Consider the following 72,089-nt stretch of genomic DNA (forward strand, 5'->3'; position numbering starts at 1 on the left):
AAGTGTAAAATTGTATGCTGTTTGATGCTCCAATTGATTTTAACGTAATTTTCAATCAAATTTTTGATTCAATCGTTGTATGTTTACATTCGTATTGATTTACATGTCGTTTAAATTTCATTATTTTTTGGTGTGTGTGCTTCGAAATCGACATAAACATCCTCTGCCACCAAAGTAACATCAAATTTTGAATTTGTCAGCAACTTTTTGCGCGAAAAACCTGTGCACGTGCTGGTTGGTCACGCGTCGCGCAAAAAATCGCTTAGCGCATCGCATCGCGTCGCTTCCACTCTGGCATGTACTGTATTATTTTGCAGGAAACAAATGAACGGAGCTCGGTCGCGCGTCGTCGCGCGATCTGTCAAAAATCGCTTCGCATCGCGTCGCGTCGCGAATCGCGTTCACTCTGGCATCCCCCTAAGCTTACGCGTTTACTCTGACCGCGGCCTACGTATCGGTTTTAAAATACCTGTCGAAATTAACATTTTAGAACAGAAAGTTGAACCAATATTTTCCGATAAATTCCTGTTGACTTGATTTATTACTAATTATCATTAAAAATAAATCGCAAAGAGATTTTAGATGTGAGACACGTATTGTTGAATGCTCTCTCATGAATGTTCTTTTAAAACATAAAATAATTCAGTCAGTTTGCGAATCTGAAGACAGAATTTTATACAAGAATGAAAAAATACTATTGGCGATTCTACGTTGAAACCGCTCACAGATAGCGCAGGAAGCAAAGTGTTGCTGATTTGATTCTGTTCTGTCATAGTGCATATATTTTCTGTAAACATTGGTAAAAAAAACTTTTAAACACCAAATCACCGACCAATTTGTTGATAATTGTTAATGAAAATGATGGAAAACCATCATTTTATAAGATGATGAGTAAACATCTTACGAAAAGGTTGTAAAACAGTGGTTTCTAATATTATTCCCAGAGCTATATGTGTGCTGTTCCAAAATGTAATTTGTTGAGCATCGTAGCCGCCGCAACATCATTTCCAGTTCCTCCTAAGTTAAGCTAAACCTTCATGAGATGGTGTAAATTCATGCAACTCTCCCGATCACGCGAGGAAAGAATATATCTGGTTAATAGGAAAGTGTCAGCTTTGTATCATACACAGCCGATCCTTCTCTCTGATAGTCTTCACTGAATCTCCTACGTAGTCCAAAATATGAAGGGGTTTGACATTGGTACTGATTGGATCTCGATTTCAAGTTGGAACTTTATTTATGGAACGATTTTTGATAACCACAATAATACCCCGAATACATTTCGAAGAAATGTATGAGCCAAATAGTTGCAAATGGCTGTAATTTCAGAATAATTGCAAATAAAACTAAATTTCTTACTCGTTTCATTCATATTTTGGCAGTGGTAAGCTTTTTCCGAGAAGAAAATGAAGTTTTTGTTGTAAGCTACGACTCACTTGCGGGTGAAAACAAAAGCAAACTGTATCACTTTACCAGTTCATGTGCTGAATCATAGGTGTCGCATGACTAATTTTGGTTTTGCCGCAAATCGCCAATATTTGAGCACCAGAAAATACGACGAATTCTAGCGATTTAAAGGTGCTACCATTTGGTACGATTACATGTGTCTTCCATTCGTATCACGAAGTATAAAAAAAGGCTGGGTTTTGTGTATATAAAGCGTCAAGAAATGGTTGGGTTGTTTTGTTCAAAACCCGAACCCGACCCCGACAATTTCTAATATGAACAGGGTTGCCACTATTTTTCAAAGAAAAACTGGCAGTTCAAATAAAAATGTCTGGCAAAATCTGTCACTCAACAACGACCTCAAGTTAATCGAAATTTGACATACATTTTGAATATTATTCGATTTTTGTTTAGGAAAATTTGACCCAGATTTCCAAAATTTGTAAATTTGGTAGAATGAGAGGTTTGTCTTTGCTGGAAGCTTGAAAAAACTCAAGCTGTGCCAGATAAATCTGGCATAATGGCATTCCCTCTAGAGTGTAACGTAGAATTCTGAATAGCTGGAAAAAATCTGGCAAAATTTAAAAAATCTGGTAAAATGTCTTGCTTGAACGAATGTCTGTTCAGTTGGGAAAAATCTGGAAGATTCCAGATAAATCTGGAACATTGGCAACGCTGAATTTGAAAAACCCGAACCCGACCCGAGCCCGAATGTTCAAAATTTAAAAACCCGGACCCGACCCAAGCCCGAGAATTTCAAACTTCAAAACCCGGAACCCGACCCGAACCCGAGAAACTTAATTTTATTGAACCCGAACCCGACCCGAAACCCGTCTGGTTGGGGTCGGGTCCGGGTTTCGGGTCAAAAAACCCGAACCCGACCATCTATAGTAGCCATCTGACAGCTCGATAGGTAGATTTGGCTTCACTCTGTGCGAGCCTTTAACATAAACAACCGGGCCCCTGTCAAGGACGACGTCTCTGTACAGCCAGCATCACTGCCATGAAAATCAAAACATGAATTTTAAATCGATTAATGATTAAAAGCTGTAAGGGCATGTTCAGGAGTGTTTTATTTTATATAGGAGTTTCAAAGTAGAACTGGAACTGAAACTTTCACATCCCCAGCAGAGCGTTTTGTTTTATTATTTCGAACAATTTTGTTTCAAAATTTAAAACTGTTATACGACGCCGTTCTATTTGTTGCTGATTTTAAAACACGTGTTTTAAATACATGCAAAGTTTTCAGCAGAGACACTTAAAACAGATAGACTGAGGAAAAATACATTTGAATGCAGTAACGCTGAAAGCATGGCGAGACATGAATTTTACCCGCTAAAACTGCTGCTGGGGACAGAAAGTTCCATTTTTAAAATTTCCAGTTTTATATTATAGAACTGTCAAAATTATAAATCTAAAACTGAAACTCTCCTGAACATGCTCTAATTAGTTATTGCGCATTTTCCACCAACCTGGACTTCGCACTTTCAAAGTGCAAGTGATCAAACTGCTACTGAAAACTGCGAGCTGTCAAAACACATGTATTTCAAGTGATAGAGATGGTACTTTCATAGACCAGTCGAACTAACCAGTCTATGAGAAGAATTTAATAGAAGAATAGTAAGTGCGCAGTGCTGTTAGAATCCAGTTTTTAGTGCCACAAACAATAAATCATCCCACAAGATGCAAAACGTCGTGTGAAATACTTGAATATCGTGTATAGTGCCGAACCTAATTCTTTGTTTGGGGCTTTGTAGCTATAACACCCCATATATGTAGGTCGCTGTCAAACTCCATATGATGGTATAGGGTTGCCAGAGGGCTGTAAACAACGCCTTTGTATAATACCACAGCATAGGAATCATCTGCTACGCCGCCATGATTTCCATTGGCGATTTGCGGCAAAACCAAAATTAGTCATGCGACACCTATGATTCAGCTCATGAACTGGTAAAGTGATAGTTTGCTTTTTTTCACCCGCAAGTGAGTCGTAGCCTACAACAAAAACTTCATTTTCTTCTCGGAAAAAGCTTACCACTGCCAAAATATGAATGAAACGAGTAAGAAATTTAGTTTTATTTGCAATTATTCTGAAATTACAGCCATTTGCAACTATTTGGCTCATACATTTCTTCGAAATGTATTCGGGGTATTATTGTGGTTATCAAAAATCGTTCCATAAATAAAGTTCCAACTTGAAACCGAGACCCAATCAGTACCAATGTCAAACTCCTTCATATTTTGGACTACGTAGGAGATTCAGTGAAGACTATCAGAGAGAAGGATCGGCTGTGTATGATACAAAGCTGACACTTTCCTATTAACCAGATATATTCATTCCTCGCGTGATCCGGAGAGTTGCATGAATTTACACCATCTCATGAAGGTTTAGCTTAACTTAGGAGGAACTGGAAATGATGTTGCGGCGGCTACGATGCTCAACAAATTACATTTTGGAACAGCACACATATAGCTCTGCGAATAATATTAGAAACCACTATGTTTTACAACCTTTTCGCAAGATGTTTACTCATCATCTTATAAAATGATGGTTTTCCATCATTTTCATAAACAATTATCAACAAATTGATCGGTGATTTGGTGCTTAAAAGTTATTTTTTTGCTAATGTTGACAGAAAATATATGCACTATGACAGAACAGAATCAAATCAGCAACACTTTGCTTCCAGCGCTATCTATGAGCGGTTTCAACGTAGAATCGCCAATGCAAACATCCAAAACGTCGCGTTAAGCGGCCCTTACACGTTCAATATTTTCGTCAATACTAGCAAGTATTGACGAAAGTATTGAACGTGTAATGGAAAAAAAGTTGGATTGACGTAAATATTGACAAAAATCAGATTTTCCCATCAATTCTGACAATACTGCTTCGGGAGGGGGAACTTTCAATTGTGTGCGTGCGAACTGCTAACACACACAGACTGAAGTAAATCTCAAGCAGCAGTTGTTATTCGATCACGCAAGGCGGAAGTCATTTTGAAATATTTAAAAAATGGAGGATTTTGAAAATGAGAAATCAAAAAACGATTTACTTGCAAGTTTTATCGAAACATTCGAAGGTCTCCCGGAGTTGTGGAACTCAGCTCATCCACACTACATGAACAAAACCAAAAAAAAAACAGGCCTTGGAGAAGTTACTTCCGGTATATAAAGAGATTATGCCGGAAGCGAGTATACAAGATGTGAAACGCAAAATCAACAGCCTTCGCACAAATTACCGGAAGGAGCTACGAAAAATTGTATCGTCTAAATCCTCCGGTAAAGCAACAGACGAAATTTACGTCCCTTCCTCTTGGGTGTTTTTCGCGCTGAAATTTCTTCACACTAACGAGCAGCCAGTAAACGCCAATGTAACGTTTGTGAAGTCTAAGGTAGTTATATCTATTTATTTATATATGTATATATGCACAGCGTACATATTAAAATATTGCGAAATTTTGTTTAACTCCGTTGTGGCGTGATAAGATGCTCAAATATATTTGACCGGATTAACTGGGCAATGTATATTCCCAGGCATTAAATACCGTTCTGTTTTGCAGATATCACCAGAAAACCCTAACGTAATAGAAGAACAACCCAAACCGTCACAATCATCGATCGTAGCACCGCCAATACCCGAACCCAGCACATCTCGAAAAGTGAAAATACAAAAAAAATCAAGTACAGCAACGCAAAATGAACTAATGGCCCTGGCTTGCAAATACTTACAAACTGAACCGAGGGAAGATCGCTGGGCGAGTATTGGCAAGGTATGGTCTGATAAATTGGCATCGTTGGAGCCAGAACAGAGACTGTATGCGGAGAAAGGTATTAACGATATACTTTTCGAAGCAAGCTTGGGTAATTTACATAGAAAATCTGTCGCAATTAACGTATCGGAAAATCAGTCACGAAGAAAACGCAAAGCTATTGGAGTTTCGTTACAACCTCAAAGTTCTGAGGCGACCGTAAATTCCTACGAAGAAATCAGCAGCGATGAAGAGTCTGCACATGAAATTGCTACTATGGACGATCATTTGAAGGAGGTTGGCGTTTTGGCCGATGAATATGCCGCAGGCATCGATAAACCCTATTTATACGCAGAGTCCATATTTACTAATACAGAAAGTACGTCACAAACAGATTCGACACCAAAACCTTCCGATGAACCAGAGTCAGACACTATAAATCCCATTAATGATAACATTTTCGATGCACAGAACATATTACTGCAAAACTCAAGTGAAATAACCGGACCATTTATTATTCCATGCATCAACACCATAAGCAACACTTTGCCAGTTTCTCCCGATAGTGAACTAGTGACGTTTTTCACAAACTTTGAATGATTTTAAAGTTAAATTTTTCTGATATTATTAAATTAAAATTTTATTTTTATTTTTTTATATTCCTCAAATGAAGTAAATTTAAATGAAATAAGATTCTGTAGTTTTATATTAATTCGAAACTGCTGAAGCTCCTTTTTGCTTGAAAATAAACTATAAAATTAAATCCTAGTTTGAGAATACTTTTAATTCAATGATTGAAATTGGTTTGACTTCGATCGATTTCTTCACTCACCCAGCTGTAAAACCTGGTTTAAAGGTTAAGCGAGGGTGAAGAAATCGGCCCTAAGACTAAACTGAGTGTAACCTTGATGCAAACTATTCACGATTTAGGTTCGATTTCTTCACCCTCGCTTAACGATTTATGATCGACTTCTTCACCCTGGCTTAAACGTTAACCGAGGGCGAAGAAATCGGCCCTTAGGGCACCCTCGCTTAGCTTTTAAGGGCCGATTTCTTCACCCTCGCTTAACTTTTAAACCAGGTTCACCAGGACGTTTAAACCTGGCTTAAGCTTTAAGCAAGGGTGGAGAAATCGACCCTTAGGGCCGATTTCTTCACCATCTCGGCTTAACGTCCTAAACCTGGTTTATGGAAAGCCCAGTTTAAATTTAAACTTCACTTTTAAACCGGGTTCAAAATATTGAATTTCTTCACGTAGGCTTAGCAATTTGACACGATCGCTTACCGTAAACCTGGTTTAGTGAATTTTCCAATATCGTTCCAGTGATTTCCAATGGAAACGTCACTTTAAACCGCTAAAGTTTGACAAGACATAAATCGCAAATCATTCTGCCAGTTAGTTTGAATTCAATTAAAAACTAAAATGCAACCTGCAACCAAAACGGAAAAGCGCGTTCGCTCAGTGAATTTCTCTGAAGCAGAGGAGGAGCTGCTGATAAAATTAGTTTTGAGCCGTAAAAATATAATTGAGTGTAAATCCAGCAATATGCTAACCAACGATGATAAGCTTCGTGCATGGGAGGACATCGCTTCTCAATTTAATGCAAGCTGTCTCAATACGGTGAGTGGTGTGTACTATGCTGTTGGCAAAATAATTTAAACCAATTTATGTTAGGTTCGAACATCAATAGTTTTAAAAAAAAATACGAGAATTTGAAAAAAAAAAAAAAAAAAAAAAACTATTCGTCAGGCGATTGCTAAGGAGCGGTTGTCTCATAAGGCTACTGGTGGTGGTCGTAGCTCTGAGCTATGGCAACCAAAATCAGAAGCGCTGGCAGAACTACGCGAAGTTATTGCTCTCTCTGTCGATGGGCTTCAGTCGATGTGTGACGGTGACAACGAAGCTGGTGAAAACACCATTGATGTCACGGAAGATGTTCCAGTAGCGAATGAACTGGAGAGCGAAGAGATTGAGGTTGAGTATTTGGAAGAAACGGCAGATGTGTCAAAAAACTGCGCAGAAACGGAAGTAATGAGCATGGCTGTCATCAGCAATGAGGCTGTAGATGATTTTCTTCTCAGAACGTTGTCAACGCCGTCACTCGTCGAGGATCCAATTGAAATTGCCGGTCCTAGTAGAATCACAAAGTCTATACAAAAAGGTGAGAATAATTGGGTGAAGTATAGTTCAACTACGATGAAAAGGCCCATTAGCAATGCTTTAAAAACAAAAGCAAAACGACAAAACCAAACAGCCGATCTCGAATTAAAGCAAAAACTTCTGAAGCGCGACGAAGAAATGACAGAAGAGTTGCACCGTCTTGAGGTTCAAAAGCGGAAAGTTGAACTCGAATCCGTTCAAATCAAGCTTCAAACCAACAAATCAAAGTTGCAGTTACAGCAGCTTTGCTATCAGCACAAGCGGGAGGAGCATGCAAAACGAATGATGATTTTGGGCCCATTCAAAACAACGGAGACACCAGCACAGGCTAGTAGTTCCAGCTCGGAAAGCGAGTGATTTTTTAAAATAAAATATTGACTCTTCTTTTATTGAATCAGTAAATTTAACTTAATTTCAATTGGAATTTAATTCAACAAGTGGGCAATGTTATCTTTCTCATTTATTTGCGATTGGACTTCATGGTTGCCGGGACGTAACGCATGTGTTCATCTGTTCACACTCTGCACATTCCCGAATATCGATTTGATTTCGACATTTCGCCCAACAACTAATGCCCCTTATCCCGTACTGCTTCGTTCATATAAACTATCCATCGGAGTCACTCCCCTTGTGGCAGTCGTAGATGAGGGTTAAGGGTTGCTTTTTCACTAATCCTGATCGTAACATCAACCAAATATGTAGGAAGTGGTATTCCCAAATTTGCTTCTCAAAAATCAACCTCTTCCTCGATGCCAACTTCAACGCAGTTTGAGTGATTGTTGATCGACGGCTTATCTTCACAAAAAACATTCGAGTATTTCAAGGAGATCCTTGGTCCATAAAAGCAAGCTTTGTTCCAGCCAACGAAGACACCGAGCATAACGATTCTTTGCTGGGCAAAAGCACATTCAATGTATAGAAAAGAGATTATAACTACTAGAGGTCGCATGTCGCTGTTAACACTGATGATGTATTATCTCTCTTTCATATGCTACGTTCATTCGTTTGTCACATATTGCCCCGGGTACACATATGTCAAAGTAATGGGATACAATATGCTAGAGCTAGCCCCATGTTTCAATCCGTGAATTCATGGAGACAGTAGTGCTTTGCTCCTTCTAGTCGTTATAATCTCTTTTAGTTATAATCTTTTTTCTGGTGTATGTTAAAGAATTGCAATATTCCTGTACAATTGGTTGTAATTTTGGATACACTGAAACCTCCATTTACGAACCAAACCGGGGGTTCGTAAATTGAATTAGTTCGTAAAAAAAGTGTTCGTTATTTGGGATTTAGTTCGTAAAAAAAGTTTGCTTCACATTCTTATTAATATTCGTTGGTTGAGCAATATTCTCGATAACCCTGACAATATGGGTATTTTTGGAACAGGATTGACAAGTAGATGCTGAAAATGGACAATTGGAACCATTTTGAAATCCAATATGTCGACTTCTGGTTGAGCAATATTCTCGATAACCCTAACAATATTAGAGGTGTGCGCCACGCCGCCGCCGCCGCCTCGCCGCGCCGACCATTGCATGTAAATATAGTACTTTACCTGAAATCGGCGCGGCGCACACCTCTATACAATATGGGTATTTTTGGCTTGGCAAGTAGATATTGAAAATTGACAATTGGAACCTTTTCAAAATCCAACATGGCGACTTCCGATTGAGCAACATTCTCGATAACCCTAACAATATGGGTATTTTTGGAATAAGCTTGCTAATGTGGTTTTCGTTTGAGGCGAAACTGAGTCAGTTCCTAACCCCAACTGCTGTCAAAATGTATGAACTGACAGCGGTTGGGGTTAGAACCTGACTCAGTTTCAGGTTCAAGCGAAATCGCCATAAGTAAATGCTGAAAATGGACAATTAGAAACTTTTCCAAGTTCAATATGACGTTTGCCGGTTGAGCATTATTCTTGATAACGAACAATATGGGTTCTATTTCCGTCATGCACTCGTCAACCCTATCCCGAAATACCCATATTGTTGAGGTTATAGAGAATTGGATTCCAAAATAGTTCAAGACATCGATTTCCGTTATGCATTATCTTGGATTCCAAAATGGCTCCAGACATCGATTTCCGGCATGCACTTGTCAACCCCATTTCGAAAATACCCAACTTATATAAGTAACAATTAACTAAGAATATATAAGTATATAATTTCATGCTGTAATGTACGAACTCAAACTTTCTAAAAAGTGTTCATTATTTCGAATTTAGTTCGTAAAAAAAGTTACATAAATCGAATATTACTTAAAAAAAGAGTTCGTAAATGGAGGTTTTAGTGTATACGACTGAATAATAGCGTGCATGTGACATGGTATACCGATTTGCGATTTGAATTAATGGTTCTTTAGGACCTTTGGCATATTTTTTTAGAACTCCATTAATATCTTCATAAAAGAACAACGAAAAGGCCCAAAGTGGGCCAAAGTTTTTACAACATTGAACGATGTGTAAAAGTAAGTGAACGTTGTAATTCATTTCATCAATCGAGTAAAATATTTCAAAATCTTTCACGTACTTTTTCAACTGTATATCGCATGCGTTTAGAGTATTCTCTGATAAATTAGGCTGAAGCAGTTGAGCTATTGATGTAACAAGTACTCTATGATGTTTATACTGTTCGTTGGGTAAATACGGTTTCAAACAAATAGAACTAAAGTGTAACAACCATTGCAACCATTCGTTGGCTTTCCATGTGTTGCGTTCGCTTATTTTCCTTGTCGTCCTGGAAGCTTCAGTGAAAGGATGGATGCCGCATAATGAACTATCGATACAATGAAGCTTATTTTTAATGTAATATGATGTACTCGGTTTCTCGAACCATATCCTACATAACTGTTTAACAACTCCCAGTAAAACACTGTGTATAAAATCGACTGGACATTGATTTACAATATCGAACGACGGTATGAGTATTACAGATGATACACCTTTAACTCCGTTTATCGGCATGGTTCGGGAAATGCTGACGGACATGGCGCGCAACGTATCTTTATAGTTACGTGTCTGTACTTCTTCAAGGTATCCATACTTCACTTGATGTCGGGTTGTATGACCAGGGTGCAAACAGAAACTACATCCATCGTATCCATTAAATTGCTTGAATTTTTGTAGTTTGCAGCGAGCCATTGTATCAACACAGCATGCTACGGTCCTAATTGTGGGTACTTGAATTGATCCAACTTGAAGCTCATCCGAGTAGAGCTGTTGCAGTGTTATGAGAAATGGTTTCATGAACACATCCAAGTCAGGTTCTCCTTTATGAAGCCACAACCCAACAACAAGTGCATTTTTCCTCAGGAAACGCAAGTTGGGTGGCAAGTCATTCACTGAAGCAATTATGGGCCACAAAGCTCGCTTCATATTAGAGTTGAACATTTTTACACCATCAGTATTAAAGCAAAGTGATATTTCATTTGCCTTCGTTTTAATGTTAACAACAGCTGCATTCAAAATATCAGTTATATCCGATGCGGCGAGTATTTCTTACTTGTAATTCTGAATCTGCTTCCAATTTTTTTGTAGTATATCTTTTAGGTTGGATCGAAAGTCGAACATTATGAAAAAGAACAGCTCTATCTCTTTACAGTTGTTACAAACAATTTTGTTTACGCCTAAGTACAATCCACACTTATCGCATACATAGTGTCGGACATAACTACCTCTAGAAAAGACTTCCTGAAATTGATGAAATGTGTCTGGCAGGGCGTTTGATCCGATTATTATGTTAAGCATCTGAAGAATGTCAGTAAGTGTAATGTTTGTTAAATTGTGTTTCATGAACATGACTTCAAGGCGGGTAACTTTCAGGTATGGATGAATGGGTACTTCCATGTTATCATTTTCCTGTAACATACAAACATTTATAAAATCTGCAATTGTTTTATATGCAAGTTATAACCATCGAGTGAGTATTGTCGTTTTCGACGAAATTGCATGAGCTATCCTCAAATTCATAAGAATTCTCAAACTCTGCCTCAATGTTTTCCTTATGATTCGTAAGTCGAAGGGGTTTTTTTGGTCTGTTATGATCCCTTTGTTTATATTTTCAGGATGATTACTATCCTGATTTTGTTCGCAGATGCTACTTGCTATAGTGCTCGTATCATTCAATATCGTGTATTCGTTCGGTGTACATTCAGTTTCGCGGTGTTTCTAAAAATATTTTAAACAAACTTTGGTATATGTAAAGGGTAGTGTGTGATATAAATACCATGGAGCTAGTCATTTCATTTCTGGTGAAATAATTCATACTATCTACAAGGTTTGCTTCCACGAATTGTAGAGCCCGATGATCCGGACTTTGGCCGCTGCAGCAGGGTTCAAATATACTCACGCCTGTATTCTCGCGCAGAGTACATTCAGCAGTACGATGTTTTACCTGAAAAAAAGATTGAATCACAAATATATATATATATATATATATATATATATATATATATATATATATATATATATATATATATATATATATATATATATATATATATATATATATATATATATATATATATATATATATATATATATATATGTATATATATGTATATATATATATATATATATATATATATATATATATATATATATATATATATATATATATATATATATATATATATATATATATATATATATATATATATATATATATATATATATATATATATATATTCAAATTGATGTTTGAAATAATGCGGTATACATACCCGTTTGAACCGATGCACATATGGAATGTTTCTGTTTAAACAATATAACTTGCTCATTCGTGAGCTTCGCATCTTAAAACATTTATTTGTTTATCCAATTTTTTTCACGTTAACTTTTTTTGTTTATTACTTTTGACGTTTCTCGGGTGTCGTCAATGTGCGACCAGGGTGGCCAGATAGAATTTCTTAAAATCGGTAGGGTCACTAAAAGTTTATCGGTAGGCCGGGTTGTTGTCCCAAAAGCGTAGTGTTGACATAGAATTGTAAAATACTGAAAACTAAGATCTCAGACCAAATCCAACCCAAAAATGAATGTTGAGTAGGATGTGTCCAAAATCAATAAAATTCGGTAGTTTTCGGTAGGGATAACAAAATATCGGTAGTTTTCCCTTGGTCCTCTGTGAATCGATAGGGAAGACCAAAATCGGTAGGAATGCGAAAAAATAATTGCATTTAAATGGAAATTCGTTATAGTATCAGGCAGTGATCTGACTATGAATAGCTCTTAAGCGCTTCCATGTTTCTTTAATGAATTGTAGCATGGTAATATCAAACCACATAACAACCCAATGATTTTAAGGAGTATTCACAACTTTGAGAAATAATTATTTACTAAATGGTCTCGAGCACAGCCCAATGCGTTCCTTTCCGTGCTGGATTGATCCGGAAGTACCGTTGTAGCCAACAATTCGTCAAATCCCTCAATTTCTTCTGGTGGCATCCCTTCCTTGACATCGATAGCAATGTTATGTAATACTGCGCACGCAACAGTAATAAGCTGAACTGTTGATATTTTCACTCGCATTCCTAATGCAAGAATTGGAAATCGTCGTTTCAACACGCCATATGAACGTTCTACAACATTTCGGGTACGGATTAAACTTTCGTTATATAGAGCTTCAACGGAAGTGTTACATCGAAAAAAAGGTGTCGCCAAGTACTTTGTATTGCGATATCCAGAATCACCAACGAGTATAAAGTTGCTATATTTCCCCTCCTCGAATTGCATCTTTAAAGTAGAATTATTAAAAATTTATTGGTCGTGGGATGCCCCAGGCCACCTTGCGACGATGTTCAATATTTTTAAATTCGCCGAGCTAACTGTCTGTACATTAAGCGAAAACCAAGATTTACGATTCCGGTAGCTCTCAGCTTGGTCACCACCAGGTGATTGTATTTTGATGTGTATACAATCGATCGCACCTATTGTTCTCGGAAATTTAGCAATAGCGTAGAAGTCACGGCTTGCTGCCTGCAGTTCACTCTGCGTTTGTGGCATCTTTATAAAGCGTAAGTACATTTACGCTAAAGCAAGCGATACACGTCGAATAATACGGCATACAGATGAAATACAAACACCGGAGAAGTCCGCAATTGCGATTTGCATTGATCCTAAGGCATAAAACCGAAGTGTGATCAATAATTGCACCAACGGCCGGATGTGTCGAGATCTACATTAAACATTCAAATTATTTTCATTTTATTAATAAACTGGTTCAAATACCTGGTTTCATCAATTTCCAAAGATGAACGAATAATTTGCAAGATCATCATTACAGTGTTCTTTTGCAAACGGAATCTCATGAAAAAGTCCTCGTCGTCCCAGTTGTCAATGTTGATGCGAACTTTCATTTTATATTGGCGACGAGCCAATTGAAAATAGTTTTCCTCACTATCTTCATCGATATCTTCCCAAAATCTCCAATGTGGCTGTTCCCAAATATGTTTACGCCGACTATACATTTTCTTGTTTGAAAATGTTTGGCGAACGAAGAGTGAAATGCTACACAGTATAGTGAAGAAAATGAATATCTTTACTTAACGAGTTTAGCGTCGTTAAACCACCTCATAGCACCGCTTAAATTAAACGTCGCTTATCCTAAACCCGGCTTAATTTGAACCTGGTTTAGACGCTAAGCGAACCTGAAGAAATCGAAAAAAAATTAAACCTGGTTTAAAATTTCGTTAAGCCTGGTTTAAAAGTTAAGCGAGGGTGAAGAAATCGGCCCTTAGTCTGGAAAAAATTACCTAACTGAAGCATTTCCTAACATAAAAGAAAACAAAACCAACTTTTAAAAAATTAATTGAAAACCTTCTACCACTGCAATGCATGTGCCTTAAAGCGTTTTCGTTTTTTCTTGGTGCTACACCGGTGTAGTGCAAAAAAGGAGATAGACTGATTACACCCAATTTAAAATGAGGGTAGCACCAACTTCACCGGCATTATAAAAAAACTAAAACGCCATTGGTGTCATTGCTTAACATTTAATGTAACTCCTTCAGGCAGTTGATTCGTTGAAGTTACTATTTAATCGCATCAGGAAATAATTCATCCAATGCAACGGTTTACCATGTTACTGTGTGAATAGCCAGCATTAATCATTGCATTAAGCAATACGCGGAAAAATCTAGAACATGAAAAATAAATCGTTAGTCCCGGTATAGATTAACTTGATTTTCAACTTACAATCTTGCTAAGTTCTGATCTTATTTTAGCTGATACCAGCTACTCTGGGAGATGTCTTACGTGACCAAACTTCGCCATCCTGGCTGTGGTTGTAGAGACTCGGATCTCACAGACCGAGTAACTCTTGTACGACCGCGCCGTACTACTCCATATATCCGAAGGCAAGATGTAAGATATATAAAGCGGGTAGGCAGCAGCTCGCAAGCAGCGATTAGACCCGTCCATCCCAAAAGCAAGGCTCATTTTTCGGACGTGACAGTCAATACACCAGCATAAAGTCTAATAGCCAGGTCGGATCCGCCACAGGAGGTCACGTAAAATTGAGAAACATCTATCTGAATCCTCCTGTGAAACAAATTACATGAAAAGAAGACCTAGGTATCTTAAATATTTACTTACCAAAGATTCTGAGGAGAATTTTTTTCAAATCCCGCGAACACTAATATTCAGAGTCAATGGATAAATACAGAGATGCGTGGAGAGAATTCAAGTGAATCTGGATTCTAGCCAAACATTTAAAAAAGGGCCCATCTGCAAATCGTAAATATTTAAAAAATTGCAAAAGAAGGTTTGGTCAGATTCATAATCCTATTTGGAAAATTTTTATTTCGTTTGATTGCGCATATTGCTTCTACTTGTATACTGCCCATGATCGCAAAAGAGGCCCATAAAGATAGAAAATCCCATAGAAAATGGGACAAATGTGCGATCATGTGCAGTATAACTCACATAAAAAAATACTGATATTATTATTAATTAAGTGAAATCTAATTTGATGGTCAGGTTAGCCCCATAGAACATCGTTAAATCAGATTGGCCCTGTATGTAAATTATAAAAAAATTGGGCTAAGAGCAGTTGTGATTTCGATTAATTCATCACTGAGAAAAATGTAAACGTTATGCTTATTGATTTTACACATAGATTTTTGCAATTAGTGGTGGCATATAGACACTATTTGGTGGCACACAAACCTAATGTGTGTATTTACAAGAAATATTAGTCTTACATCCACATTTCATAACTATAAGGCACATAAAACCCGATTCTATAATAATAAGCACATATAACATATGTGTGTGCGTACATAGTTTATACAGTTGACAAATCGAAGGTATGTGTGCGCGTGATAACAGCATTTCTTCTTCATATGAATTTTAAGTGGTTTGAAGCAAATAGAATTAACGTTTGGATTTTTTATCAGTGATTGAGTACGTGTTACTCTGCTGTTGTAAGCCTTTTACAATAAGTTATAATACAACAATACGTTATTGTGAACTTCCCACCAACCTGGACTCCGAACTTTCGAAGTGCGAGTGATCTCAAAACTGCGAGCTGTCAAAACACATGTATTTCAAGTGATAGAGATGGTACTTTCATAGACAGACCAGTCGAACTAACTAGTCTATGAGAAGAATTTAAAAGAGGAATGGTAAGTGCGCAGTGCGGTTAGAATCCAGTTTTTAGTACCACAAGCAATATAATCCTTTTAAAATAATTGTATTGCTAGTTTGGCCCTTTTCAATCCGTTAGGCTCTTTTGAAATCAATTAGGCCCTTTTATAATCAGTTAGGCCTTTTTGGAATCAGTTAGGCCCTTCCATAATCAGTTTGGTCATAAAAATCAATTAGGTCCTTTTATAACTTGTAAAATCGTTATCAAAATTCTTCATAATCAAATGTTGTGTTGTGTACGTGTTCGGGTAGATATTTTTTTTATGAAAAACGTGAAAATTCGATTTGTTTACATTTTACAGTTAGGCCCTTTTCAAATGTTTGGATAGGATTGTACTACACTGATAAAAATCGACACGCTTCATTCAAGTGATTCGACACATGATAATCCAACAATAATCGACATCATGATTTCAAATATCATCAATTCCAAATCCGAAAATCGTACACTTCGAGTCCGAATGTTTTATCACATTAACATAGTAAGCCGCAGCGCATAAAAAATTCATGTATTTTTCTCTTGATTTCAATATCATGAAAGTTGAGATTCTAGTGATTTATCTTTCATTTTGCACCACTGTTTTCTAACAGTGTATTTAAATGAATGACACTTGAACGTTACACGTGTAAACACGGTAAACACTTCGATCAAAAGCGTTGCTGGAGGATGATTGCCGACAACTGATAAAACTAAAATGGCAGCAGCAAGAGGTTTCAATTTTGTAGATACAGCGAGGAATACGAGCGATAGGATCGAAAAATCCTGATTATTCGTACCGTCTACCCAAGAAAAAATCTCATGAACTCGGACGCCAAAAGAAAGTGCTGATGGTGTGAAAGCAGATTCAGAATCATTCCATCTGATGATCGATCGGAAAAATCAAGCCATCCAAGGAATTCCTTCTAGGTACATATATCACTACTATACAGTTTTCTTCTGTTATTATTCTAATTTATAATAATTTATATATATATATATATATATATATATATATATATATATATATATATATATATATATATATATATATATATATATATATATATATATATATATATATATATATATATATATATATATATATATATATATATATATATATATATATATATATATATATATATATATATATATATATATATATATATATATATATATATATATATATATATATATATATATATATATATATATATATATATATATATATAATGATTACAGTCGTTTACGATTATCCAGCAGTTGAACCGTGAAAATGAATTCGAAAAAATTGAATCTATTTCGCCATCTCAGGAAGCAAAATTGTTGCCGCAAATAATTCACATCAAAGAGACATTTGTCAGCAAATAGATTATGCAGACCATCGCCGTCCAAATAAAATAAGGATCCAGCCCCTGTATAGTAAATGGATTCTGGTTGAAACAAAAGATGCAGCAGATTAATGAACGAAAACACCAAATTGAACGGCAGCATTGAGAAGATCCTCAAGGGTTGCTCACGTCGGCGGATCAAGCAGTAGTACAAAATCAACAATAAAGACGGTGCCGGGAAAGGCAGAATTCCGCTCTACCCAGGTGAAGCAGTCAAGGTACTGATGGATTTGAAGTGAACGTAGTTAAGTATTCTACAGTTAGGTTTCATTATGTTTACTGAGTATTTTTTTAGACTTTGTCTGTGATTCCGAGCAGCTAGGGGTAGGCGACATCAGATCAGATCAGAATCCATCACAGATTAAGTCATTTGCGACTAAGAACGACTGTCTAAACAACAACCAACAGTAAATCTAACGGTACTCATTGAACCAGTCCCCTCTGTACAGGGTGGTATCCGAGGCTGCCTTAAAAAACAGCAACTTGATAGCCAAGTTCATCATTCAAGTTCGCAACAACCAGAGATTTTCTCTCATCTTTAACAAAATTCATCTGCGACAAGGAGTAGGTGCAAATCCCTCTCGTGAGCCTCGTTATGGTTGATTTAACTACTACCAAGAGCGACATGATATGTTGGTTCCAATCAGTACTAGATTGATGGAGGTCGGCAGTTACTTGGTGCCCAGAAATTTCACGAATGCAGTTTGGTTTACAGTGTCCATGAAATGAACCATAAAAATATTCGATAATCAATGCATATAAACTATTTCAATTTACTACACCTGCACTGATTCAACAGTTGGAGAAATGAGTCTGACATGTTCCCGGTGGAATTCGGGTCTTCGGCGACCCCAATCAATTGCTCTTGACCGAACCATTGAGGAATCTTTTGATTGATGCATGATGGGTCTCTGGCAAAGTAAAATATTTAATATAGATACAAACATGCACGTAAAACTAACAAGTTTTTTTCAGACTGAGCCTGCAGAAAACGAAAATGATTCAATGACCGGTTATTGGTTAATTCCCATACGACCAAAGATATGAAATGTTGGAATTCTTGAACATAAACTTTACACAATCGCTTCTGGAAGTTCGTTTGGGTGTATGGAATGTATGAGTTAAACTAATATGCAACTTCGAGATCGTAAAACCATAAGACGCAATGTTCTTTCGCTTTCCTAATACTTGCGTAGGTTCACATAGTATTAGGCCTGCAGAGTTGCTATGAAAGTACACAAAATTCTTAACTCTAAACTAAATTAAGCCAATAAAAACAACAGATAAATTTGAAGTGAATTTGTTTTGATTTAAATTAGTAAAACGTAATTTGAAGTCAAAATGGACGTCACTTTAATTTAAAGTGCTGTGTATTGGAAATGAGGAATGACGCGTTGGCAACCATGAACGGCCAATTTCTTCACCTAGGTGAAAACCGGTTTTCGGCTGACTAATAACCAGCAATATAAAAACTGGTTTTCGGCGAAAACCGGTTTTCATTCAATGAAGAAATTGGCCGGAAGTGTTTTCCATTCGGATGTGATGTGATTACCACTATGCGCAAATCGAAGTGTGAAACACTTGATAGTAAAGTGTGTAGTTTTTTCATAGAATGAATTTTATTTGACAATTCTCGGTACTTTGTTTATATTGAAGTTATGTGTGTTCAAATGCAACAGAAGAACATCCGTTGCACTCGAACACACGTAGCTGACGAAGTAAACAAACCACGCAAACCACCGACATTAACTTTTCGCATGTAAACAATTAAATATGTCAAACCCGGGAAAATTTAGCATATTTTTGAGCTCTGTAGAAAAGTCTTGAATGCGTAATACGGTGCGCGACTTGGCGGCGGATGACGAATAAGTCAAGATACTCTCCAGGTGTTCGAATTTGATTGAAACAGATGATCGATTGGATCCATTGTTTTCGGATCGAATAAAACTTTTGGTTTAGGGGTGGAGATAGCGTAGTTGGTAAATCGATTGCCTTGTACGCAGCTGAAGAGATTTCTCTAACCCGACAAAGAGGCGAATGACCCTAAGGTTAAAACCTCTATAATCAAAAGAAAAAAAACACTTGGTTTCAGCCTCCGCGCATCTCTATATACAAGCAACATCTCTGCTAAACAACAAATTGCTGGGCACACTCGAGCATATACGGACAGTGATGGTAGAAAATATTAAAGTATTATTGCGCACTTCCCACCAACCTGGACTCCGCACTTTCGAAGTGCGAGTGATCAAACTACTACTGAAAACTGCGAGCTGTCAAATCACATGTATTTCAAGTGATAGAGATGGAATTTTCATGGACAGACCAGTCGAGCTAACCAGTCTATGAGAAGAATTCAATAGAAGAATAGTAAGTGCGCAGTGTGGTTAGAATCCAGTTTTTACTGCCACAAGCAATAATCTGTTTCGAATTAATCTTATTAGATTGCTGAATGCTGTATTTCTGAAGGCAATTTACCATTTACAACAGTAAAAATTGTAAACAGTCTTAAAAGTATATTAAATAAAGAGAAGTCCTTTGTTCAGAAAGTCTGCATTTTTATTGCAAATTATGTCAAACTTTTGTTTTGTTGTAATAATAACCGGCTATTAGGAATCATAAAATCATCTGTCGAATTAATTTCAGGGCGCCTGATCTAGGTAATAAGGTACTCATTGTTAATTTAAATATATTCAACGAAACGCTGTTTATTATATTTTTTTTTTCAAACGAACATTTTTAGGTTTGTTTAACAGCCAAAGAAACATCGATTTATATTTTTCCATTGCTGTTGAAATAATTGCAGAATCTATCACGAATATTCTTTGCAGTCGCAGTTCCATTTCTGCTCATTGTACCTCTAATACTCATGAGATTGGGTTTGCAAGTGGATTCATCATTCGAGGTGCTGCAGAGATACGAGTTTGTATTTTCTTTTGCCAAATAGTTGTGCAGATAACACGCCGCCATGGTCACTTTCGCAGCCTTTTCAGGATTCAAATTAATTGGCTTTTGGAATATTCCGAATCTGGATGTAATTATTCCAAACACGTTTTCGATTGTTACACGAGAAGTTGAGAGTCTCTCATTGTATACTTGACGATAACAATCCAACGATTTTTGAGAGTATGGTTTCATCAAGTTCGAATCCAAAGCAAAAGCTTCGTCACCCACAAACACAAATGGAAATTCCTCATTAGTTAGAGGTAACGGTGCGGGATTCGGTAGGTTCAAACTTTTTTCACGTAGGAGTTCGCCGAATTTCGTATAGAAAAGAACGCCGCCATCAGATATCTTACCATTCATGCCAACGTCGATCATCAAAAATTCTTTTTTAGCGTTTGCTACTGCCATCAGCACAATGCTATAGAATCCCTTATAATTATAGTACTGAGAACCGGAATCATCTGGTTTGCGAATGGCGACATGCTTTCCGTCGATGGCCCCTACACAGTTCCAAAATCTGTGCAATGTTCCAAAATCGTTGGAAATCGTCTCCCATTGCTGAGGTGTTTGGGGAAACTGAGAAGAGAAAACATCATCAACATCAATCACCACAAATGTGTTTTTTGTCAATAGAATACACCTTTTCGTCCTAGAAATGGTTTTAACTTACCTTGATATAATCTTGAAGGACGTATATCAATGCTTCACACGTGTTTATAATTGCTGCACTTATCGACGCTGGAGACATAATTGCAGAGAATTTTAAGTCTTCAAAACTTCTCCCAGTCGCTAAATATCTCAGCGTTAGTGCAAGCTTCTCGTTGGCAGGCAAACTGCGTCGCATGAATGTGTCCTGTTTTGTGATGAATGGGCTGACTAAACTTAGCAGCTTCATGAACGTTTCTTCGTTCATGCGGAAGTAATTTCTATAATCTTCTTTCTCTTTTAAGCTTATTTCCTTTAGTAAAACCACATGCGAAAAATTTTCTCGTTTTTTCAACCATTCCTTCATCCAGTATCTACGAGCTGTACGTCGCTCTGATCCAAGAGCTATAATTATAGCTGCACAAGCTTTTTTACGACAATCCATTTTTGGGACTCGACGCAATCGGTTTGAAAAGAAAACTGATTCTGATTTATGATCATGAAAATGCAACTGTGTATTGACAAAATTATTGAACGTGTAAAGGGCTAAAATATTGACGAGAGGATTGACGTATTGCAGCAATATCGTCAATACTGTGTATTGACAAAAATATTGAACGTGTAAGGGCCGCTTTATGGTCGGTCCACAATAAACAGAATCAATTTCATTCGACACAATTTCGTGATAGTCGAGTTTGTTTAATTTGTTGGTGCTCCATGGTGTAAAGTTTTTGTTATTCACCGACATGTCCAAAATAACACATTATTTTCTTTAATTAGCTATCCAATATTTTCGCTTTTCTAACAAATGTCTCAAAATTGAGTCATGCAGTACGGTATCTTCCTAGAGAAAATCCTAAGAGAAGAGACGACAACAGGCTTCTTGCTCTTCTTAATTTTCTCGACTTGGCCCTGCCGTAAATCTGAAGACAACAAGCGTTAATCGTTGCCAGATTCCCTTTGAATGCTTCTTACAATTGCCGAAAATAATTGTATTGTTTATTATTAATTGTACCTAAAAGATCGCACCTCTACCAAGAATTTACAATGCTAGCTGCATTTAAAAATTAAATTAAATATTTATTCATGTCTCTCTTAACAATACACGTAACTATATCGTCATTCAGGTCTTTTATTCAATTTGCACGAAATGTTGATGTGTATGAAAAATAGCCAGAATAGATTCAGCAGCACTGTTTTCCATCCCGATTGTAAATATAATGAACGCTCATTACGGGCAAAATGACCAATCAGAAGCTGGTTCAATATTGAGATTAGGACTGGATCAAATTAGCTACGCGATTGTCTTCTCTTCTCTTATGGCGATTTCGCTTGAACCTGAAACTGAGTCAGGTTCTAACCCCAACTGCTGTCAGTTCATACATTTTGACAGCAGTTGGGGTTAGGAACTGACTCAGTTTCGCTTCAAACGAAAACCACATTAGAGAAAATCGAGCTTCGAGCAGCGTTGGAAGATTTATCTGGAATTTTCCAGATTTTTCCCAACTGAACAGACATTCGTTCAAGCAAGACATTTTACTATATTTTTTAAATTTTGCCAGATTTTTCCATATATTCAGAATTCTACGTTACACTCTAGAGGAAATGCCATTATGCCAGATTTATCTGGCACAGCTTGAGTTTTTTTAAGCTTCCAGCAAAAAGACAAACCTCTCATTCTACCAAATTTACAAATTTTGGAAATCTGGGTCAAATTTTCCTAAACAAAAATCGAATAATATTCAAAATGTATGTCAAATTTCGATGAACTTGAGGTCGTTGTTGAGTGACAGATTTTGCCAGACATTTTTATTTGAACTGCCAGATTTTCTTTGAAAAATAGTGGCAACCCTGGCTTCGAGCAAAACAAGCAGAACAATTTGAACTGTCAGTGGGGCCCATAATTTGTGTGCCCGCTGAGATGTTGACTTATGTCAGTTCAATACAAATGGGATAGAGGTGCCATATATGTGTACCACAGACTCTATAGTTATAATCTCTTTTGACTAACTACTTTATTATCCTAAAAAATTCAATTACATATATTCCATAAAGTTTTTGCGCACACGTGATGCCCAGAATTGTGTTCTATTAAAAGTATGCACACTGATAAAAGGGGAAATTTAGTTTCTTTTTATCATCAAACAAAACAGCAGTCAGGAACAACAGCAGTGGCGACTAACGACCTTGGCAAAAATGTACCTGTACTTTTTTATCACCGGCTTCTATTTATTTGGTAAAACTTTTGTGCTCCGTACAATTTGTAATTAGCAGTGTGTCTCATATTATGCTCAATTTTCTCTGATAAGTGAGAAACATAAATTTTAATAAATAATTAGTGTTAAAAGACCAAAAATGTATAGATTATGATAATGAGAGTGGCAAATATATTATGGATGTGAATCAATGTGCTTTGAATGTATTATTTTATGTTGAATATTATTTTATAATGAAATGTGATTATAGCGAAAAACATATAAAAATATAGTGTTAAGATCGCTTATTTTGGGTACCGAAGAGAGGAGAAACAAGCAGTGGTTCTTCGTGTAAAATGAAAAAATTCACTTTCAAAGGAGTTTTTGATGGTTTTCGAAGTTCTGCGGTGATTCCACCTTCTTCTCTAGGACCAGTAAGAATTTGCCAAGAACAAGAAATTCAAGAGACTTTACGACCGGAGCATTTTCAACTACGCAAGGTAAGTCATTATTTGTGTTTAAGGTGTGGTCGTTTTAATTTTATCTGAAAATGACAATCAAGAAAACCAAACTATGCATGTAAGTCTCCAGTGATTTTCGGCAAGTTCGAAGGCGAATAATCATTCAGTTGCATTCAGTCTTGTTCTGATTTGCGAAGGATTACATTTTCGAATGAATTTGATTTGTATTCGCAATAACAAAAACAAGCGGAAGTCGGACTCGATCGAATCATATTCGTCGACGAATGAATCCGTCGTTAAATGTACACCTCAGGAATTTGATCACGGGATTTTGTTTCTCAGCTATTTCAAATTGGAGATGGATTTTTGATTTTCCGTGACGGAAAACAGTCTACACGGAAAAATAACATTCCCGTAGTGTATTGTCTGTTTCGAGATAATTAGCATTTCTTCGAGTTGTTGCTATATGGGGAACACTCAAGTGCAATCGAAACAAAAACACACGTCAAAATGTTTTCTCACTCGCACTGATGCAAATTAAATGGGCGCGTAATTAAACGCACGGCCCGGTGGCGGATGGCTGAAAAGTCGCAATGTGGATTTAAGAAAAGATTCGCAATCAAAAAAATCCTGGAAAATGTCACGGGTTTTTAAAATTCTCCACACCAAAAATCCAGGTAGAAACAATTCAACATGAATTGTTTCCGTCGGAAAAAATGATCTTTTTATTACGTTTAAAAATTTGTGCTGCTCTGAAAAAATTGGTATTTTTTAGAGGCAGCAGAAGTTTTATTTTGACAGTTTAGAGAGGTAACGGCGGAAAATTTTCCGTGATGAAAATCCGACACAAAATCTCGGCCCAAGTCCCGCGATCGAATTTCCGAGGTGTACAGTACCTGTACTCTTAATGCAGCCGTGTTTACAAACATTAGGCTGTGCACGCTGACGAAGTCGACTTAAAAATGACTTTTAATGTGAGTCGTGTTTACAAACTTTGCTTTACAGTGTAATGGCAGTGTTGGTAAACACGGCTCACAGTAAAAGTCATTATTTATGTCGACTTCGTCTGCGTACACAGCCTAATTGCTCCACAGAATAATGGCGATGTTGGTAAACACGGCTCACAGTAAACGTCAGTTTTATGTCGACTTCATCTTACAACCACAGATTAAAGATGCTGAATCCCTCTGGATAAAGACCCGCCATCTCTATTGGCGATTCTACGTTGAAACCGCTCACAGATAGCGCTGGAAGCAAAGTGTTGCTGATTTGATTCTGTTCTGTCATAGTGCATATATTTTCTGTAAACATTGGTAAAAAAATAACTTTTAAACACCAAATCACCGATCAATTTGTCTATAATTGTTTATGAAAATGATGGAAAACCATCATTTTATAAGATGATGAGAAAACATCTTGCGAAAAGCGTGTAAAACATAGTGGTTTCTAATATTATTCGCAGAGCTATATGTGTGCTGTTCCGAAATGCAATTAGTTGAGCACAGTACCTGCCGCACATCATTTACCGTTCCTCCTAAGTTAAGATAAACTTTCATGAGATGGTGTAAATTCATGAAACTCTCCAGATCACGCGAGGAAAGAATATATCCGGCTAATAAGAAAGTGTCAGCTTTGTATCATACACAGCCGATCCTTCTCTCTGATAGTCATCACTGAATCTCCTACGTAGTCCAAAATATGAAGGAGTTTGACATTGGTACTGATTGGGTGTCGGTTTCGAGATGGAACTTCATTTATGGACCGATTTTTTTTAACCACAATATTACCCCGATAACAAATCGAAGAAGTGTATGAACCAAATGGTTGCAAATGGCTGTAATTTCAGAATAATCGCAAATAAAACTAAATTTCTTACTCGTTTCATTCATATTTTGGCAGTGGTAAGCTTTTTCCGAGAGAAAAATGAAGTTTTTGTTGTAAGCTACGACTCACTTGCGGGTGAAAACAAAAGCAAACTGTATCACTTTGCCAGTTCATGAGCTGAATCATAGGTGTCGCATGACTAATTTTGGTTTTGCCGCAAATCGCCAATAGGTAGCCGGTGACATGTTCGATTGGTAGATTTGGCTTCATTCTGTGCGAGCCTTTATATAAGTAAACAACGCCTTTGATGTAATGTATCACCAAAGGATTTTGGTTTGTTTGTCTCACAAAATACCTAACCTCAACCGGTTTTTGCAGTGCAAAATGTTTTGTTTTCCTCACGAAATAATTCTGGACCGTTTATTTTTTAACGGGAATAGAAAGGCTTTTAATCTTTTGGCGAGACATTGCATCTGTGCAAAGGCCTAAGTAGAAAGGTACGCAAAGAGTGTGCAGAGAGCGAAGCCATAAAAAGTCTACCTATCGAGCAAAATTAGAATCCAGATTTGCTGTAAAGATATCAGAGATGGATTCCAATTGTACTCGATAGGTAGACTTTTTTTGACCTCATATTATGCTCAATTTTCTCTGATAATTGAGAAACTTAAATTTTAATAAATAATTTGTGTTAATAGACCAAAAATGTATAGATTATGATAATGAGAGTGGCAAAAATATTATGGATGTGAATCAATGCGCTTTCAATGTATTATTTTATGTTGAATATTATTTTATAATGAAATGTGATTATAGCGAAAAACATAAAAATATAGTGTTAAGATCGCTTATTTTGGGTACCGAAGAGAGGAGAAACAAGCAGTGGTTCTTCGTGTAAAATGAAAAAAATCACTTTCAAAGGAGTTTTTGATGGTTTTCGAAGTTCTGCGGTGATTCCACCTTCTTCTCTAGGACCAGTAAGAATTTGCCAAGAACAAGAAATTCAAGAGACTTTACGACCGGAGCATTTTCAACTACGCAAGGTAAGTCATTATTTGTGTTTAAGGTGTGGTCGTTTTAATTTTATCTGAAAACGACAAGACAACTGGGAACACTGATCAGGTGACGCGGCGCGATTTCCCCTTCGTGAAAATTTTCTAAATTATCGGTTTTTCTTGTTAATTTCCGGTAACCGGCGGTCTGTGTCTCGTCGTATCGTTTAAAAGTTTCCCAAACAAGTGGAGTTTGTGTGAATTTTTGTCGCGTCTCGCGAAAAACTGTATCAGCAATTTGCCAACTTGACATAACCTCATTGTCAATGTTCTCGAACTAAAAGCGTAGCCCTAATTCGTCTGCGTGGTGTTTTTATCACTATGGTAAAGGAATCAGGTAAAGGAAGGAAAGTGCGATCTATGCGGATGCGTTGAACCGCCAACAAAATGTAAAGGGAAAAAAGGGAAAAAATCAACAAGTAGGCTGGATTTGCTGTGACAAGTGCTCGTCATGGGATCATCTAAGCTGCGTTCGGATCAACGATTCGCTGATCGACGATGTTCAGAGCTACACGTTTTACTGCGAAAACTGCTCGGTCCGAGGGACGCTAATCGCGAAAGGATCGAATACAACTTCCGGCAGTGACGAGGTATCACTACTGAGGAAAACTGTCCAAGATTTATCTACGCAAATCGTGAATCTTCAGGCTGAGCTTGACACGCTACGGTCCTCAAGCAAGCAGCAGATTGATCGTATCCAGTGCAAGGTAAACAATGACAATCAGCGGGACACCAAATGTGTAGCTCAAACCACTTTGGTCAGCAGCATCGAAGAGAAGCTGGAAATTCTCGAAGCAGGTGCAAAACTAGCCGCTACTTGTTCTCAATCAGTGAACTGCCGTAGGCTCGCTATAAATAAAATTCCGTTTTGCGAAGGTGAAAACGTGCGCAGCATTGTAAAAAATGTGCTCGATTTCCTTGACATCAGAGAAGGTATAGCCAATGTAACGAACTGCTTCCGTCTCAAAGCGAAACCATCGAAATGGTCAGACCGAACAATTTCTCCAACCATTGCTGTTATTTTCGACAATCAGCAAACACTGGATAAAGTTCTGAAGCGATACTTTGACAGGCACAAAGACGCGAAATTATGTCACCTAAAAAATGCTCTCGATCTCGAATACCGATTTACTATCAACTAAATGCTATCCGTGCAGACTTTTAGAATCCGTAATCTTGCCCTTCGCCTTAAGCAAAGAAAAGCTGTCGAGTCAGTCTTTGTCCGTAACGATACCATTGCTGTCCTTCTTCCAGGTGAAAAGCGGTACACTCGTGTTAACGACACTGATCACCTTCTCAAGCTCACTGAAAACATACGCAACAAACACGAAGACTCATCCATCTTTTTTGACGCGATATCGGCTGATCTGTCTACTTCCTCAACTCGTTAATCATCCACACCATACGCTGACGATTAATTACCTAATATGTCCACAAGCAACCTCTCAAATCTTCGTATAGGCCATCTCAACGTTGGAGGGCTTGAGCGCCACATCGACGGCGTGAAACTATTACTCGATAGCAACCAATACCACATCTTCGCGGTAACTGAAACCAAATATAAACCATCTAGTCCAATCGGTCCAATCCGGATCCCAGCTTACAATTTCGTCAGGCATTCACTACCATGTGGAAGAGGTCGTGGCACTAAAACCTGCGGCGGAATCGGGATTTACGTTCGAAAAGGGATAAAAGCAACACCAGTACTTAAATCAATCTTCGACCCGACAACCCCCATCGGACTAAGGATAGAATTTCTCGCTATCCAGATCAGAATTAACGACCTGAACTTAGGTGTAGTGACTTTTTACAACCCATTATGCTCCAATCCCTACTTCAGCCAGGTGTACGAAAAAGTTCTCATCGATCTGCTTGATTATGGATTCGATAGACTGTTCATCGTAGGCGATTTTAACATTAACGTTAAGTCGCCTCACCAGACAACGAACCTTGCAGCGCTTAACCACATCAACTCTACATTTAACCTCACGATTCTCCCAACCGGTCCCACTCGTGTTACCGAAAACACCTCGACTACAATTGACCTGCTAATTACAGACTCGCCTAACTCTGTGATCAAATCGAAGACTTCAACCGGCAACACCATTTCCGATCACGACGTGGTTTATCTTCTGACCAACATCAGGATACAGAGATCTAACCCACAAATAATTAGCGTAAGAAATATACACTCCATCAACCCTCTCCGATTGCAAGCTGATTTTCAATCAAAGGATCTGCGACCGTTCTTTGCTGCAGGGGATTCGACCACAAAAGCTGAACAGCTGACCTCTGTGCTGAGAGAATTACTGCAACATCACGCGCCAGAACGCAATGTAACTGTACGCGACAAACATACACCTTGGATTTCAGAAGAAATCAGAAGAGCTGTGAAACTCAGGAATTTAGCGTATACCTTATACTCCCGAAACCCCAACAGGATGCGTGGGGACAACCAGTGGCAAGAATACACCAGAACGAGAGACAGATCCAACTCCCTAATCTTTACAGCTAAGAAGAGTTACGCCGAGCTACACTTCGACCACAATCTGCCTGCAAAAAAGTTATGGTGCAACTTGAGAAGGGAGGGGATCCATAACAATGCGAGAAATAACACACCTGTTGAAGAAATCAATGCTGAGGAATTGAACAACTTCTTCAGCGTTGGACACAGACAATTACAACCTGCAGGCCATCACAGGACGCCTAATGAACCATCCCACCGCACGGCAGTTGACCACGGAGAACCCGATTTCAACTTCCGCCACACTAATATTGATGAAATTTGCCGAAAGATTCATGAAATAGGTACCAACGCTACAGGTTCTGACGAAATCCCGATCTCATTCATCAAACAGCTATGCCCTTTCATCCTCCCAGCCCTCTCTCACTTATTCAATTCGATCATAGATACCAGATCTTTCCCCTCAAATTGGAAGAAAGCTTTAATTACTCCGATCCCGAAGCTATCAAACCCCACCGAACCTAAGGACTTTCGACCAATAAGCGTCCTGCCAGCATTATCGAAAGTTCTAGAAAAAATTCTACTTGCGCAAATCACAGATCATCTCGATAATCCGAACGCTCCGCTGTTAGCAAAGTATCAATCTGGATACCGAAAAGGATATAGCACGACCACTGCTTTAACGAAAGTCGTTCACGACATTTACGCCGGGTTCGGCAGCAACCAATGCACCGTCATGGTGCTGGTCGACTTCTCGCTGGCCTTCAACTGTGTGGATCATCGCATTTTAGAAACAAAACTCCGCGATGAGTTCCACTTTTCTCAAGCCGCCTGCAACTTAATATCATCCTTTCTCGCACACAGAAAACAGTCAGTGCGCTTAGGTGATAGAATATCAAGCGACCGTCATGTCCTAGATGGTACACCACAAGGCTCTTGTTTAAGCGCACTGCTCTTCAGTTTATACATCAACAGCTTGCCGTTGTTCCTCAGATGCAACTACCACCTCTACGCGGACGACCTACAAGTGTACGTATCTGGTCCAGCAGCCGACATTGACGTCCTTGTCCAGTATATCAACGATGATCTCGAAGCAATAGCTACGTGGGCCAGAATGAACCGCTTATCTCCTAACCCGAAAAAAACACAACACGGAGAACCAAAATTCGGCTCAAATGCGAAAACCTTAGTTGATTTACTGAATTGAATTAGTTATTATTTAGGACAACTAAGCAAATTCTCAATTTGCTGATTTTGATTAGTTGTTCTCGATCTTCCTGAAAAGAGCTAAAATGCTAGTTGGAATTTCTGTTTTCTCTGCTGATTTGGCGAGAAAATGATGCTGTCACTTTTAGCGGAGACACATTCTCCTTCTTCTCAACTAAATTTTGTGCTGAATTTAGTGCTATTTTCTGTTATTTCAACTAACATATACTCTAAATTCAAAGCTTTTTTGCATTAAAATTATCTAGTTATTTAGTTGAATTCCTGAAAAAATATACTAGTTTTAGGGAGGTTGTTTTGTTCAATCTAGTTTTTTCCTCAGTTGATTTCAACAAATGTCAGTTTTGAATTTAAGTTATTCTGTTTTTAAATTTAAAATTTTTCGTAGTTAATTTTAGAATGTCAATTTTTTAAATTTAGGACAGTTTTGGTTAAATTTAGCGTTTTTACATTTCTTATAAAAGAAATGTATAGAATTCGCTCAAACTTTCAAGATTTTTTCCGAGGCCCGGAGGGCCGAGTCTTATATACCAATCGACTCAGCTCGACGATTTGGGACAATATTTGTGTGTGTATGTAACGGACAAATTCTCATTCGTGTTTCTCAGCAATGGCTGAACCGATTTAATCCAAACCAATTTTAAATGAAAGAGCTAAAAAACAGTATGAACGCTATTAATTTGTTTTTGATTCTGATGTTTAGTTTCCAAGATATGAATGTTTGAATGCGTAAAAATGGCGTTTTTTGCAGTTTTTTTTTTGAATTATCTGCCGAAATTGACAATATAGATTACCAATTTATATGTTTTTAGATAGCTTTAACGAATACCTTTCGAACAAGCTATAGATTGTTGAAATCGGTATATTATCAAAAGAGATATTTAATATTAAATTCGGACGAAAGATTTTTATCATTTCACATTGCCAGAAATATGACCAAAAACATGTATTCTATTATTCAAAGCTTTTTTGCATTAAAATTATCTAGTTATTTAGTTGAATTCCTGAAAAAATATACTAGTTTTAGGGAGGTTGTTTTGTTCAATCTAGTTTTTTCCTCAGTTGATTTCAACAAATGTCAGTTTTGAATTTAAGTTATTCTGTTTTTAAATTTAAAATTTTTCGTAGTTAATTTTAGAATGTCAATTTTTTAAATTTAGGACAGCTTTGGTTAAATTTAGCGTTTTTACATTTCTTATAAAAGAAATGTATAGAATTCGCTCAAACTTTCAAGATTTTTTCCGAGGCCCGGAGGGCCGAGTCTTATATACCAATCGACTCAGCTCGACGATTTGGGACAATATCTGTGTGTGTGTATGTAACGGACAAATTCTCATTCGAGTTTCTCAGCAATGGCTGAACCGATTTAATCCAAACCAATTTTAAATGAAAGCGCTAAAAAACAGTATGAACGCTATTAATTTGTTTTTGATTCTGATGTTTAGTTTCCAAGATATGAATGTTTGAATGCGTAAAAATGGCGTTTTTTGCAGTTTTTTTTGAATTATCTGCCGAAATTGACAATATAGATTACCAATTTATATGTTTTTAGATAGCTTTAACGAATACCTTTCGAACAAGCTATAGATTGTTGAAATCGGTATATCATCAAAAGAGATATTTAATATTAAATTCGGACGAAAGATTTTTATCATTTCACATTGCCAGAAATATAACCAAAAACATGTAATCTATTATTAACGCCAAAACGGCTTATTTTAGGTCAATAGTATCTTCGGAGAATTTAATGGAAGCGATATGCCTTTTCTTTTGGTATTGTGCTTTTGCTGATTAATCCCCCTATGAGTGAGATATTTTCACAAATTTTCTTGGAAGTTATTATATCGAAATGATGCCTTCAGCAAATTTGTAGCTCTTACTTTTGCGAATAACTTTACTGAAGATTTCAAATATCTATTTTGAATACTTTAACAGTTATGGCTTGTTGTTTGTGGATTACTCTTTGTCGCCTATTTATTGTTCAATATAGTAATAAAGCCAAACATTATTTCGATAAATCGAATTTTGTATTTCATTTTTCTATCTACAACCGCTTGAAGTAATCACCGAACACTTCCAAGTTGTCTGGAAGGAACTTGATAACTTATCAGTGCAAAAATGTTCATTTGTGCGAACCTTCTGACTGCAATTTTTCTAACTTATAACCATCGGATCGATCTGAAATATATCGGAAAATGAAAAGCGAAATAAATAACTCCAAGCAACGGCGTAGCCAAGAGAAGGTTTTAGGGTTTAACACCATACAACCCCCCCCCCCCCCCCCACACACCCAAATAATATATTGGATTGAAGTTGAAAATTTATTGATGCAGACTGATTTAATTCAATATCACAATAACAATTATCTGATTCGTAGATTGATAACCTGTTGTTGTAAACATCATGAGGATTTTTGATAAATTGTCGGAATGGGGTCCTGATATGTAACTGATCTATTGGTCTTGATTTCACAGTTGTCTAATTGCATCAATATCAAATTCCTGCCTGAAAACATTCCAATAGAAAATTCCAGAGATCTGTAATCAATCATAATCCTCAGATTTCTTTTCAAATTGAGCTCGCTTTTGTAGAGATGTACTGTAATAAGGGTCTTTATTTAATAGGAAGCGAAGTTAAACTCTAAAAATCGTCAATCATACTGCTACTTTAAAATTAAAACTAGTTTAAAATTTCTTAACAAGTTGAAATATTCATTTCCACCATTGTATTGAACATAACCAGCCATGGAATCGTAGTCTGTACAAATGAGAAAAGCACAATTGCATCACTAGGTGGATTAAAACAGGTTTATATTTTGGGAATGCGTCGAGTTTAGACGAAAACGTAATATGATTAATAACGAGTATAACACTTTCCGAATGTAGAGAGAAATTTATGAAAAATTACGATTTCCATTCGACTCTAGCAGGTTCTGATCGATTTTGATGAGCATTTGATTTTTGTTGTATGACCATTTATATGTATAGGTCAAATGTTCAAAAACAGTAATTTAAGGTCAAGATAGCATCATTTTGAAACCGCCGATTTCGGAGGTTTAGTATCTTCGATGAGTCTTACAAACGTTAAACAGCGCATCATTTGATAAAATTATTTTGACGGTATATCGTCCAAGAAGTATTTATGGTGAATTTTCTCAGGTTAATATTCATGACTACAATAAAGTCTCAGCAAATTCGCTAAAGACACGATCTCTGTTACTATTTTCTGAAAAATTAATTCTGCATAATTTTAAAATTTCAAAAATTACGGTTTCGGAATTATGCCGTTTGGACAGTAAGATCGATTTTCACCAAACCCCTACCAAACCGAATTTCTGGCTACGCCGCTGACTTCAAGTAAGTAGAAACAAAGTTGTTCTACAGTCGTTCACAAGAAACTTCTTCGAATCCTTTCTTGAGCATGTTTTCCGTATCATGAAGATGGAAATATGCAAAAATAAAAAGTTCATCATAATCAGAAATAGTTATCAGACTACATCAAGGGACGGGAAGAATATTTTAACAGCTTCAGTTTATTATAAAGAAAGAAAAAAATTGCCCGATTTAGTCAATGTCCCCATTTTGTCAGCCTAAAATACACCATGAGATTGATAAAAATGGGTCTTTACTGCATGTATTATTCACTGTGTTTCACATTAATAGGTACATTTCATTTTTGGGGATTTTTTTATTGCATCGAACTACAACAATGTTTAGGTAGCTTTCAAGGGGTTATTTTATAGACTTCTTCCAAAATTTGGCGAACCTATTCCAATTCGTATACCAATTAATTGGTATACTTAAGGGTTTATATGTTGCAGATAGAGAAAATACTGAAATTTTCAGCCTTTTTCCTACACAATATTACGAAAGCTTATTAAAAAAAATTTCCTAATAAGTTTGTGAAAATTATAAACTATTTGAATTTTTTTTAATAGTTTAATTTTTTATTTAACCGTGATTTTTTAATAAATAGTGACCATCGCTTCACAACGTAGCTTATTTTTCATGGCTTGCGGTGAGCACGATCTCTCGAATTGCTGAACTGAAAATTATGGAATAGAAATTAATTTTTAGTATTCTTTACAGATTTAACTCGCCGCGCAGATAGCTCTGAATTAGACCCGCTGGTGCCCTAAGACGATTTCGCTAGATTTTCAGAGCACTGTGCACCCAGTGCATTAACGCAAGTGACGGAAGGCTATCGAAAAGATTCGTGAAAATGAAAATTCCAGTAATGATGATGATTTTCCCAAACGGTTCGTTTTCGAGAGGTTTTTATTTGTTCTTTGGCATTAGGATTAGCGATAATAATTTAAATCAAGGATACTACTGTGAAGTCACCTTTAGAAAAAGTCGATGTCGAAGTAAAATTTGGAACTATGCACGCATGCACTTCAGAGATAGCGTGATATCAGGAGCTGCGATTTAATTTCAACGCTTTTTTGTGAAAAGGGCGATACTTACAAATATAAACATAAGGCTTTTTTCATACATGCGAATGAGGGCTTTGAAACGCAACAAATTAACCTAAAAATTTTGATTCTACGATATTGCTTTCTTAAACTACAGCAAAAAATACAACGGGCGAAACTGTATTTTTGTTTGTTTATTTAAAGTTTCGCCCTCCACGCTCCATGCAAACAAACAGAGCGATACTTTTTTTGCTAGCAGTTTAGAGGCGAAACTGTTTTTCTTTCGTATTTTTTAGGATTATCAGCTGTAAATAGTAACAATGATCGCTATTGAAAAAACCCGGACGAAATCGGTGGTGTAAAACGGTAGTTATTGTAAAAAAACGTAAGGGCGATACTTCAGTGCTGATAAGTGGGACCGAAAACGTAAACAATCGTCAAAGGGGCGATACTATCATTTTGTCAATTTCAATAGCAAAAACAAATTTTAATTTAATAATTTCAAATACTTTATGAAGTTTTGGGTTTCGTTCACTGAATGCAATCTAGGATGTAAAAAAACACAATAGTTCTTAAATAGAAAATAAAACCAAGTTTGGAAATATTCACTGTTGATTTTCTTTGAATGGTATCACTGCTAGTATCGCCCTTTTCAAGAAAAAGCGTTGTTTTCTTAGTTTTCAGTCGCGTTGGAAATTTGAGTAAAGTATAAACTTCAAATCGATTAAAAAAATTTCGGTTTTTTTGGCTCAGTACAATATAGGTAACCCCTTTAGGAAAATTCAGTTTTCCCGCCACAATTTAGATATTTTATTAACAGAGCATTAACAATAATTCGATGGTATGTCTATTTTATGGGCCATTTTTTCGCTTTCCTATTGATTTGGTTTGAGATTTCTAGCACTGATGTTGTCCTATGCTGATTTGATCGATTCTCTGAGTCCTGCCACTATCCCATGTAGTATGTGTTATCAAAAACAACGCGAAGCATCAAGTTCTGAATGTTCTCAAACGATATAATATCCGAAGAGAGTGATAAGAGTTATAAGAAATGTCTCATCACACTGTTAGGTGGATTAAAACCGTTTTTTCTACTGATTTAAAAAAAATAAAATTCCTGCTTTTTAGACTTATATTTCGCCATTAATTTGATTCAGTTGAAGTCCTTTAGAATACAATCAATATGGGTATTTTTGAAATGGTTTTGACGAGGGTATCGGAGGACAATGTTTAGCACCATTTTTAAATCCAAAATGGCGACTTCCGCTTTAACGAAATTTTCTTTAAGGGAGGGGGGGGTAAAGGTTTCAGCGTAAAAACACCTTTTTGCGTATTTTTTTTAAAACTTTGTGTGTAGCGAATTGATCAAAACTTTTGTACATTATAGTGTATTTTTTCAATAACATGCTGTAATTTTTCTAGACAAAACTATCGGCAAGCAACTCGGTGACGAAGCTTTTTGTCTCTGGAAAAAACATGATTTGCGGTGTTACCTGCCATTCAAAAACTACTCAACCGATTTATTTCAAACTTTGCATACACATTCTATGTAAAAAATATCTAACTCCTATGTTGAGTTTTTGAGATAATTTTTCGATTAAAGGGGTGTTTATTAATAAAAAGGCGGAATTTTTCGCGAAACGAAAAAAAATATTAAATGAGTAAAAAAGCCCTAATTGAAAATTTATCTTAAAAACTCTACGTAGGGGTTAGGTATTTTTTGAATAGAGTGTTTATGCAAAGTTTGAAAGAACTCGTTTTTTTTTTATCTTAAATACGTTTATTTAGGCCCAAATGCTTTAGCTTAACGAGGCCGATAGTTCATTTTTTTTAATTACATGTCACATGTTAGTGGGGGAAGGGAAAGCCGTATTTAGGGGCGGCTTGCTCCCCTCTTATGTAAGTAAAGGAAAAAGGTAGGAAGTGGGATACATATTGTGTAATTGACATCGTCGTTTGCTGATTGATCATTGTGGCGGATATGCACACTTTGTTGTAGTGTTGTAGTTTCCAGCCTGTAATCGCAGGGGCGAGGGGAGGGTCGATATTTCGGATAATTATTGGCACTCTGATGCTGTCATGATGTTCTTTATATCATCTGCATGTGAGGTATGTCATGATGTTCTGGGTAGACGGTTATCAAGAAGGGTATGCACTGCAATGCAATGCCATATTGTAGATGCAGGGATAGGTTGGTGAGATTCTACTGTGAATGAGAGAGGGGAAAATGTATTAAACTTGGACATCAATGGTTTTCAAAAAGATATAGATAAGAAAAATATAGGGGTGGTCACGGCTTGCCAGGACGTCCCTGACTTGCACATAGGGTGATCTACCTCGGGCCCGAAGGGAATCTATTAGTTGGGATCTGGCAACACAGTACTCTGCGCACAGCCAAACAACATGCTCGATGTCGTGATAGCCGTTCTCACAAACACAATGATTACTTTCAGCAAGCCCTATACGACGGAGATGCGCGTCAAACGAGTAATGGTTGGACATGATCCTTGACATCGTACGAATAAAGTCCCGGTTCACATCCAACCCCTTAAACCAAGCATTCGTTGATACCTTCGGGATAATGGAATGTAGCCACCGTCCCAGATGCCCATTGCTCCATGAGGTTTGCCAACTATCGAGCGTCCTCTGACGAGAGATACTGAAAAATTCGTTGAAGCAAATTGGTCTTTCGTAAGTGTCGCCTTCTAATGCGCCCACCTTGGCTAAAGAGTCCGCCTTCTCATTGCCCGCAATAGAACAATGTGACGGGACCCAAACCAAGGTAATCTGGTAAGATTTTTCAGATAAAGCACTCAGATATTCCCGTATTTTCCCCAGGAAATACGGTGAGTGCTTTCCAGGCTTCGCCGCACGGATGGCCTCAATGGAGCTGAAACTATCCGAAACGATGAAGTAATGGTCTGAGGGCAGGGTGTCAATGATCCCGAGAGTATACTGAATGGCAGCTAATTCTGCGACGTAAATTGAAGCAGGATCAGTGAGTTTGAATGAGGCAGCAAGATTTTCGTTGAAGATACCGAAGCCTGTGGACCCGTCGAGAATTGATCCGTCAGTGTAGAACATTTTGGTGCAGTCGACTTGATGGTATTTGTTATAGAAAATATTTGGGACCACTTGTGGGCGAATATGATCCGGAATTCCACAAATCTCTTCCTTCATGGATGTATCGAAAAATACAGTGTGATCAGAAGTATCTAAGAGATGAGCACGGTTGACGTTATACGTAGATGAATTGATGTTCTGTGCCATGTAATCGAAGTACAAGGACATGAATCGGGTCTGAGAATTAAGCTCGACAAGCCTTTCGCAATTTGCAATCACCAATGGGTTCAGAATATCGCATCGAATGAGCAATCGATATGAGAGGTCCCAAAATCGATTTTTCAGCGGAAGAACGCCCGCCAGCACTTCGAGACTCATCGTATGGGTCGAGTGCATGCAACCCAAGGCAATACGCAAGCAACGATACTGGATTCGCTCCAGTTTGATGAAATGTATGTTCGCAGCGGAGCGAAAGCAGAAACATCCGTACTCCAACACTGATAATATCGTTGTTTGGTACAGCCTGATTAGGTCTCCTGGATGGGCACCCCACCATGTTCCAGTTATTGTACGGAAAAAGTTGATCCTTTGTTGGCACTTCTGTTTCAGATACCTAATGTGACATCCCCAGGTACCTTTAGAGTCGAACCATACTCCGAGATATTTGAATGTTGAAGCCTGAGCAATAGTTTGATCCATTAATTGAAGCTGTAGTTGCGCTGGTTCACGCTTTCTAGAAAATACGACTAGCTCAGTTTTCTCCGTGGAGAACTCGATACCCAGCTGGAGAGCCCAAGCAGACAAATTGTCCAAGGTATCTTGCAGTGGTCCTTGCAAGTCGACGGCTTTAGGACCTGTAATAGAGACCACACCGTCATCTGCAAGCTGCCTTAGCGTGCAGGAATTGACAAGACATTCGTCAATGTCATTCACGTAAAAATTGTAGAGGAGAGGGCTTAGACATGAGCCCTGGGGAAGGCCCATGTAGCTAAATCGTGATGTCGATAAATCGCCATGCGAGAAATGCATTTGTTTTTCAGACAACAGGTTTAGCAAAAAGTTATTTAACATTGGCGAAAGACCATGCTGGTGCAACTTCTCATAAAGAATGTTGATCGAAACTGAATCGAAAGCCCCCTTAATATCCAAGAATACTGATGCCATCTGCTCTTTGTTAGCATATGCCATTTGAATTTCTGTTGAGAGCAACGCAAGGCAATCGTTCGTCCCTTTGCCTTTGCGGAAGCCAAATTGTGTATCTGACAGTAAGCCATTTGTTTCGACCCAATTATCGAGGCGAAACAAGATTATTTTTTCGAATAACTTCCGGATACAGGACAGCATTGCAATCGGACGATACGAATTGTGGTCGGAGGCTGGTTTTCCTGGTTTTTGGATGGCGATGACCCTCACCTGTCTCCAGTCATGTGGGACAATGTTACCCTCAAGAAACCTATTAAATAAATTCAACAAGCGTTTTTTGGCAGAGTCTGGCAGATTCTTCAACAAGTTGAATTTGATTCTATCTGGCCCCGGGGCTTTATTGTTACATGATAAGAGAGCAAGTGAGAACTCCACCATCGTAAACGGTGTTTCGTTCGCGGTATTGTAAGGCGACGCGGCGCGGTAGATTTTCTGTGCCGGGGCGGAATCCGGACAAACCTTCTTGGCGAAATCGAATATCCAACGGTTTGAATATTCCACGCTCTCGTTCGTACTGTTTCGGTTTCGCATACGTCGGGCCGTGCCCCAAAGAGTGCTCATCGATGTTTCTCTTGTTAACCCGTCGACAAACCGGCGCCAGTAACTGCGTTTCTTAGCTTTCATTAAATTTTTCATTCGCTTTTCTAATATCGCGTACACTCGATAACTAGCAACTAACCCGTCGTTCCGGAAGGTTTTATACGCGGCAGCTTTCTCCGCGTACACGTCTGAGCACTCTTTGTCCCACCACGGGTTGGGAGAACGTTTTTGGGTGTTCACGTCGGGTACTCGTTTCGTCTGAGTTTGAATCGCGCTATCGAGAATCGAGTTGGACAAAAACTTATATTCTTCCTCCGGGGGAAGTACCTGTGTTGAATCGATAGTTTTGGATATCTCAGCAGCGTAGCTCTTCCAATCAATGTTTCGTGTGAGGTCATAAGGAACATTGATTGGTGCCGATGGTCTTGAACCAGTGGTGATTGCAATTACAATTGGTAAGTGGTCACTACCGTGGGGATCAGATATTACCTTCCACTTGCAATCTAACCGTAGTGATGTCGAGCATAAAGATATATCCAGTGCACTTGCTTGCGCAGGTGGTCTAGGGATCCGTGTCATTTCCCCTGTGTTCAGAATTGTCATATTGAAGTTGTCACAAAGGTCTTGAATTGTCGAAGATCGATTATCGTCGTATAGACAGCCCCACCCCGTACCGTGAGAGTTAAAGTCTCCAAGAAGCAGGCGGGGCGAGGGAAGGTGTTCAATCACGTTGGAGAATCTTCGATATCCCATCATGGCCCTAGGAGGAATGTAAATAGAAGCAATGCAAAGATCTTTGCCTTTGATTGTTGTTTGACAAGCAACAACTTCAATGCCTGGCGTCGAAGGGAGGTTGATTCGATTGAAGGAGTAGCACTTTTTGATCCCTAAAAGTACCCCCCCATATGAGTCTTCTCGATCCAAGCGGATAATGTTAAAATCGTGGAAGTTGAGGTTTATATTAGAAGTTAGCCATGTTTCACATAGGGAAAATTCATCACAATGATTGTAATTTAGCAAGTGTTTTAATGAATCAATTTTGGGGATAATACTTCTGCAGTTCCACTGTAAAACAGTGATCAGATCCCTGATTCCGTCTAATAAGTTAGCCATCGAAGGATACGATCGCTGTAAGGAGGGGCCATTGTTCAGTCAACTGTTTTAAAAATGTTCTTACTGTTGGTAGAATAGCAACCAGCAAGCTTTTCATAGGATCGGTAATGTTGAAAGCTGTGAATATCCAGTCCACTATGTCAGAAAATTTAAGGAATCCCGTTTTAGGTTGAGTTTCTGACTGTAAAATTGGAGCACTTGGGATTTTTGGTGCCCCGGGGAGTGCTGGGAACTCCTGGTTGTATCTCAATTTCCCAAAACCAGGAGGTATTATCTTCGGATTTGTACCAGCACTTCCAGTTAATGAATTATTTTTATTTTGTACCCTTGTTTGGGACAACCTAGGACCCTTACGAGGAAGTTCAGGTGAGTTTTGATTAGGTCTTTTCCTAGAGTTTCCAAGCGGAGCCAAAGAATGCCCCTCGCAAGGGTCGTTAGAGGCGTTATCGTCAGTTGGCAAGAGAGCGAATGGGTTTTCGGAGATAAGTGGAACAGCTCTTTTAAGCATTTCTGCGTAAGAGCGTCTGGAGCGATCTTTGGCGGATCGCTTCAGTTTATCCGCGCGAAGTTTGTACGTTGGGCATGTCAAAAGTGCATGCGGATTCTCCCCACAGTAAACACACTTCTCAGCGGGCCTACTGCAAGTATCATCCGCATGGCGTTCCCCACATTTACCGCACCGTTGCTTGTTGCTACAGTAGGTGGCCGTGTGACCTAGCTGCTTGCAATTGGAACAATTCATGACCCGCGGTACAAACAGGCGTACAGGTAGACGAGCTCCTCCCACTTCAACGTAGCTCGGAAGTGCAGATCCGGCGAAGGTTACGCGAAACGAGTCTGATGGATAGTAATTCCCATCTTCGATGGACTTTGAGTGCAATTGCTTGCACTCCAAAATCTTAACTGATTGAAGGTTAGGGTCCTTAAAGCGGCCAGCCCCATCATTCATCAGATCATCGACAGTTAGACCCGCATCACTTACCACACCGTCGATCTCCACATCACGAGAAGGGATGTAGACGCGATACTCCAGCGTAAAGAGGCTATTGCTAACGATATCATTGGCCTGTTTCAAGTCAGTAACGACTACGCGCAGTTTATCTGACTGAACCTTTTTAATCTCGGTTACGGCCGAGTAACGTTTTGTCAGCTCCCGTGCAACAGTTATGCTGTTTAACGGTTTATTTTTGGGCCGAAAGTATACCACCCAAGGACCAGCGGATCCATCCTGGTAAACCTTAACTCGGGGGGACTGTGTGACATTGGGGGGAAGTGGATCGACCATAACATTATCTGTTTCAGTATCAGATATATGTTCTTCTTCCCCATAATATTCGTCTTCGGAGGGTGATCCTTCTGTTTGTTCCATTTTTTGCGGGAGCAACACGCTCGACCGCACTGTTTAACTTAAATCAAAATAAAAAATCAAAAGCAATAAAAAGAGAAAAAAATCGATAAGAAAAGTAAAAAACGAAACACTTCACCAGTTGGTTTCTGATGAGCTGGTAGGTGAATTGATCCTTCGTTTGTTTTATCCGTCACCCGCGTGACCTTCACACAATAGAGCTGATATAGCTCGTCTAAACAAAACCGTCTTTCAGGCAAGAAAACTTTTTAGTAACTTCACTGAACTACCTTTACCTTCGCAGGTAATAATTATTACTCGCGGGACTGTTTATTAGTAATGCTTTACTGCAGCCTCTGCCACAGCAAGCACCTTCGTACTACCGAAAAAACTAAACCACACCGGAGAGAACAAAAATCACTTGTTTCCCGGTACAAAGTTGGGTTACGAATGAAAGAACTCGGTTGAGTAGTTTTTGAATGGCAGGTAACACCGCAAGTTATGTTTTTCCAGAGGCGTTCTACAAAAAGCTTCGTCACCGAGTCGTTTGTCGATATTTTTGCATAGCAAAATTATAACATGTTATTGAAATAATTCACTGTAATGTATAAAAGTTTCAATCAATTCGCTTCACGCTAAGTTTTAAAAAAATCTCAAAAAAGTGTTTTTTTTTCATGCTGAAACCTTTGCTTATAATATATGCTTGGCTTATAACAATTTCTTGTTAGGAATATATTCCCGTAAATGGGATCTAAAAACGTAAACCACAAACATTGACAAATATTCCTTATTTGAATCTGTCATAATTTCTGGATTAATCACATAAAACCCCAAACAACATCGACCTCTAATACCTATTCGTCACCTCCATTTCGAAAAAACTGTGATTAGGTTTTAGAATTTCGCTTAACTTACACTCAGAAAAAAAGATTTGTAGGTTCAATAAAAATATGGATTAAATTCAATAATAAAATTATTGGTCGGGAGACAATAAATTTATTTATTTTGATTTCAATAAAAATTTATTCATCGTTTCAAAAAAATATTAATCCATTAATATATTTTAATAAATATTTTATTGAAATTAAAACAAAATTACTGAAATTAAGAATGATTTTATTGAAAACAAAATTTTATTGTTGTTGCGATAAAAAATATTTTCAGACCAATTAGTTTGTTATTTGAAGTAATAAACAATAAATGATTGGATTCGATAACACATATTTTTGGTTTAAATATGCTTAATTTTTCTGCGTGTTAAGTTGCCAACTTGGATTTTAGAATGGCGTAAAACATCTGTCTCTGGAAACAACTCATCCGAACCATTCCTAGAATAACCTTAATGATTAGATGTTTCCGAACTTCGTTAAACCGAAAGGCGCCATTTTTAATTTTGAGATGCAAAAAAAAATTGACTAACCGGGAGTCGCCATATTGGATTTCAAAATGGCGCCCAACATCCACCTCTGACACATCTTATACGTAGGGAACTAAACGGACGTAAACATGCTAAATAAATACATTATGCGATGATACTATAATTGTTTCACTGACATTAAGTCTTCTTTCTTGACTATACATACATTGCCACAATTTCACTCCACCAGGCCAGAATATAAGAGAAAAATAAAAACTAGGAGTGGGTAATGTCCGGGACATAACCGCGGTGTTGACGTAGGACTAAACTTGGGCATATCATATGACATTCATGGATAATTTGAACCAATGCACTTTTTGAATGAATGTTTACGGAAATTTCATGTCGAATGAGATTGCCACATTCACTGATTTTCTAGGACTTGCAAAAACCTTCGGGTTTGTAGATTAATTTGATAAACATTTGCTTATATGAATCACTGGTACATGTACAGAAGAATTGGCAGGCGCAAACTCAATCCAAGTTATTAAATGGAACTTTCTAATTCAATTCTTTCTCCATTTTGTTTTCATCCTAATAAGAACGGTTTGCAGATAACTATTTTTGGTGATACCAGACGAGAATCCTTTCTCACGATTCGAACCTTGCCCCCGAATTCGCTTCTGCTGCGTATATACATGAACCCCTTTCGCAGCTCACATCGAATGAGCATTGTATATCGCAATGCGATCTCTTTTATAAACTTCTTAGTGCAGATGGAAGTCCATCCTTTTGTGCGACAAATGGAAATATTTTCATCATTCTTTTTGGTGTGGCTTTCGCTTAGTAGTTTGTAGATTAATTCGATAAACATTGGTTTATATGTGTCACTGATAAAGTACAGCACACTTGACAGGCGCAAACTCAATGCAAGTTGTTAAATGGAACTTTCTAATTCAATTCTTTCTCCATTATGTTTTCATCCTAAAAAGAACGGTTTGCAGATAACTATTTTTGATGATACCAGACGAGAATCCTTTCTAACGATTCGAACCTTGCCCAAATTCGCTTCTGCTGCGTACATACACGAACATTCCCCTTTCGCAGCTCACATCGAATGAGCATTGTATATCGCAATGCGATCTCTTTTATAAACTTCTCAGTGCAGATGGAAGTCCATCCTTTTGTGCGACAAATGGAAATATTTTCATCATTCTTTTTGGTGTAGCTTTCGCTTAGTAGCAGGGTTGCCACATTTACTAATGTTCTTGAAAGATTATCAAAAACCACCAATCAAAGCATGCTAATTAATGCTTTTACAAAATCTATCAAAATTTATGGTAAAATCTACAGAATCTACTACACAATTGTTTTGACTATTTCCCAACGAATCGCGCAAAAATCTGTTTGTTCCGTACAACACAGCGCAAATAATGACGTTGGAAAACAAATCGGCAACTTCAGCTGCCAAACACTTAGAAACGATCGAAGCATTTTTCCGTCAATGTCACTTTTCTGACTCAAATTTTTGTAGGTATTTTCTTGCTTCCGTCCAATTGGTCAGTTTATTAGTTTTATCGTACATTTTTCGGATATTATTATAGAAAATAACTAACCCGATAAGAGGGAAGTTATTTTCCAAAGCACGAAATGGAAATTTCAATTGTAATTCTTCTGAGAACGATTTTGTGGTCCTAATAAGAACCGTTTGTTGTGAATATTATTTCGCCGTTTCCCGCTCGGCATGATGATTATTCGCTTGGTATGTATAGCGCACAGATTGGTATCTTCTAACAAACTAACCAGGCAGGCCTCGCTGGCTTCTTAGAGGGCCATTACGGCCGAGCTCCGGAAGAGTAGATCGGTTTTGAAATGCTGTGCAATCTCACGGACCAGGCACTGGAAGAGCAGCTTGTGAATTAGTAACTCTGTCCACTTCTGAGAGCGATGAATTTCACGCAGGGCGACAGTTCTTGGTTGGCAGCAATAAGGCAGTAGCTATGATTTGGTTGATAGTCCAAATGCAGCTTCTCGTTGAGCAGCACACGTACGTGTTCTGCTCTGTGGCTTAGACACGTCTGGCTTTAAGAAAAACTGTGACACCCATATTTATAGGTTCTAGCATTAATGTTGATTCGCATTAAAAGTAGTTTTTGAAATTTTCAAACAAGTTTTACATAGCAAACAAGGTATCAATAGCAAGCGTTGAACGTTTTCCTTTCGATTTATGAAACAATATTAGTAATTCCTTTAGTAGGAGAAAAGTTATTAAGGTTCAAAGTGTACGTAACGCATCCGTTTTGAAAATTTTGAAATGACACCCAGTACAGTAAAGAAAGACGTAAGTCCTACGTCAAAACTTACCACCATTTTTAACCAAAATACTACACTTTTCGTGGACAATTTCATGCAACATTAACTTCTCATTTTATCTGTGCACTACTTATTGAAAATAATCCTTTTGAACTAAAACTAAACAACGTTAAGTCACAAAATATTTCGTGCCCAAATCTGCCACAACACCAATTACTAATAATTTATTTTTTCGCTAAGTGGATTTGACATTAGCAAAAACTGTTCTGTTTTTAACAATGTTTCTGGTTATAAAGTTCAGTAAAGGTTACTGTTATTCGCCGTGCTGAATTTTCACAGCATATATACACAGCCCCGAAATAACAAAATAGCATTCTTTATCTATTTGGTTGAGAATGCTGTTTTCATTCCTAAATTCAACCGCAAGCAAAGTTGAAAATGCAAATTTTATTTTTAGTTCTTGTTTTGCTGGATTGTGTCCTGGTTTTTATTTAACTAAAACCTTCCCTTAAAAACAAAAACTTAATTAGAAAAATAAAAGCTGAATTTTAACTAAATCGCTTGTTATTTTTTAGGAATTTGTTGTTAAATTCAGCTAATTTGAAATCAGAAATAGGATTTAGCACTAGAGCTGATTTCTATCTTTCCGTGAAGCAATAGTATTTTGTAAAGCAGAAACGGTTCCACAAATCAACATTTCGTTCTGCGGAGAAACAGTACCACTTTCAAATATGGTGACGAATTTAGGATTAAAGCTCGACCACAAATTATCATGGTCTCACCAAGTGAATAGTGTGACAATGAAAGTGTACAACACCCTTCGTACGCTTCGCAAGTTTGCTACTGTGCTTTCCCTGCCGACAAGAAGAAAGCTGGTGCAAGCAGTAGTGGTACCTATTTTCACCTACGCTGACGTTGTCTACTACCCCGGACTCGCTGCCAGCCTCAAAGAGCAACTACATCGATGCTATAAGTCCGCCGTTCGCTTTGTGTTCAGCCTCCGTCGTCGAGATTCTACAGTAGCTGTTCGAAACTCGGTAATGGGGCACGACCTACCGTTCAACTACCAACTACGAATAGGTAGCTTCATGAGGCAAGCATTCTACGGCGATCAACCTAATTACATCTTGGAACACATGCAACGAGGGCATCAGGAACGAACCCGCCACTTCACCATACCAACACATACAACGTCGAGCGGCAAAAGCCTACTAATATACGGAGCCTCTTATTGGAATAGCTTACCGTTAGAAATTAAGCAGAAACCAACTCTATCATCCTTTAAAACAGCACTGAAAAACTCAGCTTAAAGTCTGTATACTTACTTGAACTAATATTAGCTTAAACCCCTACTTTTTCTTAAAATTTAGTTATTCATCTGATTTATTTTTCAACCCAGTAAACAATAATCTACATGTACAATCTAAAATGTTGCTTCCTTGACCTGAGTTAAGGCATATGTCGACAGGTTACCGTAATATTGTTAATAAACAAATACAAATACAAGAAAACCAAACTATGCATGTAAGTCTCCAGTGATTTTCGGCAAGTTCGAAGGCGAATAATCATTCAGTCGCATTCAGTCTTGTTCTGATTTGCGAAGGATTACTTTTTTGAATGAATTTGATTTGCATTCGCAATAACAAAAACAAAACAAACGGAAGTCGGACTCGATCGAATCATATTCGTCGACGAATGATTCCGTCGTTAAATGTACGCCTCGGGAATTTAATCACGGTATTTTGTTTCTCAGCTATTTCAAATTGGAGATGGATTTTTGATTTTGCGTGACGGAAAACAGTCTACACGGAAAAATAACATTCCCGAAGTGTATTGTCTATTTCGAGATAATTAGCATTTCTTCGTGTTGTTGCTATATGGGGAACACTCAAGTGCAATCGAAACAAAAACACACGTCAAAATGTTTTCTTACTCGCACTGATGCAAATTAAAACAATTCAACATGAATTGTTTCCGTCGGCAAAAATGATCTTTTTATTACGTTTAAAAATTTGTGCTGCTCTGAAACAATTGGTATTTTTTAGAGGCAGGAGAAGTTTTAATTTTGACAGTTTAGAGAGGTAATGGCGGAAAATTTTCCGTGATGAAAATCCGACACAAAATCTCGGCCCAAGTCCCGCGATCGAATTCCCGAGGTGTACAGTACCTATACCCTTAATGCAGCTGTGTTTACAAACATTAGGCTGTGCACGCTGACGAAGTCGACTTAAAAATGACTTTTAATGTGAGCCGTGTTTACAAACTTTGCTTTACAGTGTAATGGCAGTGTTGGTAAACACGGCTCACAGTAAAAGTCATTATTTATGTCTACTTCGTCTGCGTACACAGCCTAATTGCTCCACAGAATAATGGCGATGTTGGTAAACACGGCTCACAGTAAACGTCAGTTTTATGTCGACTTCATCTTACAACCACAGATTAAAGACGCTGAATCCCTCTGGATAAAGACCCGCCATCTCTATCTTATTCTTATTATTTAACAGTAAGTGTCATTCCAATCGGGCACGAGACCTGTCGAAAGCCCTCAAGCCGAAGAAAATCGCTTCGAATCCTTCTGGAACGAGAGCCATTGACAGGTCTCGTGCTCGGTTGGAATGACACTGACAGATAAATGGTAAACAAACGATTGACGTGTCGATTCTTTATCCAGAGGGATTCAGCGTCGTTACCACAGATGTAATGTATCACCAAAGGATTTTGGTTTGTTTGCCTCACAAAATACCTAACCTCAACCGGTTTTTGCAGTGCAATTTTTTTTGTTTTCCTCACGAAATAATTCGGGACCGTTTAGTTTTTAACGGGAATAGAAAGGCTTTTAATCTTTTGGCGAGACATTGCATCTGTGCAAAGGCCTTAGTAGAAAGGTACGCAAAGAGTGTGCAGAGAGCGAAGCCATAAAAAGTCTACCTATCGAGCAAAATTAGAATCCAGCTTTGCTGTAAAGATATCAGAGAAGGATTCCAATTGTACTCGATAGGTAGACTTTTTTTGACCTCACTCTTTGCGCAACTGTTCTCTATAAACTGTGCATCTGTGGTTGTATAAATAATAAATCAGAAATCTTAACAATTCAATATCAATTCTTCAAAAGGGCTAATGAGATTTTTGTAAACAAACTTATTTCGCTCATTACACCGCTGTCGAGTCGAAATTAATGAAAGATACACATGAATCAACATCTTTACCCTTGGTAGAATCAATTTCAAATGTCTTTTGGGTTGAAAATATAACAAATTAAGAGAAATCAGCAAAACAAAAGTTTGTTTACAAATCTTATTAGCCCTATTCTAATGTTGATATGGAATTGTAATTTTGTAATTTTATTGAGAAGGATAACCTGTTAGTACAGACTTTGAATCAGGTCAAGGAAATTGTTGATATTGACCTTTCTATTCCCGTTCAAGAAGAAACGGTGCCGAATTATTTCGTGAGGAAAACAAAAAAAATTGCACTACAAAAACCAGTTGAGATTATGCAATTCGTGAGGCAAACAAACCAATCCTCTTTTGATTTGACTCTAGGATAGAATCCGCCGGTTCTGTCCCCTGTTTTTGAACCAATTCTGAACCAAAGAGAATAGGGAAAGAGACGAATAGTGTGAAGCCAAAAATACCTTATTGAGCAGACCAATCGTGCAATGTAAATAAACATTACTCATGCCTGAGTTGGAGGAGATAAGTATTGAACATCTATTAAAAAAGAAATTTCAATTTTCGTCAGAATTTGGTTCAATCGTGATTGTGAGGTGCATTCTAGAGTATATGTATGAGTAAAAACAAGTTTTAGAATTATTTCATCTCTTTGTTTCGAAATGCGCATCGTTTGATAAACAAATCCAACGATCGACATACGGTTTGTTTTCAAAATATAATAGGAGTCATTTAAAGTGCTGCCTGTGGAAGCGGTTGCCAGAATTCTAGTGTTGAAATCATCATAAAGGGAGTGTTGCCGTTTTGACTGATTTTCACTCTTCGTCTCTTTCCCTATTCTCTTTGTTCTGAACCACAGTCTATAGAGAACAGCTAGGATAGGATCCGCCAGCTCTGTCCCCTGTTTTTGAACCAATTCTGAACCAGCTCGTGATTGGACGAAAGTGACATTGGCAAACGTTCGGCTTGGAAACTAAAAGTACTAAAGGGCTGCTTGGAAGTGTTGTCGTATTGTGACATTAAATGTAAAACGACGATTGTTTACTGTGTTGTTTTTTTTGTTTTCCCGAGATACCGCTTTCTTTCCATAACGTCCGTCTGTAATTATGAAGTGCAAGGCATTTTCTGGCAGACGAATTCAAACATATTATCCAGAACTGAAGTTCTACAGGTTTCCGAGAGATCCGGTAGCGCGGTGTGTGGATTAATGCGGAAATGTCTCTTTTCGAAGTCTAACCGAGTAACTGACTATTTAGCCTAAGTATGAAAATATTTTCAACTTCATGTAAAAATTGTCTTTGTTCCAGCGCCGAGTAAATTGGGAGTATTGTCTATCGCGAGATAATATAGCATTTCGTCGAGTTGTTGCTATATGGGATACACACGAGTGCGGTCGAAACAAAAACAAACGTCAAAATGTTTTCTCACTCGCACTGATGCAGACTAGATGGGCGCGTAATTCAACGCACGGCCCGGTGGCACATGGCTGAAAAGTCGCAATGTGGATTTAAGAAAAGATTCGCAATACTTTGGAGCAAACCGTGAGAAAGCTATTTCGGAAATCGCTTCTTGTTCTTCTTTTAGTATTATCGATACAGTTGAATTTTACAGTTTTCAACTGCATCAATCATCGGTGTAAATAGGAGCGTGTTATTTTCTACTGCTGTTTTCTCCGAAAAAATCACATGAAGTACTGGAACAAACCTATATACCTATACAAACTAAACAAAAATTAAGCCTTGCAAACGAGTAGTTTTAGAATATTTAAACTAAATGCGAACAGAGAAGATTGATCTTGTGAACGAGGGTGCTCGACTCAGAAAGCAGCTTACAAAAATGAAGAGCATGGAAATATTTTATATTGGCCAACAACAAATATATATTATTTTGCTTTGCTGTATTCCGATGGAAAACCCGTAATGATCATTTAAATGCGGATATAAAGACTAAATCATTGATTTTACCCGGAGCGTGAAATTGATACATAATATAGAATATTTTAATCAGAAGTTTTGGACACGACTGTAACAAAACAAATATTTTGGCAACATTGGTCGAGTGGGGTATGTCGTTTTCAGCAGGGATTAGCAAAATATAAGAAGAAGTCAGCTGGCGGATCCCAAAGAGAATAGTGAAAGAGACGCAGAGTGAAAATCAGTCAAAACGGCAACACTCCCTTTACGATGATTTCAACACTAGAATTTGGCAACCGTTTCCAAAGGCAGCACTTTAAATGACTCCTATTATATTTTGAAAACAAACCTTTTGTCGATCGTTGAATTTGTTTATCAAACGATGTGCATTTCGAAACAAAGTGATGAAATAATTCTAAAACTTGTTTTTACTCATACATAGACTCTAGAATGCACCTTACAATCACGATTGCACTAAATTCTGACGAAAATTCAAATTTTTTTTTTGATAGATTTACAATACTTATCTCCTCCAACTCAGGCATGAGTAATGTTTATTTACATTGCACGATTGGTCTGCTCAATAAGGTATTTTTGGCTTCACACTATTCGTCTCTTTTCCTATTCTCTTTGGCGGATCCTATCCTAGGAGAACAGTTGCGCAAAGAGTGAAGTCAAAAAAAGCCTACCTATCGAGCAACATTGGAATCCATCTCTGATACCTCTACAGCAAAGTTGGATTCTAATTTTGCTCGATAGGTAGACTTTTTTCGGCTTCACTTTCTGCATGCTCTTTGCGTACCTTTATACTAGGACCTTTATTCTGAACCAGCTCGTGATTGGACGAAAGTGACTTAGGCAAACCTTCGGCTTGGAAACTAAAAGTACTAAAGGGCTGCTTGGAAGTGTTGTCATATTATGATATCAAACAAAATACGGTAATTGTTCCGAATCGCGGCTTTTTCGAAAAGAGGGTTCCTGTGCCTTTCCTTTCCGTTCGGCTACCAATACTAGCATAACCAAAACGAATATTCTGTCTTTCAATCGCCTTCAACCTAGTGGCCAGTGCTAGCAAACTTGCATGTTCAGTTTTTCAATAACAACATTCCAACAATATTTTCAAAGAATGTTGCAGATTTGAATAGAAGGAAGGAAAAGATTTTCACAAATTAAAATTCTTTTGTGTTATTTGTTAGCGCTGATAAAGGATATTTAGTTTGCTACTAGCAAGGAGCTGCACAAACAAATCGATTTATGCAGTTAATCAACGGAAGCTGCTAAATAGTTCAATAAAATAATTCAAATTGTAATAGCGACATGCAATTGTGGCAACACTGGCCATGGGATGGTGGAAGAATACGCACATTCGTTTTAGTTATGATGGTATTAGCAGCAGAAAGGAATGGAAAAGCAGTGCACGAAAACGAGCGAGAGAGGATAATTTAAATTCTCTTTCTTTCTTTCCACACATCGTATTTCTTATATAGCTTTCTGAAAATTATTTGTTATACACCATAAAATGTAAATTTCAGTTTAACTCTTATTAGAACACAATTAATTGGTCCTGTAAAGAAACGTTTATTGTTTTATTGCGGGAGCATAATTCAGACGCACTCCCCGCGGACACGGTGAGCCAGTTTAACTCTTATTAGAACACAGATTAGTTGCTCTGTTGCCCTTTAGTTGGGGCGAAATTCTTGCAGGGCGACAGTTCCTGATCGGGTTGCGATGAGTCACCAGTAGCTGGGGCACTTTTTCCGACCGTCATCGCCAACTGCTTTCCTTCGGTGGACTGGCTGCTTGCTAGTGCTTGAACGAATACGAATGATGAGAAAAACCGACCGACAGATATTTTTATAATCGCGCTAATATGCACTACTATCGCTTTCTCGCTCGTTCTCGTGCCGTGCATGAGCCTTTCCTTTCCGTTCGGCTTCTAATGGCCTAACCAAAGGAATATGCCGTCTTTCCCCCACCAACTGCTCTCGTCAAGCAACCCAATGCGAATAATCATAGGAACAAACATGTAGTGGACCTATATACAAACTTTTCATTATTTTATTGTTCGGTTGGTCTACCATAATGACGGCTCTGTGCGGGATGGGCTGAAAATTTTCACTTTTCCGAGTCGTTTTCGAAAGATTTTTCAAAACACAATTTTTTGTAATTAGTGCATGTAATACATACTTCAAATTTTAATACAGCATAGAGGAACATATTTTCAACAAATTGGCCTAAAAATCAAATCATTCTGTTAAGTATGATAAAAGTTATTAACGTTCAAAATCTGACGCGGTGCCGCAGCCGATATTTTGAAACGGGACCCCTATATTGAAAGCTTAAATGTATTCTACATTAAAACGAGAGATTCGACTCAGTCGAGGTCTTCCGTGCAGTAAGGTACTTTTAAGTTGTTTGGGATATACTCAAAATTAGGTAAATTCAACTTAAATTTAAGTAAATTAAACTCAAGGTTGAGTTATTTTTTTGCCGTAGTTAAATGGAAACTACCTTCAACACGGTTCACCTAATTTTACCTTCCTGCACGATACCACGAGATTGAGTCAAAAGTACTGAATTTTAGGTAGTTTTTCGATGGCGTGTAGGTTTGACTTTGCCCACACTATCAGGGTGGGTTGCTGGTGAGTTACGGCGGGTTGCCTAGAACAATGTTTCAATAGCTACCGCTCGCCAGCATGTATTTTAACACGCCTAGCCGCCATTTCGTTTACTGGGTGGATCTGAGGTTCCCATAGTGCGGCAAATAAAAGGCGAATCCTGCTCCAATATGGCGGATTGCATTAGACGTTCCCGTTTCAAGCCATTAAAGCAAAGGAGAGGGTGATTCGGATTTGCGTTTCTGCTATTCGGATTATTCACCTTCTCGCTCTTTCAATTTTTCGGATCAATACCAACGCGTTTTTTCCTTTTTTTCATTGTCAGTTTTTTTTCAATGCAAACTGGTTGTCGGTTGTCTCGCTACCGGAGAAAATAAAAATCCCCGAGAACTAGGAGAATCGTTAAGAGTTGCTGGGATTATCCGGGAAGCCGCATAGAGTTTCTTTCGATCCTCATGAATGTCGTGCTTTTTACCTACGGGACAACTCAAGACAGCGAAGTTCCACCCGGGATGAGCGAGTAATCAGTGAACACCCAAAGACAGAGAAACTGCAGAAGCTGAAAAAAGGCATTGTTCGTTTGTTGTATGGTGGCATTTTCTTTAAGTCCGAAACTTTAACACTTTGATTCGTGGCTCGGCGGACACCTGGATCTTGGTGGCAACGCCGGCCGTTGTAGAACAACAAAATTTTCTCGTAAGTAGTGAGTGGTTATGCAAACTGAAGAAACATAACCTATATTGTTTTTTCAGCACCAATCTACACATTGTTTTCTGGCGACGGTTCCGAAGTTCCTGATAATAAAATGAGTCCCGTTAGCACCCGCGCGCGACGAAAACTTTTTCAACATCTACTAAAATGTCGGTGATTGGATCGTTACTGCCAAAGGCATCCAGGTCATTTTCGAAGTTTGGAGAGAATATTAATCAGAAGTGTAAAAGTGAGTTCCGCTTTCACTTTTATTTATTGATTTAAAGCAGTGCTTTTTTTAGTGGCCAGCCGGATTTTATTAATAAACTATCCAAAGTACTACTGACTGGCATTTCAAAACTGATCGGAACAGGTTCCGAAGAAAACAATGAGGCACACTACGCGGCATACAATGCATTGGCGTAGAGACCGGTTGAATTACATACTTCGATAAGAGACACCTTGGTAGCCTTGGCTGTTAACCTGTTTGTTCGCTTTGGTCAACAATATTCCGGAAGTGTTGGCTACAGAAAACAGAGAAGGAAATCTTTGAACCGAAAGTGTACGGTGTGCTTTTGCCCTACAACAGTGACGAGCGGAAGCTGGAGGCGCAAATCAAGGCTCTGACCAACAAATCTGGAAAATCGGCATGGCCACTCTAGCGGCTACCAATGCATCTATCGTAAGCTGATTTTGGCCTGACCCGAACAGCAAAACTGGCTAGGTTTTAAAGATGTCTCATGCTTCCTAAATGCTTCAAACGGCCTCTATTAAAAGTCTGTATAATATGTTCTACCTCTAAACTACCGCTCAGCTCGGAACCGTCTCCTAAAGGCACCGAGGTAATGGAAACTAATCAAGGCATTGTAAGCATGGAAACAACTTTGATGAAAACCTTCATGGCACTTCTGCAGTGTGGTCACAACAAAGCTAAAATCCAAGAGGATATCGCCCACTGTTTGGGCTATCTGGCTGTCAGTGATAAGAAATTTTTTACCAAACGACTACTTAAGGCTTTTCTGAGACTGCTGAAGTTCACCAAGAATCCGGTACTGCATATCGCCAGTGATCAAGCATTGTTTTTAACTATTCGAGGCCTTTCAAGTGGGGAACAAGAGGACCAGGATTCGATATGAAATATTAACAATGAAATGCTCAATTGGTTCCTGATTGAGTTAGTGCGGAAGGTGAACGAGTCGCATGCTTATTTAAAACACCTGCGCCATTTGGTTGTTGGCTATAGTTAAAAATTGTAGCAGTGTAAGCCGGTGGAGAATAACAGACACATTCTGCAGCTGGAATTTACTGATTTACTCTCAGAGGATAGTGGTGAGGCATGGAATTTTCTGTTTTTGACAGTGCACTACACCGCGTAGTGGGTGTCACACTCATTCAAGCTTAAGTGTAATCATTCTATCTCTTTTTTGCACTACATCGGTGTAGCACAAAGTAAAAACAAAAATGCTATTAAATTGCATTACGACGAAATTAGGAACCTCGGAATCTTTAATTTTTGAATTCTAGGATTTCAGAATATAAGAATTAATTACAGGTGTCAGCTAATCGATTTGCTCGACTTTCCCAAAGCTAATAATCGATTATCGATCTTTGAATGTCCTAATGATTAATCGATTATCTACGTTAATTGAGTACAGAATTAATCGCTACTTGTATTGCCTTGTATTTTCTTGTGAATTGTTTTCTGCGGATATGATTTTATATAAATACTCTTTGCGGACTTGCGGCCGGAGGGAGTATTTCCTACGCGCTTTGACGGTGTTTTGTCTGCTGTTTTTGACGCTTCGCTGGCCTGTGTGTAACAAGTCTTCAATTTTCTGGGTCGATGGATGTGGTTTGCTTCCGGTGAGAGCAATGTTGGGAATATTGGATTTCTTGCTCTAAAAGATGAGAAGGGATTCGCTACATCGGTCCATGTTGAATGGTGTTCCCTATATGCATAGTGAGATTGTGTGGGAGCGACAGTGCAGCCGATATAGAGGGAGATTTTGTGAATTATGTTTTTTATGTTTAATATCAAAACATTGTTCCTGTCTAGATGCATGTCGAGCGACATGTGGTCTCATTTGGTAGTAATACCTGCTGATACTTAAAATTGGGGTTTCTCATCGGGGATGGACTCTGAAAAGTAAAAATCAAACATTGCCTAGGACAAAAGTGATAAAATATATCGTTTGTACCCCAGTCACGAGCATCTGATTCCTCACAATCATAAGTTTGATTTGACTTTTGTTGAAATCGTTCCTTATCTGTAGCAGGGTCTTTCCATTGCTCATATATGAGATCCCCAAATCGTTGCATAATTTGAAGTGTGCTGTCCCACCAGATAGAACTGGGCCTGCACGCTCGTAATTTGTCTGGACGTGGACGGGCAGCGCAACGTGGTGGATGTGTTGAGCCTCGACGTCGAACGTGGCCCCATCAGCGCGTCTGGTGCATTCGCAATCTGACGCTCGTACCCCCGATGCAGGGCACACTGTCGTAATGTGTCTTCACAGTTAGCGATCGGCCGAAACGCGAAGAGGGGCTTCTGTAGTAGATGTCGTAACGGGGGAGGTTTCTCGTTTCGAAATGTACTGGCACAGACTCGGTTTCGGACCCCTCCTGATGAGGAATGAAAGTCACTTGATAGTGGGTTGCAGGAGCCGAAGTGGATTCCTCGCCACCCCAGAAGCCAGAGGGTTCCAGATTTGCGGGATATCACTCGACCTTCTCTTCAATAGGGCAATCCAGGGTGGTTTCGTTGGCGGCATGGGAAGCTACCTGGGCATGGTGGTGGGGAGGATTGTTTCGTATCTCGGCAGCCGCAGTTAAACGTGCCTGTTGGCTATACGACTTGGACAGAGGATGCTTTGGTGTTATTCCGTAGATTTGGTGAACGATGGAGCCGAGCAGACGGTCTCCATCACCAGGAATTATAGTCATCCAAGGACGGTTACCGTGATCATCCAAAATCTGCTCCATCACAGGGGCTTGTGCGATATTTGGGAGAAGGGGAAGGGAGCTGAACTACCGAATGGAGCAAGCTGTGGAGACGAACCCAGACACATTGAACTGCCTAGAAAGCTAGCAAAGCTGCACTGAATATTTTTCAATGAATTAGTATTGGTGCAGATCAGAATAAGAACCTGATAAGGTGTGTAACTGAACATAACATAATAGTAGTGAATGAGTGTCCTTTAAGCATAAAAAAATACTAGTGAATGAGTGACCACCAACACAAACTAAAACACCGGGGTAGACACACACTATACACATTCTATATGCTAAGCAACTCGAGTGGCATTCATCGACAGAGACGGATGTTGGTACAAAGGGCTCCTGTTCCATGGTCGTGTTAGACAGCAGAAGCAGGCCCTTAAATTCAATACTTCTCCTTGTTTCGTTTCATCGTTTTTCGGTCAGTGCTCACCGCTTTACCGTGAGGTGCTGTGTCTATGTAAACTGTGTTGTGGATCCTCATCTGTCACTCCGCGGAATTCTGGTCCACCACAAAGTGGCTTCGAGTTGTATGGTGATTAAGATTTTAGCAACGCTCATGCTCATGGTCATTGTTGAATTAGGGACGCTGAATCCCTCTGGATAGAGACTCGCTATCTCTGTCCTATTCTTATTGTTTTTTTGTTGGTGTCGTTCCGGTCGGTATTGGGGCCTGCGAGGGCACCCAATCCGAAGAAAATCGCTTCGAATCCTTCTGAAGCGAGGGTTTTTGACAGGTCTCATGCTCGACTGGAGTGGCACTGGGGGATAGATGGTGATGAACCTGTCGAGTGTTTGTCCGGAGGGATTCAGCATCGTTAAATGAGTGAGTGGTATTTGTGCAGTTCTATTATCTATCAGGGATGGGAAACCAAGTATGTAGTTGGCATAATAACGAACGTCGCGCGCGTGAGATTGACATGTGTGTCATGCAAGATTTTTCCTTTTGGTATTTGGTACATATATACTTGAAATCACTCGGGATTGCTCTCGTGGTTATTTCGCGAATATAATCGATACTGCTCCCTATCGTCTCGGTTTGTTATTTATTCTCAAAGCAATTCGTCGTCAAATAGCATAACGTCGTGCGTGGATAATGGTTACAAAAGAGCTGGCATGTGACACGTTACTCTATAAAGAGAGCGTATATGCTTATAATATAACGAGTTAAACACGATAATTTTTCTAAGATAGTAAGATTCAATAATATCAACTTTTCTATTACGATAGATATCTCTAGACAACAAAGACAATCGTATCACATTCTAGATTATTGTTCTGAAATCGCTTCATCGAAGTAAAGAAACTTTGAAAAAAATAAAAAATATTTGTTCAATTAAAAAGAAGCAGCACTCCCGATGGCTGGCTGTCCGGAGTTCAAGTTACGTATTCTACACGCCGAGAGTTCCCGAATTAATACAACAAATGATAAATCTTCTAAAAATTCTCGGCAACCGGCTGCCCAGAGCAATTAATACATGATAACACTTCTGAGAGTCGCATAGATTGTATCACTTAACAAGGTGAATCCGGATCTACGCAACTATTTATCCTAACTCACTAACAAAACCTCCTTTCCGTGAAAACCGTGGAGATGCAGAGGTATACACGGTCTCCATACCAACGGTTATCACACTAACATTCCCTTCCTTCCCCGATGACTGTAAGGACGTGGCCGGCGCCGTTATTGACACTTCAAAATTTTGAAATCTCGAAACGTGCACATGGAGAATAGAAAGCTACTCCCAGGCTCCATTCATTGGTTCTTTGTGCAATTTCGCTTGTTCAGGTCAATCACGGAGTAGCAACTACGAATTGTATGGTCATCATGCTCATGCTCATGCTCTAGGATTTCAGAATATAAGAATTTTAAATTTTAGAATACTGGAATTTCAGAATTTGTGAATCGTCGAATTTTACAATTTTCGAAATCCAAAATTTTAGAATTTTAGAATCTTTGGATTTGTAGAATATTAGAATTTTATAATTTAAGAATATTAGAATTTTAGTACTTTAGAATATCAGGATTCTAGATTTTCAGAATCATCAATTTTAGAAATCTAGAATGGAAGTATCTCAGAATTTCAGAATTTTAGATTCTTTAGATTTATAGAATATTTGAATTTCATAATTTAAGAATATTAAAATTTTAAAATATTTAAAAGATTTTCAAAGTTTCATAATTTTATGATTTTATAATTGTAGAATTTTAGAATCTTTGTATTTTAAAATTTTAGAATTCCAGAATTTGGAATTTCAGAATTTTGGAAGTTTAAAATGTTTTCGTTTTAGAATTTTAAAATATTAGGATTTTAGAATTTTAGAAATTAAAAATCTTAGAATGTCAGAATTTTTGAATTCTAGAATTTTAGAGCTGCACAATTTTAGAATGTTAGGACTTCAGAATTTTAGGATATAAGAATTTAAGAATTTCATGATTTTGGAATGTTAGAACTTTCGAATTTTAGAATATTGAAATTTCAGAATTTTAGATTGTTTTGGAATTTTAGAATTTTAAACTCTCAGAATTTTAGAATATTAGAATTTTAGAAATTAATAATCTTAGAATGTCAGAATTTTAGAATTTTTGAATCCTAGAGTTTTGGAGCTGCATAATTTTAGAATGTTAGGTTTTCAGAATTTTAGTATCTTAGAAGTTCACAATTTTGAAATGTTAGAACTTTAGAATTATAAAAAATTTAGAATATTAGAATTATAGAATATTAGAGTTTCATAATTTTAGAATAATAAAAATTTGAAAATTTTACTATTTTAGAATCTCAGAACTTTAGAATTTCAGAATCTTGGAATTTCAGAATTTTGGAATTTTGGAATCTTAGAATTTTAAGATTTTCGAATTCTAGAAATTAAGAGCATTAGAATTTTGGAATATTACAATTTTAGAATTTTATAACTTTAGTATTTTGAAATTATGTAAATTAGAATCGTAAAATTTTAAAATTCTAGAGGACTAGAATTTTAGAATTCAAGGATTTTAGGAATTTAGAATGTCAGAATTTTTTTTATTTTAGAATTTAATAGCTGCCTAATTTTATAATTTTAGAATGCTAGAATTTTACTATTATACAATCTTACAATTTTAGAATTTTAGAATTGTAGAATTTTGGAATTTTAAAATTTTAGAATACTAGGATTTCAGAATTTTGGAATTTTAGATTTGTATAATTTTGTGTTTTACAGGATTCTGAAATGTTAGAATTTCAGAATTTTATAATTTTTATATTTTAGAATTTTAAAATTTTAGAATTCTAGAATTTAGCTTTTCAGGTTTATGGTATTTCAGAATTTTATAATCTTAGAATTAGTGAATTCTAGAATGTTAGTTTTCAGGTTTTTGGAATTTTAGAATTTTAGAATTTTAGAATTTTAGAATTTTAGAATTTTAGAATTTTAGAATTTTAGAATTTTAGAATTTTAGAATTTTAGAATTTTAGAATTTTAGAATTTTAGAATTTTAGAATTTTAGAATTTTAGAATTTTAGAATTTTAGAATTTTAGAATTTTAGAATTTTAGAATTTTAGAATTTTAGAATTTTAGAATTTTAGAATTTTAGAATTTTAGAATTTTAGAATTTTAGAATTTTAGAATTTTAGAATTTTAGAATTTTAGAATTTTAGAATTTTAGAATTTTAGAATTTTAGAATTTTAGAATTTTAGAATTTTAGAATTTTAGAATTTTAGAATTTTAGAATTTTAGAATTTTAGAATTTTAGAATTTTAGAATTTTAGAATTTTAGAATTTTAGAATTTTAGAATTTTAGAATTTTAGAATTTTAGAATTTTAGAATTTTAGAATTTTAGAATTTTAGAATTTTAGAATTTTAGAATTTTAGAATTTTAGAATTTTAGAATTTTAGAATTTTAGAATTTTAGAATTTTAGAATTTTAGAATTTTAGAATTTTAGAATTTTAGAATTTTAGAATTTTAGAATTTTAGAATTTTAGAATTTTAGAATTTTAGAATTTTAGAATTTTAGAATTTTAGAATTTTAGAATTTTAGAATTTTAGAATTTTAGAATTTTAGAATTTTAGAATTTTAGAATTTTAGAATTTTAGAATTTTAGAATTTTAGAATTTTAGAATTTTAGAATTTTAGAATTTTAGAATTTTAGAATTTTAGAATTTTAGAATTTTAGAATTTTAGAATTTTAGAATTTTAGAATTTTAGAATTTTAGAATTTTAGAATTTTAGAATTTTAGAATTTTAGAATTTTAGAATTTTAGAATTTTAGAATTTTAGAATTTTAGAATTTTAGAATTTTAGAATTTTAGAATTTTAGAATTTTAGAATTTTAGAATTTTAGAATTTTAGAATTTTAGAATTTTAGAATTTTAGAATTTTAGAATTTTAGAATTTTAGAATTTTAGAATTTTAGAATTTTAGAATTTTAGAATTTTAGAATTTTAGAATTTTAGAATTTTAGAATTTTAGAATTTTAGAATTTTAGAATTTTAGAATTTTAGAATTTTAGAATTTTAGAATTTTAGAATTTTAGAATTTTAGAATTTTAGAATTTTAGAATTTTAGAATTTTAGAATTTTAGAATTTTAGAATTTTAGAATTTTAGAATTTTAGAATTTTAGAATTTTAGAATTTTAGAATTTTAGAATTTTAGAATTTTAGAATTTTAGAATTTTAGAATTTTAGAATTTTAGAATTTTAGAATTTTAGAATTTTAGAATTTTAGAATTTTAGAATTTTAGAATTTTAGAATTTTAGAATTTTAGAATTTTAGAATTTTAGAATTTTAGAATTTTAGAATTTTAGAATTTTAGAATTTTAGAATTTTAGAATTTTAGAATTTTAGAATTTTAGAATTTTAGAATTTTAGAATTTTAGAATTTTAGAATTTTAGAATTTTAGAATTTTAGAATTTTAGAATTTTAGAATTTTAGAATTTTAGAATTTTAGAATTTTAGAATTTTAGAATTTTAGAATTTTAGAATTTTAGAATTTTAGAATTTTAGAATTTTAGAATTTTAGAATTTTAGAATTTTAGAATTTTAGAATTTTAGAATTTTAGAATTTTAGAATTTTAGAATTTTAGAATTTTAGAATTTTAGAATTTTAGAATTTTAGAATTTTAGAATTTTAGAATTTTAGAATTTTAGAATTTTAGAATTTTAGAATTTTAGAATTTTAGAATTTTAGAATTTTAGAATTTTAGAATTTTAGAATTTTAGAATTTTAGAATTTTAGAATTTTAGAATTTTAGAATTTTAGAATTTTAGAATTTTAGAATTTTAGAATTTTAGAATTTTAGAATTTTAGAATTTTAGAATTTTAGAATTTTAGAATTTTAGAATTTTAGAATTTTAGAATTTTAGAATTTTAGAATTTTAGAATTTTAGAATTTTAGAATTTTAGAATTTTAGAATTTTAGAATTTTAGAATTTTAGAATTTTAGAATTTTAGAATTTTAGAATTTTAGAATTTTAGAATTTTAGAATTTTAGAATTTTAGAATTTTAGAATTTTAGAATTTTAGAATTTTAGAATTTTAGAATTTTAGAATTTTAGAATTTTAGAATTTTAGAATTTTAGAATTTTAGAATTTTAGAATTTTAGAATTTTAGAATTTTAGAATTTTAGAATTTTAGAATTTTAGAATTTTAGAATTTTAGAATTTTAGAATTTTAGAATTTTAGAATTTTAGAATTTTAGAATTTTAGAATTTTAGAATTTTAGAATTTTAGAATTTTAGAATTTTAGAATTTTAGAATTTTAGAATTTTAGAATTTTAGAATTTTAGAATTTTAGAATTTTAGAATTTTAGAATTTTAGAATTTTAGAATTTTAGAATTTTAGAATTTTAGAATTTTAGAATTTTAGAATTTTAGAATTTTAGAATTTTAGAATTTTAGAATTTTAGAATTTTAGAATTTTAGAATTTTAGAATTTTAGAATTTTAGAATTTTAGAATTTTAGAATTTTAGAATTTTAGAATTTTAGAATTTTAGAATTTTAGAATTTTAGAATTTTAGAATTTTAGAATTTTAGAATTTTAGAATTTTAGAATTTTAGAATTTTAGAATTTTAGAATTTTAGAATTTTAGAATTTTAGAATTTTAGAATTTTAGAATTTTAGAATTTTAGAATTTTAGAATTTTAGAATTTTAGAATTTTAGAATTTTAGAATTTTAGAATTTTAGAATTTTAGAATTTTAGAATTTTAGAATTTTAGAATTTTAGAATTTTAGAATTTTAGAATTTTAGAATTTTAGAATTTTAGAATTTTAGAATTTTAGAATTTTAGAATTTTAGAATTTTAGAATTTTAGAATTTTAGAATTTTAGAATTTTAGAATTTTAGAATTTTAGAATTTTAGAATTTTAGAATTTTAGAATTTTAGAATTTTAGAATTTTAGAATTTTAGAATTTTAGAATTTTAGAATTTTAGAATTTTAGAATTTTAGAATTTTAGAATTTTAGAATTTTAGAATTTTAGAATTTTAGAATTTTAGAATTTTAGAATTTTAGAATTTTAGAATTTTAGAATTTTAGAATTTTAGAATTTTAGAATTTTAGAATTTTAGAATTTTAGAATTTTAGAATTTTAGAATTTTAGAATTTTAGAATTTTAGAATTTTAGAATTTTAGAATTTTAGAATTTTAGAATTTTAGAATTTTAGAATTTTAGAATTTTAGAATTTTAGAATTTTAGAATTTTAGAATTTTAGAATTTTAGAATTTTAGAATTTTAGAATTTTAGAATTTTAGAATTTTAGAATTTTAGAATTTTAGAATTTTAGAATTTTAGAATTTTAGAATTTTAGAATTTTAGAATTTTAGAATTTTAGAATTTTAGAATTTTAGAATTTTAGAATTTTAGAATTTTAGAATTTTAGAATTTTAGAATTTTAGAATTTTAGAATTTTAGAATTTTAGAATTTTAGAATTTTAGAATTTTAGAATTTTAGAATTTTAGAATTTTAGAATTTTAGAATTTTAGAATTTTAGAATTTTAGAATTTTAGAATTTTAGAATTTTAGAATTTTAGAATTTTAGAATTTTAGAATTTTAGAATTTTAGAATTTTAGAATTTTAGAATTTTAGAATTTTAGAATTTTAGAATTTTAGAATTTTAGAATTTTAGAATTTTAGAATTTTAGAATTTTAGAATTTTAGAATTTTAGAATTTTAGAATTTTAGAATTTTAGAATTTTAGAATTTTAGAATTTTAGAATTTTAGAATTTTAGAATTTTAGAATTTTAGAATTTTAGAATTTTAGAATTTTAGAATTTTAGAATTTTAGAATTTTAGAATTTTAGAATTTTAGAATTTTAGAATTTTAGAATTTTAGAATTTTAGAATTTTAGAATTTTAGAATTTTAGAATTTTAGAATTTTAGAATTTTAGAATTTTAGAATTTTAGAATTTTAGAATTTTAGAATTTTAGAATTTTAGAATTTTAGAATTTTAGAATTTTAGAATTTTAGAATTTTAGAATTTTAGAATTTTAGAATTTTAGAATTTTAGAATTTTAGAATTTTAGAATTTTAGAATTTTAGAATTTTAGAATTTTAGAATTTTAGAATTTTAGAATTTTAGAATTTTAGAATTTTAGAATTTTAGAATTTTAGAATTTTAGAATTTTAGAATTTTAGAATTTTAGAATTTTAGAATTTTAGAATTTTAGAATTTTAGAATTTTAGAATTTTAGAATTTTAGAATTTTAGAATTTTAGAATTTTAGAATTTTAGAATTTTAGAATTTTAGAATTTTAGAATTTTAGAATTTTAGAATTTTAGAATTTTAGAATTTTAGAATTTTAGAATTTTAGAATTTTAGAATTTTAGAATTTTAGAATTTTAGAATTTTAGAATTTTAGAATTTTAGAATTTTAGAATTTTAGAATTTTAGAATTTTAGAATTTTAGAATTTTAGAATTTTAGAATTTTAGAATTTTAGAATTTTAGAATTTTAGAATTTTAGAATTTTAGAATTTTAGAATTTTAGAATTTTAGAATTTTAGAATTTTAGAATTTTAGAATTTTAGAATTTTAGAATTTTAGAATTTTAGAATTTTAGAATTTTAGAATTTTAGAATTTTAGAATTTTAGAATTTTAGAATTTTAGAATTTTAGAATTTTAGAATTTTAGAATTTTAGAATTTTAGAATTTTAGAATTTTAGAATTTTAGAATTTTAGAATTTTAGAATTTTAGAATTTTAGAATTTTAGAATTTTAGAATTTTAGAATTTTAGAATTTTAGAATTTTAGAATTTTAGAATTTTAGAATTTTAGAATTTTAGAATTTTAGAATTTTAGAATTTTAGAATTTTAGAATTTTAGAATTTTAGAATTTTAGAATTTTAGAATTTTAGAATTTTAGAATTTTAGAATTTTAGAATTTTAGAATTTTAGAATTTTAGAATTTTAGAATTTTAGAATTTTAGAATTTTAGAATTTTAGAATTTTAGAATTTTAGAATTTTAGAATTTTAGAATTTTAGAATTTTAGAATTTTAGAATTTTAGAATTTTAGAATTTTAGAATTTTAGAATTTTAGAATTTTAGAATTTTAGAATTTTAGAATTTTAGAATTTTAGAATTTTAGAATTTTAGAATTTTAGAATTTTAGAATTTTAGAATTTTAGAATTTTAGAATTTTAGAATTTTAGAATTTTAGAATTTTAGAATTTTAGAATTTTAGAATTTTAGAATTTTAGAATTTTAGAATTTTAGAATTTTAGAATTTTAGAATTTTAGAATTTTAGAATTTTAGAATTTTAGAATTTTAGAATTTTAGAATTTTAGAATTTTAGAATTTTAGAATTTTAGAATTTTAGAATTTTAGAATTTTAGAATTTTAGAATTTTAGAATTTTAGAATTTTAGAATTTTAGAATTTTAGAATTTTAGAATTTTAGAATTTTAGAATTTTAGAATTTTAGAATTTTAGAATTTTAGAATTTTAGAATTTTAGAATTTTAGAATTTTAGAATTTTAGAATTTTAGAATTTTAGAATTTTAGAATTTTAGAATTTTAGAATTTTAGAATTTTAGAATTTTAGAATTTTAGAATTTTAGAATTTTAGAATTTTAGAATTTTAGAATTTTAGAATTTTAGAATTTTAGAATTTTAGAATTTTAGAATTTTAGAATTTTAGAATTTTAGAATTTTAGAATTTTAGAATTTTAGAATTTTAGAATTTTAGAATTTTAGAATTTTAGAATTTTAGAATTTTAGAATTTTAGAATTTTAGAATTTTAGAATTTTAGAATTTTAGAATTTTAGAATTTTAGAATTTTAGAATTTTAGAATTTTAGAATTTTAGAATTTTAGAATTTTAGAATTTTAGAATTTTAGAATTTTAGAATTTTAGAATTTTAGAATTTTAGAATTTTAGAATTTTAGAATTTTAGAATTTTAGAATTTTAGAATTTTAGAATTTTAGAATTTTAGAATTTTAGAATTTTAGAATTTTAGAATTTTAGAATTTTAGAATTTTAGAATTTTAGAATTTTAGAATTTTAGAATTTTAGAATTTTAGAATTTTAGAATTTTAGAATTTTAGAATTTTAGAATTTTAGAATTTTAGAATTTTAGAATTTTAGAATTTTAGAATTTTAGAATTTTAGAATTTTAGAATTTTAGAATTTTAGAATTTTAGAATTTTAGAATTTTAGAATTTTAGAATTTTAGAATTTTAGAATTTTAGAATTTTAGAATTTTAGAATTTTAGAATTTTAGAATTTTAGAATTTTAGAATTTTAGAATTTTAGAATTTTAGAATTTTAGAATTTTAGAATTTTAGAATTTTAGAATTTTAGAATTTTAGAATTTTAGAATTTTAGAATTTTAGAATTTTAGAATTTTAGAATTTTAGAATTTTAGAATTTTAGAATTTTAGAATTTTAGAATTTTAGAATTTTAGAATTTTAGAATTTTAGAATTTTAGAATTTTAGAATTTTAGAATTTTAGAATTTTAGAATTTTAGAATTTTAGAATTTTAGAATTTTAGAATTTTAGAATTTTAGAATTTTAGAATTTTAGAATTTTAGAATTTTAGAATTTTAGAATTTTAGAATTTTAGAATTTTAGAATTTTAGAATTTTAGAATTTTAGAATTTTAGAATTTTAGAATTTTAGAATTTTAGAATTTTAGAATTTTAGAATTTTAGAATTTTAGAATTTTAGAATTTTAGAATTTTAGAATTTTAGAATTTTAGAATTTTAGAATTTTAGAATTTTAGAATTTTAGAATTTTAGAATTTTAGAATTTTAGAATTTTAGAATTTTAGAATTTTAGAATTTTAGAATTTTAGAATTTTAGAATTTTAGAATTTTAGAATTTTAGAATTTTAGAATTTTAGAATTTTAGAATTTTAGAATTTTAGAATTTTAGAATTTTAGAATTTTAGAATTTTAGAATTTTAGAATTTTAGAATTTTAGAATTTTAGAATTTTAGAATTTTAGAATTTTAGAATTTTAGAATTTTAGAATTTTAGAATTTTAGAATTTTAGAATTTTAGAATTTTAGAATTTTAGAATTTTAGAATTTTAGAATTTTAGAATTTTAGAATTTTAGAATTTTAGAATTTTAGAATTTTAGAATTTTAGAATTTTAGAATTTTAGAATTTTAGAATTTTAGAATTTTAGAATTTTAGAATTTTAGAATTTTAGAATTTTAGAATTTTAGAATTTTAGAATTTTAGAATTTTAGAATTTTAGAATTTTAGAATTTTAGAATTTTAGAATTTTAGAATTTTAGAATTTTAGAATTTTAGAATTTTAGAATTTTAGAATTTTAGAATTTTAGAATTTTAGAATTTTAGAATTTTAGAATTTTAGAATTTTAGAATTTTAGAATTTTAGAATTTTAGAATTTTAGAATTTTAGAATTTTAGAATTTTAGAATTTTAGAATTTTAGAATTTTAGAATTTTAGAATTTTAGAATTTTAGAATTTTAGAATTTTAGAATTTTAGAATTTTAGAATTTTAGAATTTTAGAATTTTAGAATTTTAGAATTTTTTTAGAATTTTAGAATTTAGATTTAGAATTTAATTTAGAATTTTAGAATTTAGATTTAGAATTTTTAGAATTTTAGAATTTTAGAATTTTAGAATTTTAGATTAGAATTTTAGAATTTTAGAATTTTAGAATTTTAGAATTTTAGAATTTTAGAATTTTAGAATTTTAGAATTTTAGAATTTTAGAATTTTAGAATTTTAGAATTTTAGAATTTTAGAATTTTAGAATTTTAGAATTTTAGAATTTTAGAATTTTAGAATTTTAGAATTTTAGAATTTTAGAATTTTAGAATTTTAGAATTTTAGAATTTTAGAATTTTAGAATTTTAGAATTTTAGAATTTTAGAATTTTAGAATTTTAGAATTTTAGAATTTTAGAATTTTAGAATTTTAGAATTTTAGAATTTTAGAATTTTAGAATTTTAGAATTTTAGAATTTTAGAATTTTAGAATTTTAGAATTTTAGAATTTTAGAATTTTAGAATTTTAGAATTTTAGAATTTTAGAATTTTAGAATTTTAGAATTTTAGAATTTTAGAATTTTAGAATTTTAGAATTTTAGAATTTTAGAATTTTAGAATTTTAGAATTTTAGAATTTTAGAATTTTAGAATTTTAGAATTTTAGAATTTTAGAATTTTAGAATTTTAGAATTTTAGAATTTTAGAATTTTAGAATTTTAGAATTTTAGAATTTTAGAATTTTAGAATTTTAGAATTTTAGAATTTTAGAATTTTAGAATTTTAGAATTTTAGAATTTTAGAATTTTAGAATTTTAGAATTTTAGAATTTTAGAATTTTAGAATTTTAGAATTTTAGAATTTTAGAATTTTAGAATTTTAGAATTTTAGAATTTTAGAATTTTAGAATTTTAGAATTTTAGAATTTTAGAATTTTAGAATTTTAGAATTTTAGAATTTTAGAATTTTAGAATTTTAGAATTTTAGAATTTTAGAATTTTAGAATTTTAGAATTTTAGAATTTTAGAATTTTAGAATTTTAGAATTTTAGAATTTTAGAATTTTAGAATTTTAGAATTTTAGAATTTTAGAATTTTAGAATTTTAGAATTTTAGAATTTTAGAATTTTAGAATTTTAGAATTTTAGAATTTTAGAATTTTAGAATTTTAGAATTTTAGAATTTTAGAATTTTAGAATTTTAGAATTTTAGAATTTTAGAATTTTAGAATTTTAGAATTTTAGAATTTTAGAATTTTAGAATTTTAGAATTTTAGAATTTTAGAATTTTAGAATTTTAGAATTTTAGAATTTTAGAATTTTAGAATTTTAGAATTTTAGAATTTTAGAATTTTAGAATTTTAGAATTTTAGAATTTTAGAATTTTAGAATTTTAGAATTTTAGAATTTTAGAATTTTAGAATTTTAGAATTTTAGAATTTTAGAATTTTAGAATTTTAGAATTTTAGAATTTTAGAATTTTAGAATTTTAGAATTTTAGAATTTTAGAATTTTAGAATTTTAGAATTTTAGAATTTTAGAATTTTAGAATTTTAGAATTTTAGAATTTTAGAATTTTAGAATTTTAGAATTTTAGAATTTTAGAATTTTAGAATTTTAGAATTTTAGAATTTTAGAATTTTAGAATTTTAGAATTTTAGAATTTTAGAATTTTAGAATTTTAGAATTTTAGAATTTTAGAATTTTAGAATTTTAGAATTTTAGAATTTTAGAATTTTAGAATTTTAGAATTTTAGAATTTTAGAATTTTAGAATTTTAGAATTTTAGAATTTTAGAATTTTAGAATTTTAGAATTTTAGAATTTTAGAATTTTAGAATTTTAGAATTTTAGAATTTTAGAATTTTAGAATTTTAGAATTTTAGAATTTTAGAATTTTAGAATTTTAGAATTTTAGAATTTTAGAATTTTAGAATTTTAGAATTTTAGAATTTTAGAATTTTAGAATTTTAGAATTTTAGAATTTTAGAATTTTAGAATTTTAGAATTTTAGAATTTTAGAATTTTAGAATTTTAGAATTTTAGAATTTTAGAATTTTAGAATTTTAGAATTTTAGAATTTTAGAATTTTAGAATTTTAGAATTTTAGAATTTTAGAATTTTAGAATTTTAGAATTTTAGAATTTTAGAATTTTAGAATTTTAGAATTTTAGAATTTTAGAATTTTAGAATTTTAGAATTTTAGAATTTTAGAATTTTAGAATTTTAGAATTTTAGAATTTTAGAATTTTAGAATTTTAGAATTTTAGAATTTTAGAATTTTAGAATTTTAGAATTTTAGAATTTTAGAATTTTAGAATTTTAGAATTTTAGAATTTTAGAATTTTAGAATTTTAGAATTTTAGAATTTTAGAATTTTAGAATTTTAGAATTTTAGAATTTTAGAATTTTAGAATTTTAGAATTTTAGAATTTTAGAATTTTAGAATTTTAGAATTTTAGAATTTTAGAATTTTAGAATTTTAGAATTTTAGAATTTTAGAATTTTAGAATTTTAGAATTTTAGAATTTTAGAATTTTAGAATTTTAGAATTTTAGAATTTTAGAATTTTAGAATTTTAGAATTTTAGAATTTTAGAATTTTAGAATTTTAGAATTTTAGAATTTTAGAATTTTAGAATTTTAGAATTTTAGAATTTTAGAATTTTAGAATTTTAGAATTTTAGAATTTTAGAATTTTAGAATTTTAGAATTTTAGAATTTTAGAATTTTAGAATTTTAGAATTTTAGAATTTTAGAATTTTAGAATTTTAGAATTTTAGAATTTTAGAATTTTAGAATTTTAGAATTTTAGAATTTTAGAATTTTAGAATTTTAGAATTTTAGAATTTTAGAATTTTAGAATTTTAGAATTTTAGAATTTTAGAATTTTAGAATTTTAGAATTTTAGAATTTTAGAATTTTAGAATTTTAGAATTTTAGAATTTTAGAATTTTAGAATTTTAGAATTTTAGAATTTTAGAATTTTAGAATTTTAGAATTTTAGAATTTTAGAATTTTAGAATTTTAGAATTTTAGAATTTTAGAATTTTAGAATTTTAGAATTTTAGAATTTTAGAATTTTAGAATTTTAGAATTTTAGAATTTTAGAATTTTAGAATTTTAGAATTTTAGAATTTTAGAATTTTAGAATTTTAGAATTTTAGAATTTTAGAATTTTAGAATTTTAGAATTTTAGAATTTTAGAATTTTAGAATTTTAGAATTTTAGAATTTTAGAATTTTAGAATTTTAGAATTTTAGAATTTTAGAATTTTAGAATTTTAGAATTTTAGAATTTTAGAATTTTAGAATTTTAGAATTTTAGAATTTTAGAATTTTAGAATTTTAGAATTTTAGAATTTTAGAATTTTAGAATTTTAGAATTTTAGAATTTTAGAATTTTAGAATTTTAGAATTTTAGAATTTTAGAATTTTAGAATTTTAGAATTTTAGAATTTTAGAATTTTAGAATTTTAGAATTTTAGAATTTTAGAATTTTAGAATTTTAGAATTTTAGAATTTTAGAATTTTAGAATTTTAGAATTTTAGAATTTTAGAATTTTAGAATTTTAGAATTTTAGAATTTTAGAATTTTAGAATTTTAGAATTTTAGAATTTTAGAATTTTAGAATTTTAGAATTTTAGAATTTTAGAATTTTAGAATTTTAGAATTTTAGAATTTTAGAATTTTAGAATTTTAGAATTTTAGAATTTTAGAATTTTAGAATTTTAGAATTTTAGAATTTTAGAATTTTAGAATTTTAGAATTTTAGAATTTTAGAATTTTAGAATTTTAGAATTTTAGAATTTTAGAATTTTAGAATTTTAGAATTTTAGAATTTTAGAATTTTAGAATTTTAGAATTTTAGAATTTTAGAATTTTAGAATTTTAGAATTTTAGAATTTTAGAATTTTAGAATTTTAGAATTTTAGAATTTTAGAATTTTAGAATTTTAGAATTTTAGAATTTTAGAATTTTAGAATTTTAGAATTTTAGAATTTTAGAATTTTAGAATTTTAGAATTTTAGAATTTTAGAATTTTAGAATTTTAGAATTTTAGAATTTTAGAATTTTAGAATTTTAGAATTTTAGAATTTTAGAATTTTAGAATTTTAGAATTTTAGAATTTTAGAATTTTAGAATTTTAGAATTTTAGAATTTTAGAATTTTAGAATTTTAGAATTTTAGAATTTTAGAATTTTAGAATTTTAGAAT

The 72,089-nt window shown here is 33.6% G+C and overlaps 3 protein-coding genes and 2 long non-coding RNA genes across 6 annotated transcripts; 2 read left to right on the top strand and 3 right to left on the bottom strand.

The window, feature by feature from the left end:
• Positions 1 to 8,957: 8,957 nt before the first annotated feature.
• On the bottom strand, positions 8,958 to 12,634 carry LOC131695030 (uncharacterized). Its single transcript, XM_058983563.1, has 4 exons — positions 12,082 to 12,634; positions 11,586 to 11,753; positions 11,274 to 11,527; positions 8,958 to 11,218 (listed from the first exon to the last, which is right to left on the bottom strand). The coding sequence occupies exon 4, from the start codon at positions 10,748 to 10,750 to the stop codon at positions 9,620 to 9,622; it is 1,131 nt and encodes a 376-aa protein (XP_058839546.1). The 5' UTR covers positions 10,751 to 11,218; positions 11,274 to 11,527; positions 11,586 to 11,753; positions 12,082 to 12,634; the 3' UTR covers positions 8,958 to 9,619.
• A 135-nt stretch (positions 12,635 to 12,769) lies between these two features.
• Positions 12,770 to 15,260, bottom strand: LOC131695031 (uncharacterized). Its single transcript, XR_009306584.1, has 3 exons — positions 14,948 to 15,260; positions 14,549 to 14,893; positions 12,770 to 14,489 (listed from the first exon to the last, which is right to left on the bottom strand). It is a non-coding gene; the product is annotated as an uncharacterized LOC131695031 (long non-coding RNA).
• A 1,275-nt stretch (positions 15,261 to 16,535) lies between these two features.
• Positions 16,536 to 18,633, top strand: LOC131695028 (uncharacterized). Of its 2 annotated transcripts, none has more exons than XR_009306583.1 (4): positions 16,536 to 16,907; positions 17,223 to 17,615; positions 17,667 to 18,290; positions 18,347 to 18,633. It is a non-coding gene; the product is annotated as an uncharacterized LOC131695028 (long non-coding RNA). The 2 variants fall into 2 exon arrangements; XR_009306582.1 differs by having other exon boundaries at positions 17,223 to 17,612.
• A 1,342-nt stretch (positions 18,634 to 19,975) lies between these two features.
• LOC131695027 (putative nuclease HARBI1) lies at positions 19,976 to 21,826 on the bottom strand. Its single transcript, XM_058983560.1, has 2 exons — positions 20,985 to 21,826; positions 19,976 to 20,890 (listed from the first exon to the last, which is right to left on the bottom strand). The coding sequence occupies exons 1-2, from the start codon at positions 21,705 to 21,707 to the stop codon at positions 20,141 to 20,143; spliced, it is 1,473 nt and encodes a 490-aa protein (XP_058839543.1). The 5' UTR covers positions 21,708 to 21,826; the 3' UTR covers positions 19,976 to 20,140.
• A 4,983-nt stretch (positions 21,827 to 26,809) lies between these two features.
• LOC131695026 (uncharacterized) lies at positions 26,810 to 30,159 on the top strand. The gene is made up of 3 exons (XM_058983559.1): positions 26,810 to 26,825; positions 26,912 to 27,328; positions 27,950 to 30,159. Exons 1-3 carry the CDS (start codon positions 26,810 to 26,812, stop codon positions 30,157 to 30,159), a joined length of 2,643 nt encoding a protein of 880 aa, XP_058839542.1.
• The last annotated feature ends 41,930 nt before the right edge of the window (positions 30,160 to 72,089 follow it).

This window comes from Topomyia yanbarensis, unplaced genomic scaffold, assembly GCF_030247195.1.
Source record: "Topomyia yanbarensis strain Yona2022 unplaced genomic scaffold, ASM3024719v1 HiC_scaffold_24, whole genome shotgun sequence".
Lineage (NCBI taxonomy): Eukaryota > Metazoa > Arthropoda > Insecta > Diptera > Culicidae > Topomyia > Topomyia yanbarensis.

Bases quoted from the DNA above. Each gene is read 5' to 3' on its own strand.
- LOC131695030 (XM_058983563.1), bottom strand. From the start codon at position 10,750: ATGTTCAACTCTAATATGAAGCGAGCTTTGTGGCCCATAATTGCTTCA.
- LOC131695027 (XM_058983560.1), bottom strand. From the start codon at position 21,707: ATGTCGGTGAATAACAAAAACTTTACACCATGGAGCACCAACAAATTA. The intron at 20,891-20,984 runs GTAAGTTAAAAC...TTCTCTTCTCAG, and splicing joins TCCTTCAAGATTATATCAAG to TTTCCCCAAACACCTCAGCA.
- LOC131695026 (XM_058983559.1), top strand. The intron at 27,329-27,949 runs GTAGGCTCGCTA...ATCTTCGTATAG, and splicing joins TTCTCAATCAGTGAACTGCC to GCCATCTCAACGTTGGAGGG.